This window comes from Mercurialis annua, linkage group LG6 (assembly GCF_937616625.2).
Source record: "Mercurialis annua linkage group LG6, ddMerAnnu1.2, whole genome shotgun sequence".
Classification (NCBI taxonomy): domain Eukaryota; kingdom Viridiplantae; phylum Streptophyta; class Magnoliopsida; order Malpighiales; family Euphorbiaceae; genus Mercurialis; species Mercurialis annua.
The window spans coordinates 36,887,605-36,959,693 of record NC_065575.1 but is presented as its reverse complement, the minus strand read 5'-3'; the positions used below and the strand labels follow the sequence as shown (position 1 = coordinate 36,959,693).

The following is a 72,089-nucleotide window of genomic DNA, read 5'->3' as shown; positions in this document are numbered from 1 at the left end:
ATATTTTTTAAGCGAATCCGAAGCCACGACAATGGTGTTTATAGACTGAGCTTTCCTTTGATATTATGACACTAATTCAAACAATATTGTATTCTTTTTTTAATAAAATGATATTGTTTTGAACTCATTAAACTCAAAAATTGACATTTAATTTCATCAACTTAAGCTCATCGTCATGTTTAATGAGTTCATGTTGAAGTCTTTCAATATCTTTCCATTGTCAAGAGGAATCTCAATTGACAAGAAAATAGATCAATAATATCACCATATCTGAATGAATCTCAAATAAAAGTGATTGACACTTAAGAGTGAAAGTAATGTATATATACATTGGCATTTACAACAAAAACTAAAGTCCACTATATTATATATGGACTGAACGATCACTTTAAAATATATTATTAAATGTGTTACAAATTTAACAAACAAAATCACATTAATATCATCATTTTAATGATGAAAAATCAATTTTTTTCTTCAAGATAATTGGTAAGCAATCACCATTAGTCTTTGACAAATACTGATTCAATATCTCCAGTTCTATAATGATAATGATTAATAAAATATCTTCAACCCCAAAACAAAGACAAGCAAATGAAATGTTAAAATACAACCATAAAAGCGGCAAAATTACCAGTTCTATAATGATAATGAAATGTTATTATTGCAAATTTGATACTTCATGTATTTTTCTGTCAAAATTAAAAGTTCGTGTTAAATACCAAAATCACGCGATAGTTCGTGATTTTTGGAGCATTTTAGCCTATAGTTTGGTTGCATTTGTATAAAAGTCAGATTTTAGTTTGGTTGGCTATTATAAAAATCGAGATAACCGAAAAACCAAATAAGATAATAAGAATTAATTTAAATACATATATTTATATTTTTTTTAGTTTTTATTCTTTAATTATAGTGGACACATAAGATACTAAATTTCATAAAATAGAAAAATAAACATAATGAAAAATTATCAGACACCAAATTTTTAATGTTTATTTAATTTTAAAACCGATATACCGATTCAGTTCGGTTTTAAAAATAAAAATATTACAATTTGTTTTCGTTGAAAAGTTTTACATTCATTTAATTTCGGTTCAGTTTAATTTTAAAAAATTGACATCCATTAATTCATTCGAATCCCATACGGATAATAGATGAGATAATCCTAATAATAATAAAAAACATTATGGTTTAAAATATAATTTATTCATAGGAGGCATCCTTGGCAAATAATGATTACATGCATCCTCTCATAATTTCACTATCAAGAATTACAAACAAATGATAAATACAAAACAATCAGGGGTTATCAAATTTCTTCTACTGTATCATTCGACATCATTATATCATTCTAACATAAGAATAGCGGCAGCTCCTTCGACGAGGCGCGGGTTGGATTTGTTTATTTAATTTTGGCTTAATTACTTAAAAACCACCCATTTTAAACTTTTTTTTCGTTTATACCCTGACCTGGGAAAAAATTCATTTATACCCTGACGTATGTGTTTATGTTTCACCTCTACCACGAGGCACTAAATTAACCTCTTTTCATTTTAAAAAAAGTTTTAAAATAGTCCTTCATTTAGAAAAAAAATTCATTTCTAATTAAACTATAATTAAATTAGGTTAAAAATGAAAAACTATTTTAAACTTTTTTCTTAATGAAAAGAGGTTAATTTAGTGCCTCGAGAGGTGAAACATAAATACATACGTCAGGGTATAAACGAATTTTTTCCTAGGTCAGGGTATAAACGAAAAAAAAGTTCAAGGTGAGTGGTTTTTAAATAATTAAGCCTTTAATTTTTTAATATAACTTAAAAGATTAATTAATTGTTGGAATTTATTTGAAGATTTTTGTATTTTTTCAAATAGAAAAAATATTATATAACCCTTCTATTTAGTTTTTTTTTTAATATTGTCACCCTTAAATTTTTAATCGTCAATTGTATCCTTATTCGGGATAGTGGTGAAACCTAAAAACCCAAAAAAGGGTATAAACGGTTTTTTTCTATATTAGGGTATAAACAAAAAAAAAATCAATGTGGGTGGTTTTTAATTAAATAATTAGGCCAATTTAATATAAAGAGCAAAAGTAATTTTTTTATTCAGGAAAGCATTTATAGATTCTCCAGCTGTATATGAAATATTAGTATTAAAAATAATTATAACCATTTATGATCATAAAATAAGTAATATATATCAAAACTGAACTATCAGCTATCAACAATGTCTTTAACTAAACAGCACTATTAAATTAATGTGAATTTAGAATGAATTAATTGTGCACTAGTTTGTCCATCACCTATTTTCCTCTGTGATTTTGCCCAGAAAGTCTGGTTTCTCTCCCCGTTATCTCTCCGGTCAGATTCATTAGCTCTAATCTCCTTCAGCCAAGCTTGGGTCTCTGCTATGACTGCTCTTAGAGACCTAGATGACTCAGGCTCGAGTGAGAAGCTTTTTTGTTACCTCTTGTGGTCCATTTGGAAGGCCAGGAACTTGTTCGCATATCAAATTTGGCTCGGTAGCTTGCATAGCCTCGAATTGTCTGGATCATCGGTCTTTAGACACATTTGGGATCCAGGAACATTATAATTCCTGGCTCTTCGTGAAACTATGATTTAGAGCCTCAACAACCGCTGGTTAAAGTTAGATTCGAAGAAGATGCTACTTTGATATCTCAATCTATAAATTCAGAGGTCTCCTCCTCGAGTGCGAGCTGGGATATCTGTCAAGATATTCAGCACCTGTCCACTCTTTTGGATTTTTGCTCTTTTAGCCACATCCACAAAGAGAATAACGCAGAAGCTCATTTTTTAGCCCAAGAAGCTAAAGCTAAGTTTATAAGGTATCTACATGATGGGTCTCAACACCTCTAAAGTGTACCTCTATCTTAGGGAGATTTATAGATTTCCCTAAAATAAATAAATATTAGTGAATTTTACCTCAACACGGAAAACTTAATGAAAATACCTCACACATTTATGAATTTAATATTTCTACTCTCCGTGTAATAAAATTTTGTGATTTTACTCCACATATATGACACACACTGACAACTCTCACCAACTTTCTCTTTCTTTCTCTCTCCACGTGCTCAAGGAGCACACACCTGACACTTTTTTTTTTCTTACATGCATTTGATTTCTTTTTCTTTCTTTCTCTTTGACTTTTCAAAATAATATTATATCTTTATGATAGTATGATCATAATATTTTTATAAAAAATAATATAATTTAATTTGTAGTTGTGGAGTAACATCATATTAGAAAAAAAATAATTTTTTCATAATATTATTATAAACGCAGCAGTTATATTATCATCTAGGTATCATAATTTTTCCAGTAAAAAATTATTTTTCGTACATTATCATACTATTATCGTTAACTTTGTCATACTATTATCATAACCTATTCTTATAAAAATTATCATAACATTATTATAATATACTTTATCATAACATTATCATAAAATATTATCATAATATTATCATGACGTACTTTATCATAACTATATCATAACTTTTTATCATAAACTTATCATACTATTATCATAACATTATCACAATATACTTTATCATAACAATATCAAAAACTATTATCATAACATTATCATGACGTACTTTATCATAACTATATCATATCCTAAATTATCATATTATTATCATAACCGCGTAATATTATGGTATTGATATGATAACGTTATGATATAGTTATGCTAACGTTAATGATACCGAAATGATAATCAAGCATTTTTTTAACAGAAAATCGTTTTTCTCTACAGTGTTATGATAATGATATGATAACGCCATAGTGATAACAATATGATAATCAGGCGCTGTTTTCTGGAAAAAATCGTTTTTTCAGCAGAAAATCATTTTTTTCATCATAAAATTGTTTTTAATGCAGATTTTCAGATCTTAAACTAAAAATAATTAAGAACAATTATTTTAAATCTGAGAGTTAAAATAAATCGTAATAAGTTAAAAAAATCGCTAAAATATGGAAAAACGGCGGAGTGAAGACGAAACGAAGGCGGGGCAACGGCAAAGTAATGGCGGATCGGCGAAGGCGGAGCAACGACGTGATAAAGAAGAAAAAAATAAATGAAGAAGAAGTAGAAATTGGAGAAATGGAAAAATAGAGGAGAAGAAGAAGAAAAAGAGAAAAAGAGAGAGAAAGAGGAGAGAGAGAAAAAATCTAAAAAAAAAAAAGGGAGAGATACATGTGAGAGTAAAAATAAAATGCTTAGAGTAAAAAATTAATAAAAAATTACTATTATTATAATAAAAAAAGAATTTAGAGTAAAAAAAATAAAAGTGCTAAAAAAGTGAAGTATTTTTTCTATCTTTTCCTTATTGAGGTATAATTTACTATTATTTTAGAAAATAGAGTGTTTTCCCTAATTTTCTCTCTATCTTATCTAGCATTAGAAAAAAAAATGGGTTAATTCCTAAAAAAATCACGAACTTTACACAAAGTTTCATTTTAATCACGACCTTTAAAAATTACCATTTAAAGGCACGAACTTTCATATTGTTTCAAATTCATTGTTTCAGTGTATTTTTATTGACTAAATTCTTCCCTAAACTATTATTAATGAAAGACCCAAGTTATTAATCAACATTAAATCTTACTCCCTCCATTTGCTAATAGATGACGTTTTAGAGTAAATAAAGCATTTGGAAATAGTTGACGTTTTGTACTTCCCATGCACTTTCAAATTTTACTTTCCATATATGTCCTTATGTTACACCTTCCAATTTAAAACCTCACTTTCAATTGTTGCAATTCCCATGCACTTTCAAATATATTGACGTTTTACAGTTCCCATGCACTTTCATATAAGTCTCTCATTTCCTTCAATTACATTAAATATAATTAGTCTTTCTAATTCTTTATATAAATAAAAATGGTTCATATAATCAGTTTATCTTTAATTATAAAACTTCAAAAGAAAAGGCATGGATGAAGATAAGAGTGAGAAAAATGAAGAAATTGCAAAAGACAGCGACGAGAAGAAAAAAGTTAGGCTCGATTTTGATTTGAATATACCGGCGGATAAAGGGCTCGATTTAAACAAGTTTCCTGAGGAAGTTATTGAATGTGAAAATGAGGAAATTAGAAAAGAAATTATGAGAATGCTTCAAATTTATCTTCCTAATTTCTTTTGAGTTAGTACTTTGTTTATCGTTTAAGTTACACAGATAATGTAACTATTTTATGATATGCAGACAACTTTGTTTATTGTTTAACTATTCTATGGTATATCTCTGTTGGTGACTTCTTAGATTTGAAAAAGAGTTAGAATTTGCAGTATTTCATGTTGGTGACATCAATAATACAAGTGAAAGACAAACAATTCATATTATTCTAAACCTATTGCATGCAAACTCAGTGCTTAACAAAATTTTAACATCCATACAAGTGCACTTTCCAACTATTGCATGCAAATTTGGTTGTTACAGAAGTTTTAGATATTAAAATTCTGGAAAAATGCAAAATTACATAATCAATACCAAAAAATATAGGAACAATGGAAACATGCTAAACTGTTGCAGTCAAGTTACATACTGCATAACTTCTTGTACTAATGTAGAATCACATTTAAGTTGGCTAGGGAGCTCCTTAAGATTTTCCAATTTTGCCTTGTTTATGTGTGGAATCTTGTATTTATTTGACCCCTTTGCTTGCATTATTTCTATCATGCATAGTTGCAACGATAAAAATATACGATTTGATTTTCTCACGTCAAATGAGTCGTACGATCGCGCAACAGCTGAAATAAGTTCATCCACGGTTTTTGGTGCCTCTTTGTATTGCAGAGATTGAATTGCACTAAAAAAACCTAAATCCAAAATATTCAAATCAGGATATTTGCCGGTTGGCACATCAAACGAATATCAAATCCTCCGTATCTAGCTGCCTCACAAAAAGCTTCATCATTTTTGTCAACATGAGTTCTTGCATTGTCTTGCTGAATAAAAATCGGATTCATCATATCATCTCTTGGCCATTTTTCTTTAATTGCCGGTAAGAGTTTTTCAATCAAATATGATCTCATAATATCTCTATTTACCGAAGTTAACGGTTTTGTTTCTAACGTGCCTGTGAGTCTATTGATACTGTTTCTTCTAGCAGGTTCTTGTGTAACAAATGGAAAAATGCCAATTTTTCCATCAAATATTTCATTTCCTTGTCCATCAAATCTTGGACGAGCTATGGCACCGAGAAACATAACTTTGCAGATAAAATTTTTACTTTTACAGCTTCGTATTGGATCTTCTTCATCTGTCAACAAGTAGTATTTTTCTGATTTTTTTGTCATATAAAACCACTTCTCGTCAATATGAATGATGTTGTACATTTCTTTAAAAATCGGATTGTGAGGAATGCTACTTTCATTAAGCATCGAAATGCAAAATTGTAATCTAGCTCTCATATTTTCCTCTTTTAGAAAAGGCTTAATGGCATTCGAATGTCGTCGGATGGCACCGAATTTGAGAAGATTAAACACTCTATTTTTGCTCATGTTTATAGAACATGCTAAAGATTCTAAACTTGTCCGTTTGTGTAAAGGGACACTCCGAATTAGTTCCAAATCAATTTCAACTTTTTTCCGCCCACAATTTCCCGTCTTTTTATGAGATACTCCACCATTTTCAGTTTGTTTAGCTTGTCTCCAAATACGTTGAATTGAACGAACCGAAACTGAAAATGTTGCAGCCACCATGTTTGTAATCCCTCGTTTTAATTTTCCATCAACACTTTTCTCCAATAGCATGTCATATATAGCTCTTCTTTCATCATTGTTCAACTCTTTTTTAATTCTTTGATTTTGTGTACGTGATGGTGACTCATCTAATATGGAAAAAGAACAAGAACACAATAAATTAAGAAGAAATACTCTACAAAAACTAAAATGAAATAGAAAAATTATTCAGTACAGAAAATACACATCACCAAAATGAAAACACAAACTTACCAACACTCATTGGAGATTCTGGAAGAACATTGAGATCGAAAGTATAATTGTTAATAGCATCGTTGAGGTTTGGGATGTGACAATTTGATTGCTCTTGTAAATTCTGCTGCTGTAATTCGATATTCCCATCAATATCTAAATCATTTGAAAACTCTAAATTTAAATCAGGATTAATAAACTGTTGATGTTCTTCATTTGTTGCCATATTCATCTATGATTGATATGTCAAAATTAAGCTTCCTTTAATAACCTATATTTTTGGAGGGAAATCTGAAAATTTTTTTTAAAGTTCATTTGAAAATTTTCTTTTAAAATTTATTTGGAAATTTTATTTTTAAATTTGGAAACCCCGCCATGTAATCTATAAGTTTGCTTTAGATGATTACGTTTGACAGATTGACTAATTGAAAATTCATGCATGGAAAATAAAACGTTTGGTTTAATCAATATGGAAAGAATCTTTTCTAATTTCTCACAACAATAATATGGAAAGAGTTTTTCTATTTCTCATAAGGATACATTCCATTATTTTGACGTTTAATGACAACAGCAATTAATTCTCCACAAAGTAAATGTTTAGGGTTATATTAGTCATTTAGATCTATATTTAAGGTAAATTTATTGACTCCTTAATATGTGAGCCATTGTCAAAAACGTCATCTAATTCAAAATGGAGGGAGTATTATCTTTCAGTTACACTATCTAGGATTAGGAATTTTTAATCAGATAAAATACACCGAATTTTATATCAATATTATTCTCTTTTACATTATTTTTAGTGAAATATTCTAAAAAAATATACATGTAAAAATACCACTTTAACACTAAAAATTGAGTCAATGATTAAAGAAGAAAACACGATATTTAAATATAAATATATAATTATTTTTTTAGTATTTTAGATTGAAAAAGACTTTTGAGTCAATGCCTAGTTGCCATAAATGTATATTTTGAAGCTCATATTATGCTCGTATTACATGTTGGACCTTAATATTTTATTTGTTCCTATATAAATCCTAATGTTATAAAAAGGATTAGATTAAATCCTCATTTAACAATTTTTTATTTGACCGTCATTTCATGCTCATGTTTGATATTTTATAGTATAATTTAAAATTTAAAATATAATAAGTGGCAAACATGTGGTGTATATATGGCAAATTCATAGCAGGCAATACGTGATATTTTTACTTTAGACCTTAGTAAAAAAATTAATTTTCATTTATAACCTAACTGATAAATCACTGTCGCGTGTGATTCGATCTTTGCTGTCTTTATGTTACTAGCTATGTTTTCACGAACTTTATAATAAAATATAATATAAACCTTCCATAAAAAAAAGTAGTAGTATTATATCGTACAAGCACTTTATTAATTTTAATAATTATTACTTATTTTTTATAGTTATGTGTATTGTATATTATCATATATGTAAAATGTGATTTACTATGTACATATACATGACATAATAAAAAGTCGTGCTATGTTATTTATTCCTCATATATTAAGTTTTTTTTATCACATAAAATGTCTCATATAGAAAAAGATGTTTAATTTAATTTAAGGTCAAAAGTGAAATAAGAGTTTAATATGAGGGACTAAATTATTACCTTTGGCCTTCTTCTTCCCCTGTCCATTCTTTCTTTTATTCCACGACCAGGTCCTTCTTTCTTGAACTCAAAATATCTGAACGGATGTCGGAGAATGAATACAAGAGTAGGACATAGATTCCATCCAACTGATGAGGAACTTGTCAGCTATTTCTTAAAACACAAGATTGACGGACACGATTTTCTTGTCGACGATGATATTCATCTCATTGATCTTTGCAAGTTCGATCCATGGGATTTGCCTGGTAAAGATTCAACTTCTTTTTACTACAATTTATATACCAACGTTAACACTAAGACACCATAATCTGTCATTTGTATGTGTTGAGTTCAGGTTTTGCATCTCAGGGATCAAATGATCAAGTGTGGTATTTCTTTTATAAAAGGGAGGTCAAGTATAAAAACGCAGGTAGAACTCGCTACAACAGATCGACAAAGAGTGGACACTGGAAACCCACCGGAGCTGAGCGTTCCGTCAAGGCGAAACGCAGCACGAAAGTCATCGGCATCAAGAGGACTTTGGTTTTCTATTTGCGTGCCACTCCTAAAGAGGTCAAGACTAATTGGGTCATCCATGAATATGAACCTAAAGCAATTTCTCCTCACCAGGTCCGATCTCTGATTCAATTCAATTGACTTCACCCGAGAAAAGTTATAATCATGTTGCACGGAAATGGAAACGCTAAAAATGAAAATGCTGAAATCAATAAGAGCGAGAAAAAAACGTAAACGAAAACGAAATGAATTATAAGTTTCCGTATAAGATTGATGTATAATGTAATTGTTGCGTGTGCTTAGTATAGGCTAGTATTTATTTGTAAATAGTAACCTTGTTGTCATTGATGAGGCATGCTCATATTGTAATTCTACTTATCCAGGTAGAATTGGTTCTTTGTAAGTTGAAGGAAAAATCAGATGGGAAGACTGATGCTTCAGACTGTGATGAAGATAAATCAACTCGCAATGGGGATTCTGATTTCGAAAATAATCGGATAGTGATTCCAGCCTCAGAGGTAACATAGAGTGCATTTACTATAAAGCCAAACCAAGCCAACTATATGTCCAGGGATAATTAGATTCTTTGCCTGCTATACTTTCTCTAGGTTGACCAGGAGCTACTTCTGGAATCTGTACTAACTGGTCGAGAGCAGCAACCATTTCTCACCGGAGATGGAGGTATCTGCATTGACGATCTAATGTTGACTGATTTTGATAATGGCTCTGATGGAATGGCGTTTCAGTTCGAGACAGAAGAGGATCGCTGTGAGATGGCAGATTTGTTTCTAAATTTTGATGGATATCCGACAGAAGAGGACTCTGGACGCATCCATCACAATCATTCCAGTCCTCGGCAGTCATTGAGTGGAGTGTATCTTGATGATTTTACTGATATGGATGCTGAAATTATCTATAACAGGGTAACTGAACATCCATTTGCATCTCCAAAAACATGTAGTTATGTAAACCACAAATCAATATCTGCACCAGCATGCTACTAGTAATGTTTCCCCATTGCGCATCTCACTTGGAGATTTCAATTTACATTCTTTTATAGTGTAGCATACACTTAGCTGCATACCATCTTCGAAGTTCTTTTAGCTTCTCACGACTATTTCTGCCTGTATAAAACAGTCTTCGCAATTTGGAACTCCAAACTCGAATGACAATCGCAGCACTCTAAAAGAATACCGCCAGACACAAAGTGTTCAAACACTAACTGAAACTTTACCCCCTTCAAGATATGAGCAGAGCGGAAGAGTGAAGAATCATGTTAATCAAGACGATATCCTAGTTATGGAGGCTTCATCTGTGGACTCGAATACGTATAGAACTGAAGAGATCAAGTGTATTGGAGTCACCAGCAAAAAGCATCCCATTCAAGCGAAACAAAGTTTTCCAATATTAGGCAACATCCAAGCAGACAAGTCAGTAGCTTTCCTCACAGAACATCCGATTCATGTGAAACACAGTTTTCCAAGATCAGGCATCATTCCAGCAGACAAGAGAGTGGATCCTCGACAATGTCAGATTCAGGGAAAAATTTCAGTCATATCAAACCAGAAGGTAACAAATAATAATTTATCAGACCTTAAAATGCACTGGCATCCAGCAACAAAATTAAACTATACTCGTTATCGTGTACAGGTCGAAGAAGCTAGAAAGCCTGCTAATGCAGCTAATCTGCCGCACAAGTCATCTAAAGAAAGCATTCCTGTGCAGACTGAAAAAAATCAGAAAATGATTAGTGCTAAAGCAAGTTTGAAGCTAAGAACAACTGAAATGGAGGATAACAAAAAGATGGGATCTTTCATTCTCATGCAGATATCTCCTTTAAGTCAAAAGCCAAGTCCACCATCTGTGTATGCTGTTAATATATTTATAGGCCTGCTTTTGTTCATAGCTGTGAGTAGAGAAATTTTGATACTTCATTGAGTGATGTTAAACTTAGCAATGTGTGTGTGTTTGAGTCCTGAGCTGGAGATGTAAAAGTTTAAGAAAATTGGGAATAAAACTCGTAGCATTCGCCAATCCCACCGTTTCTCTTCCCTTCTCCACATTCAATGAAGCCGAAATAAGTGTATACGAGGCTATATTACAAGTAATCTGAAGTATAGCATGAAATCCACTAGTTCCTAGAGTAATCAGCTGACCACATCAAATTGGTTCTAATAAACACTTCCATGCAGTCAAAATTTTCAAAAAACCTCCTTAAGCTCATTCTTCTTTGTTAACCACATCAAATATGCATGAAAATACCTCAAAATCTCAGGGTAAAAGTAACCATGAGAAAAATCACTTCAAAAGGGCATCAAAAATTTCAAGCAAACGGATAAATGATCAAAAAGGCATTTGATTATATTTGCACTAAGAAATTTGACGATTTGGCCAATTTATTGCTGGGCGCTAGTAAGTAGTAATATATAAACAGCTTCAAACTAAAGCAATGCTGTTCAATTTTACAACACATCAAGTAGGAAACGAAATAAAATTTAATTTAGCTTCATTAAAATCATACTTGTTTTAACTGAATGACAACATACAATAATCGCTGCAGCTTCATTATCTTGATGATCCCAGCATGGGCACCTGAGTGGCAAGCAACTTTGCAGCATGAGCACAAAAGCAGGCTCCAATGCATCTATTCAGATCTGACTCAGTGATCACTGCTTCATACAGGAAGAAAGGCTTATACAATGGTCTGTCAAACACTTTTTAAAGTTCATCAAATAGTGTATTGTTCACTAGCAGAAGAAATAAAAACTAATAAATTACATTAGACGTAGTGCCACCTAGTTTCACTATGGGCGTCGAATTTTAATTTACTGCTGCTACTGCTTAGCAATTTATAATGGTGTTCAAACATGATCCCCAGTGTCGAAATTATGTGTGAACTATCTTGTCAATTCAAATGAAATCCCATCCAAAAGGAAGAAAATCAATCAATGAGAATTAAAATTGAATAATTTGAAATCTTGCCTTTTAAGGCCACTATGTTGGAAGATAGAACAAATAAATCAATGATGAAAATCACCGAAGATGGAAATTCCCAAACCTGTAAAATACAGCAAAGTCGGGCTTAATCAAATTTCAAGGGTACAATACAGAATAAGGATAAGAAGGAAAAAAAAAAGATGAAAGTGTGGGAGCCAATATTTATAAATATTGAAGCAAATTTAGAAACTGTACCATCATCCCAATAAGAAAAATCTTAAAGTAACTTGAAACGATAATTGATTGCAACAGATTTCTACTCCTGACAAAAGAGGGAAGAATAATCAGATTGTAAGCTTCTTCTTCTTCTTCACTTTATAGTCTTACCAAAAGAGCATAATGAAAATGAGTCGTATAATCTAAACAGCAGAATATATAACATCTCAAAGTTGAATATACTAAGATTGAATATTCCGCAGCCATTAACCATCATGATAACTGTACTTGTTTCATTTCCACAGAGTTTTCTCACCCAACCCTGACAGCAATACCTCCAAATTCTCTGTCCCATTTCTTTGCTTCACCATTCCAATCAGTAATTTTAAAATCCTACTCTGTATAGTGGAAACCGGTAGCTCAGTACATACTATGGGTATTCAAAGGTTCCACAAGCTCTTTACTATTCTATCAATTCCGCCCTATGCATTTGACACAGTATATTTCAGTAGAGGGGTTTCCCATACTAGTTTATGTTCAAATGTTTTCTTGAGAATAAAAATAACAAAAGTAGCTAAAACCATAGTCCGTAAACAGCCTCCTAAGATGTAATTGAGATTAGAAGAATAATTGAATAAAAGATTGAAATGTCTACCTGGAGATTCCAACTGATGTGTTTAGTAAAATCCTTGTCGCAAGAAGGAAAAAGCAAAGGAACATTACATTTCCAAAAAAGACATCTGTGAATATCTAAAGAGGACAATGGTAAGACTAAATTGTCAAAAATTATGTATGAAATACCCAAAAAAAATATAACAAAAAGAAGTGAATTCGAATTTTCCGAGGAGTACTGACCTTTTGATATCTCAAAACTGTTAAAGAAAAGCTCAAGGAAGAACCCTGCTCTTCCTGATTTCTTTGCAAAAGCAAACTTCTATCTTGGTTTTTGCTAAGGCACTTGGTAGATTTAACAACTAGGAATAGAATTAAAGATATATAAAACCGAAAATGCTATCTCAAACTTGAAATGGATACAAGCATCGAGAAGAAGAAATCCAATGACAGACTTCCATAGGAAACCCTGCAAAGCATCATCATGTTATTGTTCAGTGTTACCACTATCAAAGATAAATGAACATAAACTACATCATTAAAGCTCATGCTTAAGGGACCACATTAATTCACCTAATGATTTACTTAGCAATCAAATCCTTATAGCATTAAATGCAAATAAACGATGTCCTTAACTCCTGATCGAGATTCTAAATTTCCAATTCCACCACCATCTATAGATTGAAAACATAGTCATCTAATCTTTGTATTAACCAGGCATGGCTTCACAATTCACATTCTTTTTTGGTTATGAGGAGGACTCACTCCCCCTAGCCGAAACCCAGGTTCTCTATCAAACCCCCCGGAATGTAGACCGTCCGCAAGCCCACATACCTAGCAACTCAGCGCTATAATGGCCAGCAACTCAGTCTCAACCACTCCATTTATCGAAAAGGGCGTAGCCGGGGTTTGAACCCGCGACCATGGCGCCCACATGGCTGAAGCTCATACCACTAGACGAAACCCGCGCGGGCTTTGGCAATTCACATTGATAATTCTAAATGTAAGATGAAAAAAAGAAACAATAAAATCCAAGCATTTAGTACCTGTGAATTCATAGTTTGTTGATTAATGACATTATAAAGTAGATGCCTATAAGCTTTGGGCTTGTGCAGAATCAAATCAATCAGAATAATCTGCAAACAACATCACCCAATTAACAAAATACAAATATATAGAACAATAAAAACAGAGAAGAAATAATATCAAAAAGGTAGACGAATACCATTAGTTCAAATTCAATATACTCATCAGCAACAGCTCTACAATTCTCCTGTGAAACCAACAAAAAATAAACAAATCAACAGTTAAGTGAAAATTAAGAAATGATAAGTAAAATAAAGAAGAAATTGTTTACACATTTCATAAGTCGAATGTTTCCGGGTGAGTATTGAACGTAAAGTGTGTTCACTCCGAATCCACATTCTACACATCTGTACTTCATCTCTGCTCTTTGTCTTCCAATTTTTGAAACCGAATTCAAAAATGGCGTACTAAACTTTTTTGTTTTTTCGATTTCTAATGAATTATCCATGGGCCTGAAAGAATCTGGATCTATGTTTAAATTGGAAATGGGCCTCTGGATCGGCCTATTAAATTCTCTTGGATCCTTAGTAGGCTTTAGCTAAGTTCGGTTTGTAACGGATATTTAGAGTTTAACAAAAGAGATGTTTACAAGGATAATTTTTGTAAAATTTAATTCCAAAGTCGTAAGTATTTAGTCATGATAGATCTGGTAATGTAGGAACGGTTGATATTGTGTCTGTTTGTCTTGTTTTACCTTATACACACGGTAAGGAAGATGGATCTTGGGCTCGGGCCCCGGAACCACTCTGCTGCCAAAATATGGTATATTAATTGTATGTAAATTTAACGAATGGTAAGTACTCTTAATTGGCCTTTACCTTATATATATAGGCGAGTGTGTGAGCCTTTTCTCTTCCTTACAATGTGAGATTTTATGGTATTTCATCATTAATCTCTTTCCTCTTGATTGTTTTTCTTAGATATTTATGTCTAATTTTTGCAAGACAGGTCGTCAGGTATCGAGTTGCGTCTGATAGTGGGATTGCTCTTTTTTTCTGCACTTGTCTCACTAACAAGCTATCATGTCTCATTTAATGCCCTTAACACCCTTTCGGATAATGTCGCCTTTTTGTTTCCTTTCTCACTTCCAAAACTTGCCTAAAAAAAATTAGTCTTCTAGTTTTGTTATTATTCATTTTTGTTCTTTTTGATTTCCTTTTTTTCTCTTTCTTGTCCAGGTTTTCTTCTCCCTTTGTTTCTTGCTTGTTCTTTACTCATGGCCAAAAGTAATGCTAAAGTCGTTATTACCTTGAAAAAAATATCCCTGTTCTTTACAACCACAATCTCTTGTTACTAATAGTGAATCCTACAGTATCCCTAATTATTACCTCCTGTTTTCGCCTGAAACTAGGGGTGTTGCGAATGTCCGTACTCCTCTAAAGCATTTTTTGTTTTCGAAGAACAGTTGTTTGGTGATCTTCGTTTTTCCCTAGACCCCTTGGTTCTCTGTCACGACCCATTTTCATATATCGTGATCAACTCTAGGGTATGGGAGTGGTAGCTCCGAAACCCGTAATAAACCTCGCGGATAACATACAAACACATAACCTGCATAAAACCACTGCTCGGCGGCAATCAAGACTCCAACCTAAATCTAGCAATTTAAATAAACAATATAAATTATAAATAATATAACCAAATGCTCGGTACAATTCCGAGAACAAATAAATAATCATAACCAAAGTAACATCATGCCAAAAATAATAAAACAACAGTCGGACCAATCCGACAAAACAACAAGTCTAATAATATATAAAGACACCAACTAAGTACTATTGCGCTCTACGAGTTTAAAATTAGTTTGACCATCTTTATTAAATAAAAAATAAACGTCCGAGGAAATCAATAAAGATGAAGGTCACCCGACTTGCTTAAATTGCAAACCTGAAATTGCGAAAACAACGGGCGTCAGATATACTAAGACGAGTTCACACTACTATTTACATTTATTAAAACCCTTAAAATATTTATAAAACAGTTTATTCATTATTGATAAGCATTGAAACTACAAATATCTAAATACAGGTTTCGTCCCGATGAGACGTATCTCCATAACCGATTCCCGACTGTCACATAAATAAATCACGTGAGTCCCAACAGACGTATCTTCCACTAGCACCCTTAATAAGGCGAGACGAATCTCCAACCTACCTCAAACACCTAAATGATCAAACCGGTGCGCACGCAGTCTCGATGATGCCCATCGAGTAGCCCGTTCCAATTCAGATCCATAATGTCGAAAAACAATTCAACTCTCGGCAAACAAACATAAACTCACTACTTGGGAATCCCCCACAAATCTCGGCAAACACTAAACCTGGTCCGACTCCGACGCACGAACAGTCGACGAGTCTAAGAAAATATAAATAATAATTTAAATCATTTCCTAACTCTAGAGAGTACTAGATACCACATAGGACTAGCACAAACATCGATTCAAGCTAAAGCGTAAGTCAAACACAGAGTAATCACACATACTCAATCCAATGCCACAGTCATATAACAATCAAGTTAACTTGAGTTCCCACTTTAATAACATAATCCGGCATTCCTTTTCAAATAACTTGGTTAAAATCAATAACGCAAGTTAAAACCAAAGTGTTGAGTTGGCCGAGTTATCAACCATATACTCACAAAATTGGACGATCCAAGTCTAACCCTAACCAAGCATCCAACCAATGTAAAACAATAAGTTTAAATCCCAAAACACTTTAATAACCAAAGTCTCAATTTGGAAAACAAGGGAACTCAAAATCAACTCAATAACCTAAATATATCAATATGCCCGCAAAGTGTTTGATAAAAGTCCACAATGGACAAACATGCTCGAACGGCTAACATAAGCCTCACAACCAAACTAGCATGTTAACAACCATTCTAACATAATCCCACAATGCTAAACAATTCCTATCGCATGCTTAAGCAACCAAGACATAATATGGCAACGAGTTCAATCTTAGCCAAAATCGGCAAAACAAGTCAATCATCTATATAAGCATGCTATAACACTTTAATGAATCTAATACATTTCAAAAAGCATACACCAATTACATTTTCAGATTCGAAACAATTAACCAAACGTCATACTTATAGATCGAAACAACTTATGGAACATGATACCTATTGAGCATCAATAGGACTGTGTGCGCATTAGTAATGATTTGAGCTCAAGTTTGTGATTGATCAATATCGAGATTATTATAGATCCCGGTGGAGCGATATTCTCACAGGATTACTTATGTATTGAGGTTTGAGTGTGATCCTAAGGTCACTGATGGAGCCACATTCTCTCGGTTCCCTATCACGATCGTCGGATGACGGTCGAGCAACATTCTCTCGGTTCACGATCATTGGATTTTATACGATATTGCATATTGAGGTTAAGTGAAGGTCGAGTGGCTCCTGGTTGAGTCACATTTTCTCAGTTTGCGACCGTTGGATGTATGATATGATTAATTCCAATTTATAGTATCCTGACTTTGGGTTTAGGGTTCCATTGGTATTCAACGCGATATAAATGAGGTTATTTTGTTTTTAAATGTCTTCAGTTTTTGCCTTTATAATTGTTCGCAATTATATAAACTCGCCCAGTTTCGACTGACCCCTGTTGTTGTTTCCCTCTTTCAGGGTTTATCGAGTAAAGCGAGAAGTGAACTTCCGATTTCAATCCGGGAGCTCTGATTTTCATAAGAATGAAAAGCAAAAAAAATCCTTTTATACCGCATGCAGTAGTCCATAGTTGTCGGTTTATTTTGTCTCTGTATTTTTATGTCATGCTCTGGTTGTATGAAAATATTATTTTATGAAATTATATTACTACCATGATGCTTATTCATGTTCGATGTTTTGGACTCGAGTTGATTTGAGCGATTATTATTAATAATGATTGATAGCTTAAGGTTCGAATCTCGGGTGATCTGAGTATTGGCTTTTGTATAAGATAGTGATGTTTGTTGAATGTTTAATTTGTCGTTTTCCTTGGCTTGCTACGGGTTTTAGAGCAACCATTCTTGTTTTCTAGCGCCGGTCGCGATGCCGTGAAATCAGGTCATGACAGTTGCTCCTTCTGCAGGTAGTTGTACTTCTCTTTTTTTGAATGGTTTTGGCCTTTTGGTAATGCGCGTTGTAACCTATTCTTGTGTTTGTTATTGTAGATGTTGCAGGTCAGTCTTACTGATTTTCTCTATCTGTACTCCTCCGGAAAAAACTTCGGGTGCTTCATGGAAGCGTCAGAGGGAGAATAACTCGAATATACCTGCTAGGGAAAGGGGCCACAAAAGCATCCTTCTTAATCAACGTTGTGATCGAAAGGATCCTCTTTCTTTGGGGAAGTCATCATCCATTCCTAACACACTCGTTTCCACTTCTATCAGAGGTTTTTCTGTTACCATTTCTCCGTCTGTTGGTCCGTTTCCGTCAGTGGTTTCCTCTACTTCCTTGGTGGCTTTGCCCGCTTCTCGTCCTCCTCTTAGAGTTGGCCTGGTCGGGGCTTCTAAAAGACCAGCGGGTGCATCCACTTCTACTCTCAAGGTTGATGGAAACGCTGATGTTCTTATTTCAAGTGCTTCTGTTCATGTTAGGACTCGCCTCATTCTCCGATATGGTAGCCAGCGTCATGGATTAGGCATCCACAAAAAAAAATTCCAAAAGTGTTTAATTCTCTACAATAAATAAACCATAAAAGTTAAGATTAATTTATATTACCCACATAATACACATCCTTTTTCTCTCTATTCACATCAATGTTTGATCTACATTTTGTGTTCGGTTCATTTGGTATTATTTTAAAAGATAACAAAGTAGGGTATTTATAATGAGTAAATAATTCATATGACATTAATAGTATTAATCTTGATTGGATTATACTTGCGAATTAGCAAATGATAATAAAGCTATTCTTCTCAAATACTTCACAATAGCGTTCTGATACGACTAGAATTCCAAGTGTTATTCTAACAATTTTGAATTAATTTATTTTTGATTATATAAGAATTAAAATCTTCTTTTAATATAGATAAATGTAATCTTTTATGAAAACAAAATTAGCTTTTGTGATATTTTTCATAATCATCCTCACAAACTGTTGAAAAAATATGTTTGGATGACAAAATTTCATTATTTTAATATTCAAAATGTCAAGTTTTATTGTGTTTTAAATGGTTATATATGGTTGTTTTGATAATACACGAATTAATAGTATTAATCCTGATTGGATTATACTTGCTAATTAGCTAATGCTAACAAAGTTATTTTTCTCAAATACTTCACAATAGCGTTAATTTGAAATTATATTAAAGAGATAAGAAATAGAGAGTGAGTTTGGCTCTCCACATGTAGAGAGTCAAACTCACTCTCTATTTTAAATTTATATTATAGTGAGTCCATTGGACCTTTATTTTAGTGCTAAATTCTTTAAAATAAAGAGTTAAACACTTTTAAAGAGTTTGTTTGAGATGCTCTAACTGATGTGGATTTAAAAAAACTAGGTGGCGTATACACATTATTCACTCAACAATATTTTTTAATATTGCATCGTAAATTTAGCATTTTAGTCACATAATGTTGTCTTTAACATAAAAAATCTAAATATAACACTCATTTACGTGTTAGTATTAAAATGTTCCGTTTTCCATAGTCGTGTTTAAATATTCCGTATTTTTATGCCTGTATCCGTGTGTTTTTCTTAAAAACCATAAGAATTTTTAAAAAAAGTACTAGCACATACGGTAGCTATTAATACTTTTTTTACAACCTATATTTATTAAGATTTGCATTTTAGAATAAAAAATTTATGCCTTCTTGAAGGTTACCCTTTTTAATAAATTGTAATTGTAACTTCATTAAGGAGAGAAAATTGTAATAGGAGCTTAAACATATTGTATTTAGGCATCATTTGAATTTTGAATTGAGAGATCACTTATTATCATTAAAATCTAAGAATTTTATATAATTTATAAATTTAAATGAAAATAGGCCAAACTCATTCTGAATACTTGTTCAATTAAAACCTACACATTCTCCAGTGACCTCTTTAAAATTGACACACACAAAATAAATTATCAAATTGTTTTTCTAAAAAAATATCTTCTTCGATCAAAACCTCTTCATCACATGCATACCGATTTATCAGACATTCATGGCATCCGATTCAATCATCACCTGAAAAACATACACACACAAAACCCTTCATAAAACAGGATAAATAGACCTTTCACAAAAAATGACAAATAAAATTGTCATAAATAAGACAGACAATAAAATAAAACATTAAAACTATTAATATAAACCATAAATGCATTCATCTTTATTGTTGAAAAATTTCGGTTCTTGATACACAATAAGTTAGATTTGATATTGTGCATTGTTAATCTAATCAAACAAAAAAATTGTATTTGGCTATTTATTATATTTAATAAAAATAAAGCGATACAAAAAAGCTGATGACTACCGTCAATGAAAAAATAATTATGGATGGCAGCTGAAAAAATATATATAAAACAAGTTATAGGTAGCTAGGGTTTTGAAATTAGATAACACTTAGTTTATTTTTAGATAATTGGAGAAAAAAAAAGCGTTTGTAGGAGGAATTGAACCCACAATTTTAATAAAATAACACCCAACGTTTATACCATTTGAGCTATAATTTATTGGTAGTTGGTATTCATAGCTAGAATAAATTTTTTGTTTGAACCAAACAAAAAAAATTAAGTATTTATAAAAATCTAAAAAAATTTAAATTAAGTCAACCCAAATTTGGTTCAGTTGATCTTTCTAATTTTTACCAAACTTATTACCTGAATTTCGTTTATTTATAAAATCAAACCGAACAAAAAAAATTGTTTTAATAGTATTAAATCAAACTGAATTTTTCATTTCGATTTGGTTATTCAATCTGATTCAATTTTTAACATCTATTCATAGTAGAAGATTCTCGATCCATTATAAATTACAATGGCATAAACTATATCAACATTTCATCATATTCAAATTATTAAAAATATGAGCTCATAATAAATATCCAATTTGGATAAAATTCAGTCCGGGTAATACATATAGATACTATTTTAGTTATAAAATCCTTCTCATTTTTGTATTAGATCACGATCTCAATCTAATTCAAGCATAGAAATGCTTCCACCGGAGCTGCACACGCCATTCCCACTTTTGCACTTAAAGACGCATCATACGGCTGTACAACAATGCCATCGGCCTGCCTCACATACCTCGGTTATAAAAGTCATAATTAATGTAATATATAACTTTTTTATATCTAGGGTTTCGGACCCAACCTTCAATTCCCAGGTCCGAATTGGCCGGTTAATTACACAAATATGTAACCAAACGAGAACTGGAAGCCAAACAGATTGATCTTCTGATGAAAAAGATGAACAATTACGTACCCGTTTAGATGTATAAAGCGGGAACTATAAATGAAAGATAATATCCGTAAGCATAGAGTAAATATTATTATGTAATTTTGTGGTAATGAAGCAGCCGTATAATGGCAGAGAAAGCATGCGAGGTACTGTTTGGATGCATAAATACAAAGGAGCCGTGGTCCATGCAAAATAAAAACTATATATTATAAATTATTAGGTAAGTGGGTATTTGCACGCATACTGCAATATAATTTTGTTGAGAAAAAGAAAAACACATGTGATGTGGCATCTTTTATCTCATAATCAATAATTGTCCTATTAACCCTAAAAACCTAGCTATATCAGAGTTTGGGGTAGTGGCTTCAATTTCAAGATTTAGAGGGTGGGAATCTTGTGACTAAAATTAATGAATCTTTACCACAATTATTGGACCATGTTCCTCTTTTTTGGTATATATATTACTCTTCTTACTTCATTTGTTTATAACGGTAATTTCATTTAGTTCTACAGATTAGGAAATCGCCAAATTTGTGTTGTTTATATATATTTATAAATGCATGGTACTGTAGACTCTACCCACGAGATGCTGGCCACAGTATATTAGCAAGGGGAATAATACCGATCTCTGTGTCTGCATGTGCCTCCTCTACTTCCAATTCTCTCAAACAATCATTTCTTCTGCTAATTATTTTAATTAAACGCTAATTTATATGTATTTTAATTAGTGTGATTAACAGGAATTTAATGCCTTAATTTGATTTTTAAGATAATAAGTTATATATTGTCAAATAACCAATTCATTCAAACAGTTTGAACCTATGGATTAGAATTTCTTATAATGAGTACCAAACTATAAACTTTTTACAATTAGATACTATTATAGTATTATAACTAAATTTCTGTTTTTTTTTCAACAGAAGGTTAGTCAGTGAATTTAAACGAATTATTGTTTATATAACCGGGAAAAAAAATTATACGACTATCCAATTTTGTAGTTGCCTTAAAAGTAATTAGTGACCGAAAATGCGATAAAAATGTCTATAATTAAATAACCTCAAGAGATTTTAACCCTATTAACCCAAAATTCATCCAAACAGTTAATTGAACACACAAAAGGTCAACGCTCATTGGATTTGAAGAGTGAACAATAACAAGCACATATTATCTTAATTATTTAATTAATCAATTATGGATTGACAAACAATATTTCAGTAATCAAACGGGGTTGCTAAGAAACGAACACTAAACCTTTCAATTTCAAAAATTAAAATATCATGTCAAATAACCAATTCATCAAATAGCTCAAACTATTATATGGAACTCGAATATTAATTAATTATCTCTTTTATATATATATATATATATATATAGCATATAGGTAGTGAATAAGTTGGAAGAATGATAACATTATTTTCTACTTTATGGCAAGAAATTAGTTAATAATTTGGCTATTTATGGCCTCAATGGCAGGCAGTTTTCAATAAATCAATCAAATTGGCCTTGCCAATGAGTTCAAATCTCCCTTCCATGAACATACTATAAATGGCAGCAAAATGAAATATGGGGGAAAAGGGTAAGTGTTTATGCACATAAAAAAACAAGCAACGTAGCTTCATCATTTATTTCTATACCCATTTCCTAATAGGCTGAGTGGGAATTGGGGGAATTACCTGTTTGTTATGTACAAAATGGAATCACTCACCATGTGATTTGTCTAATCTCATCATCATATATATTCAACATTTATTTCTCTAAGGCCAATGAGTCTCAGCTAGGCAGCACCGACACTTCATTCAATTAACATTCCCGTTATAGAAACGTGTCGGAATTGGTGTTCTGGATACGAAACTTCATTTTTAACATAAAAAACCTTAATGTTTCTCATTTTTCTGTATCCGTATCCATGCTACCTAGACTCTCGGTACATGCAACGATTCTAAAAAAGATGAACATTAATTGCAGCTTCAAAGAATCACATACATACATTGTTCTAATCTTCTTTAGGAAATAGCTTATTTAATGACATTCATCATTCAAAAGATTAGTCATCGATTTCAAATGAGCTAAAAAGCATCCTTTCTTATAATGAGTATGATCATTGTAAACGTAACTGTATCAAATGGGAAGCTCTTTTAAGTAAGCTAGTTGCCCTAAAAACTAAATTTGCTGCAAATAGTAATATTAAGTTTCAGTAGAACATAGACTAGGAGAATCCGATTTTAGGAATCAAAGATTATAATTGCATTGTTATCTATACTATAATTCCTTCATAGTTTGGATCAACTGATTTTCTTACATCTGCAACTGCAACTCAAAGACCATTAGCACTCCAAAGTAGATGATCAATTCTTACAAGATTTTGGACTTTTAGTATGTAATTCATATATTTTTATTGCATAAGCTCTTACCCATGAAATTCTATATTATTCATTTCTATATTAAGTAATCTCAAGTTTGTTGGGTTAAACATTTATGCGGTTACTCAATTATATTATTATTACAAAAGCTTACCGACATTTAAACTTAGACCAAACCCATCATTGAGCCGTTGTACTATTAGATGTTATTTCACTTGAGACTTAACATATATTTTGCATTTAAATAGTCCATTAACTATTTATTTTATAGACATATGACTCTTTTAGATATGAAGCGATGTTGTTTCATGTCAATTCAAACGACATCGTTTTTTTATAATTCCAACCATTAAAGGACCAATACCATGAATGTACAAAATAAATAGTTTAAGGACTAATTAAGCGAAAAATATTTATTAAGGATAAAGTGAAACAAAAGCTAATAGTTTAAAAACCATATGATGAATTTAGCCGCAAATTTATTATATTTTAATAACTTCACATTCTTTTTTTCAAAATGGGGAGTTATCTCATCAATTCAATCTAAATTTTGTCTATATGGCCGACGGATTGCCGTTGTACCATTTAGCCCCGTAGACAAAATTGACCTGAATTGATCAAATAACCTCTCGTTGTTTGAAAAACTAATGTTTTATTATTGTATGTAGTAATAAATTGAATGTCGGTACCGTTATGTAAAACTAGTATAGTTGGATAACCGCAAAAATATTTTGAAATCTTTTTAACTTTAAATCATGAGGTATGTAAAAATATACACATACCAAAAATAGAAAGACTTTCAAGAACTAGGCATGAAGGCAAATTCCAGCATCAGAGGTGTTGATCATACTGAAAGCAAGCGTCGTCCTTCAAAGTACTTGTGGTAATTATGATAATCCAATAATTTTATATAAAGCTGAAAAGATTTAATTTAGAGATAGTGCCATTAGCCTGCAAAACAAATGGATTTAAAAACATTATCATCCAATTTACATCCCAATAAGTTTTGGTTAGATCAAATATATATATTAAAGCTGTGATAATTAGTATTATACATTCAAATAGTATCCAATTTACAAAATGCAAATTTAAATCATTAGTACAAAAACTGTTAATGAAAACCATTTCCTTTTGTTCTTTCTCAAAACAGTAAAATTAAAGTGAGAATTAGTGATTAGATCTTCAAAGAGCAACCAACTTATGATCACAATTCATTACTATACTAGCAATAGGTAAATCATGTAACGAGTCCGGAGTTAAAAAAATTGCGATTACGAAACTTTACATAACGTTTGACGACTTTCAAATTTTATTTTACCACGACATCATTGTATGATTTTCGGTGAATTTGTACTTAAGCAGTTGCTGAACTAGGATGGGACGACCGCCTCATCCCGTTTCGAGATGTTCGAAATGAATGAATACCAAATAATAATTTTAAATAGAGCGATTAATCTTTTTCCAAAATATTTGAGCCAAACAAAATCTTATAAATTTGATCTAAAAAAATTAAAACAAATCAAACATTAAGTGTACAAAAGAGAGAGAATATTAGCCACTATGCTATCAATCCACTTAGTCTAGAGTCATATATGATGGCTATTAAAAAGTTTGACCATAAGATATTGAATATAACCATCAGATAAAGATTGAAATCTGGACGAACTCAGATTTTTATAAAGTGATTCTCAAAAACATGATTAAACAAATTTATACATGCATTTTAAACCACAAAGTTTTTAAGTAGAATCCACTAGTAATAAGAATACCTCATTTGATGATAAATCTCTTTCAACATTTTTTTGTGCTGCTACTAATCCAGACAAAAAAGTGGCTGTAATAAACAAGAAAACATGAATTACTGAGAAAAGATAAATTTAATTATAATTAACAAAATTTGAGGGGAAAAAAACATAATTAAAGTGAAAGAGTAAGAATACAGAAGCTACCTTTTACAGCGCTGCAACTTTTCTGCAACAAAAACCTGCAAACCTCTATAAACTAAGCAATAGCTACAGAATTATCTTAATAAGGTAATACAAATAAAATTAAAAAGACTAAAACTTTTTTACTATTCCAACCAATTAACAATGTACCCATCTGTCCATTTGAGAGATTAACTGATCAAGAATTGAAATCAAAGTACAGTTTATTGGCAACTCCAGGCTCTTGTTAAGGATAAGGAAATAATATCTATCAATCAAATCAATCACTCAATAATTTTGTAATAAAACAGTTATATACATGTTAGAATTTTGTTAGAATTGCAGGGAAAAAATGCTAGCTAGCATTCTGTTAAAGTCGTGGTTTTAATTTCTCCTACAAGCGTTTTTCTTTTCCGATGATAAAAAAAGAACATACAAACAAAGATAAAGACAAAAAAATTCAATATATTTTCTTGAATTACCCATTGGCAAAATTAGAGAGAAATATTGTAGTAACTAAAATATATGATTCTTGATTGTTTTAATGAAAATGTGATCAAAGATCTAAATCAAAAGACAAAGAAGTCTTTCCTTTCTTTGAAAATTCATGATGATGTTGTTGAGGATGATGATGATGATCAGGTGGTTGCTGTCTGCTTGTTGACATCGAGCCGCCGCCGCCGCTGCTGCTGCTTGATAATCTTGACTGTGGAGCTAAATGAGGAGAAAATGGAACCATGTTGTCAGATGAAGAAGAAGATTGATCATCTTGTGATAGGCATTCCATGTTCACACCGAACAGCCTCAGTCTTTTTCCTACGCTTCTTCCGTGAGCAACCGGAATTGAATCAATCACCATTGTTGATCCAGCTTGATGATGATCAGCTTGTTGTTGCTGATGATGCACTGTCCCGAATTGTATGACTCCGGGTGGGGGCGGCTGTGGCGGCCGTAAGTAATACTGGGGGTTGCCGTATTGCTGGTGTTGATATTGGTAGTGATGATGATGATTGTTGTTGCTATTATTGTAAGGTTGAATACTGTAATTCAAATGGTGGAACTGAGATTGGTCATAGGGTACTCTCGGCAGAGGCGACAAAGGCTGAGGCAATGAATAGAGTCTACCCCACCGCACCGACTGTGGGAAGTGTAGCTGATTTTGTAGCTCAAAATGTGTTGGATCTGGTGCATTAGGCCTGCGTCTCCAGTCTATATACAGACGATGCTTCCCTGACTCGCCTACTCCTCGTTGAAACGACACTATATCACCCGCATCCAGCTTCTTTTCCTTCACAAAACGACTCCACCCTTTCGTCATAACGTAGCTCTGACTGCTGTTCCAATACGAGTACCGGAACCTCCACGGCTTCCCGTTCCGGTCCTCGAAATTCAGCAGAAGACCCTTCTCGTTCGACGACGAATCAAGCGGAAAATACTTCTCAGCATGTTGTTTCGGAATCACGAGCCGGTTAAGCTTACCTACATCACTCGGAGTCACTACTTTATCAAACATATGCTCTCTTTCAGACGCACTGCTCGCAGCAGCACTTGTATTAGTAACAGCCCCGCCATTAATGATACTGTGATGATCATTTCCTAGTGATAAGTCCATCAAGTCAAGTTTCTTGTCGAAATTCGGAGACGAGTCGCGTTGATGATCAGACGAAGGAAGCCATAGATTGTTGTTGTTGTTTAAGTGATGAAGTTGAGGAAGAAAGTTTCTGAATTGAGTAGAAGAAGAAGATGAAGAAGAATTAGGAGAAGAAAAAGGAAGCTTACTTGTTGTTTGGTTCATCGTCATTAATTCTTCATCTTCTTCCTCCTCCTCCTCTTCTGGTTCTTGTTTATCAGAAAACTCCGATTCTTGTTCAGCAAAGTTCATATTTTCTCACTTCACAATGGATCTTGAACACTAAAAACACAAAGAAGTAAAAGATTTGGTTTCTTGGTAAGAAGATTGCGGGTTCAAGATCTGTGAGGCCAAGAAAAAAAGGTCGGTGCCTTCTTGTTTGACTGAGACTAAATTGTGAAACCCTAAAAAATACAAGAAGCCATAACCAACTTGTTCTTGTTGTTCTTGAAAATTTGAAACCCTAATTTGTTGGTTATGGCGGGTACAATTATAAGGGCTGGTTTGAAGTGAAGGAGAAGGAGAAGAAGCAGTGAGATAATCTTGTTAGTTAGCTTTTATTTGCAGCTAATTATGAATAAAGAAAGACTGATATGAAGAGGAGAAAATTTTAGAGAATTGAGAGAGAAAGGATTATACGTAGGGGCCCATCAATGATCTGGTTCGCCTCATGTGAGCTTGTCCTTTTCATCTTTTTATTATTTTTTGTTTATCTCTTCACTAATTAATTTATGAAATTTCAAGAAATTAAAACATGCTGCAATATGAACTTCATACCTGAGTTGTTGGTTTTGCTTCTTGCTGTTTAAATCGGGGTTTTAAACAGCAAACCAATTTGGTCAACTGATTCAACCAGTTAAACAAATTAATGAATTTTTTTTGTAAGAGGTATATGAAATGTTTTGGACAGATTTAACTTTCAGATGACACATTCAACCATTTTATATTTAGACTAATTTTTACTCGAGTTGAATGGATTTTTTTAAGAGTTAAACTTATAATTTTAAATTTTAAACAGTTGAATACATGAGTATAATTTGAACGTGCAATCTCAGTTAAGTCAAAAAAATGCCTTACTAGCTAATGGGGCATTTTTAAAAATAAAGCATCATTGATTAAAATTTAAATACATATATCAAATTTTAATTAATAGTAGATCATTTTTTTTATAACTAATAAATGAAGAGTATTAATTTTTACAGTTTAATCGGTTTATCAGTTTTCAAATTTTAATATATTTTTGTGGTCCAAAAAGATTGAATCGGAAAGTGAATTTCCAGTAAAGAATTGAACCGAACGGACCATTTATTTCTGGTTAAATCGGTTCAACTGGTTTAATCTTAAAAATATCTCATTGAAGTAATCACAGATTAGTGAGCTAAAGTTAAATATGTGCCATTATTTGTATGCTATATTAAATAGTTTAATTTGTTGGGTTTTGAAATAGGGGATTTGTTTTGAATAATAGTAGTAGTTAAAGAAAGAAATAGGAAGGTGTAATAGTTAGGTTAGGAGTTTTGACTTTGGAAGCCATTGATTGTGTGCTGCTGCTGCTGCTGCTGAAGCTGCGGCTGGTCCTGAGAGTGAGAGAAAAAGTTACCTGGCGTGGCGGCCTCCTATTTATATTCTCATTCTCGTCCCTATTGCCTTTTACATTTTATAGATTCCTCCATCTTTTTTGCATTTCATCCACTCCACCCATATTTACTTCTTCTTTTCTCATTCTAGGTTTTTTCATGGAAAACCCTCCTATTTTTTAATATTTTAATACACTTTTTAAAATTTTATTTATATGGACTTTTTTTAAATGTTTTCTTTATTTGAATCATATATCTAATTTGTTACAAGTTTTTATGGTTTTCTGGTATGGAGAATGGTCGTGCGTTATACGCACAATAAAATATACGTGGTCAAATATAAATATCCATCTAATTAGACATGTTGATAAGTTATGCCGGATAATCAAATTTGAAAAGCAATCAATTAAACAAAAATTTATGAATACGGAAGCCTATATTGAATAAAAAAAAGGTTAAAAGATACCACTTGAATAAAAATTTGAAAATATTGAAATATTTGTCATTTTGACGTAAAAATTATTATTGATCACTTAATGATTCATAATTGTCGTCCATAAAAAATTTCATTAAATAAAATACAAATAATATATGGACTTATTAAATAAATAACCTTTGAAGATGAAACGAATGAAAAATTGAAATGACAATCTTTTGATGGGTAAGTCTTATCTTTTTTTTTTTTAAATCATGCCTTATCATTTAAACACTAAGGCCTTGCTTGGTTAGGGGTAAATAGATTAGGGAAGTTGTACTTTTCGGGAAGTAGTAAATTTTTTTTGCTTGGTTCAATTTTTACATTTTACTTCCCGGGAAGTTGGATGTTTGACTTCCCTTTGACTAGGGAAGTAACTTCCCTAGCAAAACCCAAGAAAATAGAACTTTCCTAGCACTTTTATTCGTTTTTCCGAATTTAACCTTAATTCTTTTCTTTTTTTCTTTTAAAATTCATATAAAAATATTTTTATTTATTTCTTATATTATTTTATAATTGTTATTTATAATAAGTAAATATTTTTATTAAATATTTTATATTATGTAAAAATTAAATAAAAAAATATAATTTTTAAATTTTAATACTTAAAAACTCTCCTAAATAGTACTTGAATCGTAAAATAAGAGATAATAAGTAAAAAATTAAATTATTTATTGCTCCATTTTTAAATGAAAATTATTTGTTTAACAATATAAAAATTATCAAAGGACATTTATGTCTTTCACTTAATAATATAGTATATTATATTAAAATTAATTTTATACTTCCCGGGAAGTAAACATTGAAACAAAGTAACATTTATTCAAAATTTCTGGGAAGTTAACTTTCCAAGAACTACATTTACATTTCCCGGAAAGTTACTTCCCAGGAATTGTTATAAAACGAACCAAGCGAGACCTAAAAAGATGAGTAGTTTGGATTATATAACAGGAAGGTGGAAGTTGCTCTATCTTTATGAGTTCGAGTTAATTTTAAAAATTTATTATATTTAGCATTTACAATTTTATTTAATTTTAATACCTGATTGATTTAAAAGTTTTAGATTTTACCATTTTTTTATTCAATATTGTTGCTTTTTTAATTTTTTTTAATTACATGAAAGGAGCAAAACATATTACAGATTCAAATACCCGCTTTATGCATAATTTATGAGACATTGTAAATGAACTACTCCATCACTGAGTTTATTAAAATAACTTCGTTCAGTTAGTTTATAAGCATAGGTGAGCTGGTAAGATATTTTTTTTGGTTAAATGAAAGCGCACATTCAGATCATATTCGTATATGCAGCCGTTTAAATATGAAATCAGAGTTTTACCTCTCCGAAGAATATATAATTCGAGTGAAATTTATTTGAATGCAAAAGATTTAAATCTATTTTCAAATTGACACCTCATGTATTATAAATTTTAGTTATTTTATAGTTATAATATGAACTTTTAAATTTGGCAGAATCAGTCACCAATTTTCTTTGACAAATCGGAACATTGTTTTTTTTTAGGAAAAACACCTATGTTGCTATTCTAACACTGCATTAATCACCCGATCAAAGTTGTTAAAATTATATTTTAATCTATTTTTGATAAGCACATTTTAATTTTAATCAATTATTCAATTTGAAAACCTATTCATTAAAAGAATCAAAAAAAGATTGATTGTTTTAAATTATAATCAAGCTTTTAAAAATTTGTAAATTGTACATTTTTCAATCATAAAAGGTAAATTTAATGAAAATTGAAAAAAAAAAAAGAATCTGTTTGGCTATTTTGGATGAATAATTCAATAAATTTAAATAAATGGTTATAAGTTAAAAATAGGCTTAATGGTGAAAAGAAAAAAAACAAAGCTTTACGATTTTTTTCAAGTTAAATTAATTTTTTTTATTTTTATAGTAATAGTCAAATTGTAATTTTTTTCACAATAATAGCCAAATTTGTATTTTTTTTAGTTGCATGGTGGCCACCAATGAGCTGTATCTCAAATTATATGAGCGCTGAGCAGTAAACTGCTAGGTTGTGGGGTTCGATTTCTCCCACAAGCGCTCCCATGAATCCCTAACTTTAGGTCTTTTTTAATTTCAACTCTTTCTTTCCCAATAAAAAAAAAATTTGGCCACCAATTTGACTATTATTATAACAAAAAATACAATTTGACTATTATTACAAATATTAAATGATTTGGTTTTATAAATTGTAACAAATTGTAAAAGTTTGATTTTTCTTTTCACCATTAAGCTTTAAAAATATAAATAATTTTGAAAAACTCAATTAGAATTTACCGCATTTGAAAATATTTAATTTTTTATCAACGAATTATAACTCAAATGGTATAAACGCTTTATAAAAAAAAGTGTTAGGCTTAATTCTATATAAATCCCCCATAATGCAATTGATCATATAAGAAATGGCGACGGACATTTCCCGGTATTATGTATAGCTTGCTTCAATTTTAAGTTTGGATCAATAGGTTTAGCCGATGACTCAAACTTCGTTTAAATTTCATATTAAAAGCAATTTTTATTAAACAAATTGGCCAACTTTATTAATATCTTAATTTTCTGGATTTGGTAATTTGAAGACCCTTGAAACGGACGGAACATGTGATTGAATAAGTCAAGCATATTACTAATTAATTAACTAATTGTAGAATATTAGTAGTAACCCACTTTTCATGTGGGACAAATGTATCACTATTCATTCTGTTTTTTTCCTTTTCTTTTTAGCAATATGGGACTAACTATATTTAACATATAGTTTTATCAAAAGAAAAAAAAAGATTAACATATAGTATAATCCACATCTAGATTCCCCATCTTTAACTACTACTACTAGTACTACGAGTCCAACACTTATCGTTCAATGGTCAAAATTATTAATTAAGTGTAAATTTATGTGGAGAGTATTTTAGATTTTATTTTGGCTGAAATAATAATATTGGAGTTCTTGTACTATATGTATTGTAATTTACTGGTCCCAACAATATATTTTTGCTCGTTTGAGTCCCTATACATACCATTTTTGCCAAAAGGGTCCTATTTTAACAAACGCATACGTCTCCACCTATTGTTTGCGCTCTAGTCTTGCAAGATGTACAGGGACCATTCATTAAAAAGAATATATTAAAAGGGCCAGTAAAATATTTTTTATATGATATCATTTATAAATAATTTTTTAATTTTTAAAATTACATCAAACTATTAAAATTTATTGAAATTATATTTCAATTTTAATTTGGATATACAATTCAACCTAGTGGCAAGACTCTTAGCCTCATAGGTACCCAACTATACTATATTAAGAACGCATCAAATTATTTATTCACTAGTCGTAAGCCCGCGCAAATGTGCGGAATCAAATTACTATTTAATTTGAATAATAATGCCATTAGAAAAAAAATATCAGAAAAAAGTACTTCACTTAATTTTTTTTATTTCCTTCCAATGTATTTTATACCTATACATATATGTAATGTCAGCATAATTTTTATCCTCATAAACTTGCCTACTCTTACTTCTTGTAATGAACTGTATATCAAATATCATGATTATTAAATTCATTAAATTTACTTGTGTTATCTGTTTTTTCTTTTATAATCCTTAATGAAAATTTATGTTTCTTTTCTATTATAAAATATATAATCGATAACTGCATGAGCAAAAGTTGTGTATTTATTTTTCATTTATAAAACTATTTTAAATTACAAAATTTTCTTATTACTTCTCTAAAACAAATGCATTTATATTGTATCATCATGTAGCTATTATTTTTAAGGACCTTTAATGGTAATGTTTCATATTCTCTCATTTTAATGGAATTACAAAAATTAATCTAATTAATATATCTTAAAATTAAATTTCTTTATCATATTTTTATTTAATTAGTTCTAATGATTGATCATTTATAAAAAAAAGTCATGCAAACAGTTAATTATATAGTTGTAAAGTATTCAACTAATATTATTGGGTTAATTGTTAAGTAAACCACGTTTTCAGCGTGATTTATAGTTATAACGCGAATTTTGAAACTTTACAATGTCGGTTACAACTTTTATTTTTTGCAAATTGGAACACTAATTAATTATGTCAGAGTAAAAATGTTGACACAACTATATATTTTAATGTTAATATTAGTATTTTTTTAAAATATGTATTTTGATTTATCAAAAAATAGATGTTGGTGCTAAATCTCTAAATTCATGTTGTGATTGCAAATCACGTTATAGTTCGTGATATATTTTACAATAAAACCTTATATTATTAAGTAATGTTAGTAAAATAAATAGTACATATTTTCAAGTTCAATAATTTCTTTTATATAACAAAATTTATATAGATAGCTTATAGAAAATAGGACGTACAAATATGTTTTATTTGCACACTGCTTCTGATTATATTTATTTATGATAAAATTGAAAAATATATTTTTCATTTTATGATTTTGAATTTCAAACGACTTAATTAATTTTATTTATGCTCCAGCAAAGAAAATTTGATAAAAATGAAATACATATTTTAAATTAATAATGCATTCACATATCAATTCATGACTCTAATATTTTCATCAGTTGGTTAATCTCGATCATACAAAAAGTTAGAAATATGTTTATTTTTACTACATCCAAATAGTATGATACATTAATAAAAATATATTGTAATTTAAATGGCTTTTAAACTGGGTTTTATCATACTAAAATAAATTTATGTAGAAAATAAGAATTTAATTACTTATTTAATAAAATCATTTGACATTAAACTTTTACTTTTTTCTTATCATGATAATAATTTAAATTTTAATTGAACTACACTATATGTACATAACCAAACCCATCCAAATGTATTTTTTAACATTTTTTTATATAAGTAAATTTGATAGTACGATTCTTTTATATAATTAATTAAAATCAATATCTTTAATTTTTTTCAAAGAGATTTGATTTATTATAGTCAAATTTTGTAAAAACAATGATAGAGCAAGATCATTGGCTCTTAACTCCAAATCTACTCATGTTAAATTTCAAACAAAATAGCAAATAACTTCACCTTCTGCATGCTTTATTGTCAAACACTTTTTATGTAATTGCTTATGAAACTAATCCGCAAGTTACTTGTTTATATTCACATATACAGTCGATCCTCTAATAGTTAATATTCTATAAATTAATAATTCTAATAATTAATAGAAAATTGAGAGAACCAACTTCGTTCCACGTCGGATAATTAATAATTCTATTATTTAATAATTAATAAAATTTAAAATATATTATACATGAATATTAAATATTAGAGAGATTTTTTTAAAGAAATATATAACAATTGATGATTTATTTGAGACAATACTAACCTTAATTGATAAAGTGGAAATTGAAATACCATCAAATTATAATTTTTTATTCTTTTGAGAAATTTTAAAAAAAATTATTAGATAAACAAATTAAAGTAAGTAAAGTATTTCTAGTATAAAAAATATTAAAAATTATTTTATATTATCAATACAACTTCTTAATAATTATTTTTTAGTTTGATATCAATTGACATTTTTTAAATTGAATATAAAATTATTTTTTTAAAATTGAGTGACTGTAAAGTGTATTTAGTTAGTTTTTTTTATAATATAATATTAATATTAGATCTATTAATATAGATGCTTTAAAATATCTTTTATAATTTTTTTATATAAATTCTATAAATTAATAATTCTAATAATTAATAAATTTTTGATCCACCATGTGTATTAATTATCAGAGGGTCGACTGTAGATTCAAATGTTGTTCTTTTTCCTTTTTTTTTTCTTTTACCTTTTGCAATTTAAAACGGAACCCACACCTTTACTTTGTAACTTATTATTTTTTTACAGTTTACACTTTGACTTTATTAAAGTTACATTGATAGAATTTATGCTCTATCCAAACACAATTTATTTATATAAATTAATTTACAGTTAACACTTTAATTTTATTAAAGTTACATTGATAGAGTTTAGGCTCTATCCAAACACAATTTATTTATATAAATTAACATAAATATAAAATTTATTAAAATAAAATAAAATTAAGTAGTTTAATTAAATTGGGAACTCACCAGAATGCACTATTTGGTGAGAATCAATGAGAACTCTCCGTTGGTCCTCTCAATTATATAATATATAGATTTTTCTTATCTATTTCAATCAAACCTGTTTTAAAAAAAAAATACACTTACTAAAATTTATTATCATTTATCTCTATTATGTGTAGAATGTATTTCAAGACTCTAATCTGTCTAAAGTAATCCGTTTACACATAAGGGTGTGCAAGAATTGGTCGATTTTTTTTCCTTCAAATCAAACCAAATAAAAATACTAGGTTTCATTTGTTTTTTATATTTATCTTGTTCGGTTTGATTTTGATTTTTATAAGGAAGTAGTAGATGATTTCATGGTGAGACGTCTTTGGCCAAACTTGAATTTTTCTTATGATTGGATTCCGTCTATTGGGGCATCCGGTGGTTTAATACTGATTTGGAATCCCATTATTCTGGGGAACGTTGTTATTTCGAAAGGATCGAGATAGATTGCAATGGATTTTTCTTTGCAAAACATCTATTGCCGTCATATTCTTGTTTATGCTCACAGCACAGCTCCAGAGAGGCTTGTTCTTTGGCAAGAGCTAAGCAATTTACTAGACTTCGCAGGGATAGTAATTATTAGCGGTGACTTCAATGTTTGGGCCCAGAGGACAGACTGAATGGCGTGGGTTTCTCTCAGGCAATGGTTGCTTTTCGGGATTTTGTCAATTCAAATGAGCTTTTGGATTTGCCGCTTCAGGGTCGTGTCTTCACTTGGCAAAATTCCTTTTCAAAATCTCGTATTGACCGTTGCTTGATTTCGGCTTCAGCAGGAATTGTGTGGCCCTTCATGTCTTTATCGGCTTTACCGGGTAATCTATCTGATCACACTCCAATTTGTTTTCGGTCTTGTAATGGTTTTGATTGGGGCCCTAAACCATTTCGCTCGGTGGATTCTTGGTGGGATCATGATGACTTTCCTTCTTTTGTGGAGAATTCTTGGACTTCAGTATGTAACTCTTCTCCGAGTTTAGTTACTAAACTGAAGAAGTTGCGGCAGCTTCTCAAAGAATGGAACGAAAAAGTGTTTGGTGATCAAAATAAAAAAATCAAGGACCTAACGGCAGAGATTTTTATAAAGGAGGGGTTGGCAGATGTAACTCCAATTTCTGAGGATGAACGCGTGTCCCTAAATGACCTCAAAGCAGAATTATGGCAAGCTGAAAAAAGGGCAGAAACTATTTGGGCTCAGAAATCGCGTCTGAAGTGGAGTTTAGAGGGAGATAAGAATACGAAATTTTTTCTTAGTGTGGCCTCCAAACATTATCGAAATAATTTCATCTCCTCGGTGCAAGTGGGTGATGTGGTATTTTCTGAGCCGGATAATATAAGATCTCAGGTTAGAGATTTTTTCCAATCTCTATATAGCACACAGGAAAAAGTGGACTTTGATCTGTCTGGGCTAAATTTCAGTAGCTTGACTGAGGGGGAGGCCGATCGGTTGCTGCTTCCTTTTGCTGAAGCCGAGATCCTTGCAGCGCTGACAGCTTGTGGCGAGAAAAAGGCTCCTGGTCCAGACGGCTTCAATTTTTATTTCTACAGGCGCGCATGGGTTTTCATGAAGCAAACTTTCATTGATTTTTTTGATGTTTTTCACAGACTCAACACCTTACCTAAAGGAATTAGCACTTCTTTTATGGTGCTTGTTCCAAAGGTTGTCGGTTCTGCTAACATCAAAGATTACAGACCAATTAGTTTGGTTAACGGCTTTTTTAAACTTCTGTCAAAAACGCTATCTCTAAGACTGACGCCTATCTTGTCCAAGGTGATTTCAGACAGTCAGCATGCCTTTTTAAAAGGTAGAAGTATCCTTGAATGTATTATGATTGCTAATGAATTAATTCACTTAGCATCAAGACGGAAGGAGAGGTTACTGGTGTTAAAACTTGACTTCCATAAGGCATTTGATAGTATTAGTTGGGACTATTTACTAGAGGTTATGCGCTGTATGGAATTTCCAGTCAAGTGGAGGGAGTGGATGTATGTGTGCCTGTCTACAGCTACTACTGCGGTATTGGTAAATGGTAGTCCTGTGAAACCCATCTTTTTGAAGAGAGGCGTTCGACAGGGAGACCCTATCTCTCCTTATTTATTTTTGATTGCGGTTGAGGGCCTGAAACGCATACTTGATAAATCAGTTGAATTGGGTTATACTAATGGGTTTAGTTTCGCAGGTAACCAAGAACAGATTTCTTTACTTCAATTTGCAGATGATACTCTCCTGTTTCTTCCTTACGATATGGATTATCTGCAGAACCTGACTAGGATATTGCGTTGTTTTGAGCTTATCTCGGGATTGACTATTAACTTCCATAAAAGCTCGTTAATGGGAATTAATGTCAATAATAATGATCTTTTACAAGCTGCAGGAGTTTTCGGATGTAGAGTTGCAACCATGCCGATTACTTACGTGGGTCTGCCGCTAGCAAACAGGAAGCTGTCAGTTGGGTCGTGGGATTATGTTGTGGAACGTTTCAAAGCTCGCTTGGCTTTATGGAAAGGGTCTTTGTTGTCCCCGGCAGGAAGATTGGTGCTGATAAAATCAGTCCTGTTTAGTATTCCAATCTATTACATGTCCGTCCATAATATGCCGTCTAGTGTTTCTTCAACGCTAGAGATGTATATCAAGCGGTTTCTATGGAAAGGGGATATTTCTTCAAGGGTTCTTAGTAAAGTCTCATGGTCAAATATTTGCAAGGATTTTGACAAAGGTGGATTAGGCATATACGCTCTTCGGGTTCGAAATCAAAGTCTTTTGTTTAAATGGGTTTGGAGAATTCGTATCAATCATGATAATACGCTTTGGCATAAAGTTATCCTGCATTGTTCAACCATTAAAAGTTGGGAGGATTTACAGAATGGTGATCCGAAGAAATTTTCTTACATATGGAAGGGTATTCGAAAATGTTGCTGTTTCGATAAACATGCTTGGAATATTTTTATTTCGAATACCATGTTTAATGTAGGCGATGGAAGTTTGATATCGCTGTGGCATGATAACTGGATGGGTAAAGGTGTAGCTTCGACAATTTTTCCTCGTCTCTTTAATCTTTCGAATATGAAGCGGGGAAATATACGAGATGTTTGGATGAATGGTTGGAGATGGAGGCGTCGCCTCCGTGGCAATGAATTAATTTTATTTACTGCTCTTAACACGATCTTCATACGTCTTATCCAAAATGTAAATCGTCGTGACGAGGTAATATGGAACACTTCAAACGGTAATTTTACAGCGGCATCTTTCTGTACCTTTTATTCAGATGAGATTACTACTGCTGTTTTGGGAGCTGCTGTGGTGGATGTTCTGGGAGATGCTGTGAATGATCTCGAAGCTACTGTGGTGGAGGATTCGAGGGTGGCTGCAGGGGTTAACCGTCATGGAGCTGATGCGGAGGGCAATGTGTCTGCTGCTGCTGGTCGGAGAACGGCTGACGTGGGGAGTACAGCGACTGGTTTTCACGTAGCTGCTGATGGGAATGACGAAGGGATAGCAGCAGCTGGGAGGGAGCCGGATTTTATTATTGATGCAGAAAGAGTTGCAATGACAGGTAGAATAATTCAAGGAGGAGAAGTTCGGGTTAGTCGTATTTTTCGGAATAATGAAAGCCCTCCTTTTATTCAGATTTGGAAATCAAATGTGCCTCCAAGAATCAAGTTCTTTATATGGGTCGCTTTTCATAATAGAGTGCCAACACTTGACTTCTTAGCTAGGCGATTAATCATTCAACGTGAGAATGATAAATGTTCTTTGTGTGACGTAGAGGAAACGCAAGCACACTTATTTATTCATTGTCGTTTTGCTAAAGAGGTGTGGCATGGTATTCTTCAGAAACTTGATATCATGTGGGTTTTTCCGAACTCTTTTATTGCTTTCTATAAGCAATGGTTAGAGATTGTTCCTACGAGTCGGTACTTTGAATTATGGCGGATGCTTTGGTTTTTGACTGTGTGGGAGATTTGGAAGCATTGTAATAATCGTATTTTTCAGGGAAAAAACGGTTCAAGCATGGATCTCACGTTCAATTGCCTTTCGAAAGCGGCTTTTTTATTTAAATGTAATAATAAGAGTTTTTCTTATTCAGGCTTGGATTTTTTTAGAAATCCATACTGTATTCTTTTTCAGGATGTAACTCTTTAACCTTCTCTTTTAGCCGTAGCTTCTAGTGCGCCATCTAGTATGTGCCACTTCATGTGCGAAAGCTTGGAGTATGAGGGTTTTTTTGCCTTTTTTTTTGGCGGTTTTTTAATATATATTGGTTCATCAAAAAAAAAAGTATAAGAGTAAAGAAACTTAAAATTTCATCATCTTTTAAGAGTTTATAAATCTCGCATTTTAGAAATATATTTTAAATTCCATTATATTTTATATTTTTATTTAAAAATTATTCTTATTAGGGCCTTGTACTGTACGTTTTTACTTAATGAGTCTTTAACGGAGTGTGAGGACACGCGCATGACGGCTATAAAAGGAACCTTTTGACAAATAATGGCCGTATAAGGATTCAGATGAGCAAAAATGCATTGTAGGGACCAATAAATTAAAATACATATAGTAAAGGGACCCCATTATAAATTTAGCCTTTTATTTTGATTATACCTATGTTGATGTGAGAACGTGACTCTTTAAATAATTAACTAATTTTTTTATTCAGAATACATATTGGAAAATAAATAATTAATTAAACACAACTAGGAGACAAAATCCCAAACCCAGTCTTAATCTTATACACTAATTGCAATTTTATGCAGTAAAATATGATTAGAGGGAGTGACTGCTAGTAGTTGAGAATTGAGAAGATCGGTCCGTACATGCATGTTGTTGAGTAAGTATTGGTCGTATTTCAAAATAGTCAATTGTTTAATTATTCTTAATTCTGCAACTGGATGGATAAAATCACATGATACAAGATTCTTAAACCCTTAATTACTTAATTAATTATCATCTTCATTATCTAATCTTTGATTTAAAAAACATTAATAATTGACAAAAAATAAACAAATAAATAAACAGTTGTCACCTTGTTTCTTTTTGATCATATAGCATATGAATGAAACAATTTCGAAAGTCTGAAAAGTCATCAAGTCCAATTAAAATTAATTTTAATAAAAATGAAAAAAGTCTAATAATTAAACTCATGTAAAAAATGGGATTAACGATGGTATATAGGTGCATGAATGCTAGTGACTCACTATTTGGTGGGTATTAATTAAATAGGTGGTCCTCTTTGATCTTTATCACTTTATGGGTTTTTACAGACTTTGATTAATTATTTATCTATCGTTTTGTTGTACCCATGGATAATGACAATCATCAAAATTCAGATAGTTTAGAGATACACATTTTAAATTAATGATTCTAATAACTCAAACTAATATATATTCAATTTTCTTGACTAACAATTCACTCAGATGATGTAATGCATGTGACATCTTCTTATTTTCCCTTGTATTTATTAAAAACATAATTTTTTTTTAGGGATTTGTATATTTACATTAGGGAAAAGGGCATAAGAGTTACTAAAATTTACACTACTAATTACGAAATTAAGCTTGAAAAAATAAATTCATTGTTCAGAGCGAGACTGGAGACTGGAGAGGTTAATTATTGGCAAAAGCCATTTAACTTATAATGAAAGAATATTTATATTCCTAAACTCTAACTCAGTTTAACTCGCTTTAAATTTATAAAATTAGTGCTAGTAAACTCTTGCTCTAATAGAAAAATAAACGGAGTTAGTTTGAAGAAACTATTTGTATCCATTTTATAGGTTCAAAGACTGAATTGCAGTTGTTAAATGAAAAATGGCCCCCCCTAAACCCACTTTAAACCTTAACCCTAACTGGCCGGATGATCGCATTCATGCACTGTCTCCGGCAATTCTACTGCCGAAATAGGAACTAGGTCATTGATGTTGAAGTTTGTATTTCATTGGTTGTGTATCTGAATAGACATGTGTTTATATATTGGTTGGCACCTCCACTTAACAGCAATTGGTTTTCAAATGAAATCTAACATGATATCAAAACCTTATCCATTCATACAATTTGCATTTGTCCCGGCCCACCAAAGCGTGAGGGGGGATTGGTTGCTCGGCCCGAACACGCTATGCGTGATGGGGAGTGCTGAAGTGGGAGTATTCCATATTGGTTGTGTGTGTGAATAGACATGTGTTTATATATTGGTTGAACACCTCACTTAACACCAATTGGTTTTAAGATGGAATCTAACATTTGGGTCTGTCCCCTTCATCTCAAAATCCGATTTACTTCAAAACAATTCCCCGCACATGGAGGTCTCATGACTTGATAACGGTGTTATTATAAACAACCAGAATATAAAAGTTTTTAATAACGATAAATGTGATTAATGCGTATTGACGTAATGTAAATTTTTTAAAGTTTAAATACTCCAAAAATCACCAACCTTCGCGTATTTTTGGTATTTGGCACGAACTTTTAATTTTAGCATATAAATACATGAACTATCAATTTTTTGCATATATAACACGGGCACTGTTTTTGACCTAAAACGGCACCATTTTTTTTTAATCTAAAACGGAAACTTAGTCATATATGCAAAAAATTGATAGTTTGTGTATTTATATGCCAAAATTAAAAGTTCGTGTCAAATACCAAAAACACGCAAAAGTTGGTAATTTTTGTGCATTAAAGCCATTTTTTAATAACGACTTTTTTGATATCAATCGTTACTATATGTTTTACAAAAACTATTGTTAAAATATATTAATAATCATAAAAGGTCGTTGTAAAAGCATTATAATATTAATTATTATTTTATTATGTTATATAATTTTATATGATATTTTATTTTTTATTTTTTATTTAAAATAAGAATATTATCAAAATTTAATATTTTTACTTTTTTTATTGATTTACAATAAAAATAAAAAAATTATTTTTATTGTGAAAGGTGGCTTTCTTTTATAATGAGAATGCAATAATTTCATTTCACTCTTTTTTAATATGGAATTTAAATTTTTTTTCTTTTTTCTTTTAGCAATGAAATTATTTATCGTTGTGAAATGGTTGTATTTAAAAACGATAAAAATTAAACCGTTATTAAAATATATAAATTGTAATGACATAAATATTAATCGTTGTAAAATTATTATATTTAAAAATGCCAAATGACCAAAAAAGACCAAATCTTTCATGAAAGTTTCACAAAAGTATAAACCTTTCAATTTCATCCAATTTGTCCTGAGACGCAGAATTTTGTTTCAATAATGTCCAACACTCAATTTCCAATTGATTTTGCATATGTGGCGCTGACGAGACATGGCACACATACGCCACCATGGAAAATATCAGGTAAAAAGTGTAAATAAACTCATAATTTTTTTTAAAATAACATTTACACCCTCAAACTTTAAATGGTTTTATCTTAACTTTTAAAATATTTACCAATTTTATATTGAGCAAATTACGCTAAGGTCTGTTGGCAAATAATCGCAAGTGTACGATATCGCGCAAGTAATATAACTTGGAAGACCAAGTATCGATCCCACAGAGACAATGGACTTAATCACTAATTTCAAATATTCTTTAATCGGCTAACTAGAAAAATCAATAGGATTTGTAATATAATTAAACTAATATAAACTGAAAACAAATAATAAAATATGATTTAAAACAATAAGATTAAAAAGCTCAAGAATTGATAATCCCAAATAAATAAGTAAAATTATGGAATAGGATTTCTTAGTGATTTTATCGCGAATCGAGCTATTCTAAAGCACCGAATCCCGCCCTCTCAAGCCTCAAAGATCCGAATAAAATTACAACCTAATTAACTAACCAATTATTAACTCGCTCTCACGATATTAAAACTGAATTAAATAATCAAATTATAATTATGAAGCAAACTCAATGACTACCTAAATTCCAACCCGCTCTCACAGCGTTTTTCTTTAAGTCCTTAATTATCTATGTCTATTTAATTAACAATCTCTCAATTAGTTAACTAAACACAAACTCATGAACTAAGTAGCTAATTTAATCCAAGCAATAAGATTAATAATTAAGACACGAATTAACACTAATCCATCCAATCCAAGTAATTACCAATTTATAAGTTCATATCAACCCTCGAACAAGGGTTTTAGTTACTCATAATAAAACTGAAATAAAACAAGAAGGATGATGAAGAAGAAAGCATAATTAAACAATAAATACCGGAGTTGTCAATTTCGGAAAGAATCGTCTTGATTAAGCTTGAAATCTTCAACAATCGTCTTGCAGAAACTAATTATAAACTACTTATAAACTGCTGGAAAAAACTAAACTAAAAGCTATTTAATGAAACCTAAATTATAACTACTCTAATCTAATGTCTAATCTATTGATTGATTTTTTTAACTAATGCTATTACAATGCCTTTATATAGTGGAGGAAGCTCTAGAGTCTTCTAATGTCGTTTTCCAAGTCGAATTTGTAATAGGAGTTTCGGTTGGAGTCTAAATAGGAGAAATATCCAAATTCAACTCGGATTCAGCCTTTTTGTCATGTCTCGTTCGAGAAAATGCATGTCTCGTTCGAGACATGACTTAATTTGAAGTTTCGATGCTTTTCTCGTTCGAAAAAAACTCTCTGTGAGCAAATTTCGAAGGTCTCGTTCGAGACCTTAAATTCTCGTTCGAGACCCAATTCCAGCTGCACAACTGCTAACTTCAAAACTTCATAACTCGATGTAGAAAACTCCAAATGAGTCGGTTCTTGAACCGTTGGAAAGCTTAGGATGTCTACTTTATTTCTTATGAAGAACATAAAGTCATTTGAAGTCTTTAACTGCTCCAAAATTGTCAATGAATGCGTCGGGGTCAGATTTTCATGTGTGCAAATGTGCTTTCTTCATTCCCAAGCTTCACGACTTCGATCTAATCCACGATTTATACTCTTTATTGCTCAAAACACTTCATAATCACTAAATAATCCTTGAAACACTAACACACACCATAAAGCATAAAAATACTAAATAATGTATGAATAATACGATAAAAACGATTAAAGATGCGTAGAAACGACTCGAAATATAGGAGTAATTTTACTCCTATCAAACATCCTCACACTTACCCTTTGCTTGTCCTCAAGCAAGAAATAAATCTTACTCTACAAAATATGTTAGAAAAACTTGGCATATAACTTAACAATAAATCAATCAATGAAATCCCCCAACCTATGAACAATATGAACAATCAAAACTTCTAAACCCGACAACTAAATAATGATGCAATCAAATAACAATAATAATTTATGACATAATTCAATATAACAACGGTTACTAACTCATTAGTACAAGGTCAAATTGAATCACACTTCAAGCTTCACTATCACTTGCGGGACATGGAAAATAATCAATTTTTCACTTAGGCAAATCATAGCACAATTTAGTAAAAACTAAGCTAATGGCATCAATATTTCAACAAGTAGGGTATATAACAAAGAAAGCTCACAATTGAAAACATGAATACTCACCATAAGCTTGCTCATAGTCCCGGACTCCGCTACTTGATTCGGTAATCAACAAAAATCATATGGTCTTTTATTGGGTTGTAATGTGGCTAAGGTAAAGGGTAGGTAAAAAGGTTAAACAAAGGCTAATTATCAACTTAATAAACTATTTATTACTACTATTAACTTCTAGGTTGATCTAACTCCGGTTTTGCGTTTATGTGAACTTATAACTTTCTTTTCTTTTTGAATTACGCTCTACTCATTGCTTTTTGCAATCTCAGAATTTTTTTCTTCTTTTTAGCTATTACTTGCAAATTTTTTAACTCTTTTTTTTTTCTTTCAATCTTTTTTCAAGGCGCAATCTTAATCTTTTAAGCACAATGTAGTTCACTTTCTCTTTTCACTAATCTCGAGTTATTAATCACCTATATTCATCATAGTCATAAAAAATAATATATCAAGTTGATAAGGTAAACAATAGAGGTAAAACATAAAACGGTAAATGGTAAAATATGGTAAAAACAATAAAAAGGCTTAAGGCTCAAATTGGTGTAATCTAGGGGATAAAGGGTAGTCTATTTAAGTGGTCTAAAAGAAAGGTTATACCTAATTGCCATAATCATTTAATTGTTGAAAACTCAATCGTGTAACTTTGAACGGACACCGAGCAAGTTTTAGGAACAAAACACGAAATCAACACTCACAACAAGGAAATTAAGCTCAAAACTCTCAAAAGTGTGTAGTGTTATGCCATAAACTCAATTCCTACAAGAATTATGCTACTTATGCCAAAAGTTTAAAAAACGATTATAAAAATAAACTATGGACATGTCATGAATCCGCATCAAGTTATTCAATTATGTTTCAACGATTTGAACAAGTCTAAATTTTGAATTCACCCTTATTTCATCGGATTATGTCAACGAATTATTAAGTCATTAAGCAAGCATCACTTATCAATTGTCGAATTAAGAAGTCGCGTTCATACATTCATTGATTTGGGGAAATCTAAGATTGACAAATTGTAAAGATAACACCAAATCAACTAACACTTTTTTCATACTTGAAAGACAAAGATTTAAACCGATACAAGACATTGAAAATAAACTACTAACACCCTAACAACACCCTAAAACAATCTATTAAAGCACAAAAACACAAGAAAAACAATAATAATAAAAAAACACAAACTAAACTTAAGAAAACAAACAATAATAAAATAAATAAAAATCCTAACTAAACGATATGTTTTTCCCCCATCCTCACACTATTTCATGCAATATCCTCAGTGTAATGAAATAACAAAAATTGAAAAACATGAGTGTAAGATGAAAGAAAAATAATACCTCTTGGGATTGCCTCCCAAGTGCGCTATAGTTAGAGTCTAAAGCTAGACTCTTCGCGTAAGGTTGCTAAAAATAAAACCTAACATGAGGAAGCCGTCTTGGTAGCATCTTCTTCCTCTTTTTCCTTGTTGGCTCCTTCAAATAATACTTGGATGATATAGAGTATGCTTGTACTCTATAGTAGGGAACATGAGGAGTATGAATCATATTCATATATTTAGTATTATTTCCATCATACTCGGAATCAAATCCTTCTAAGAAAGGATCTTTGAAATCAAAGGTTTTATTAAATTCCTCGTAGAGTACCGTAATACCAAATTGCTCTCCACTTTCATTATTTAAGCTCATGGATGTTGTAACTGGGTGGAAAATCGGAGTTTCAAGTTCACCATCCTCACAATGTTCTTTTTCGGCATCTACATGTACCTTTGTTGGATGATGTCCAACTAAAGCATTGACATATGGAATTTCAGCCATCTCATCCTCACTATTGATCGGCACATCGTCAATTTGAACCACCTTCGTAACATGCGGATTGTCAAGCGATTTTCCGCCTCGAAGCTGAATCGCTTTTACTTGCTCTTGTAGATTTGATTCTGTTGTAGATGGTAGACCATCTTGAGCTATATTTTGAATCAAAATAGTCAATTGAGATATTTGCGTCTCAAGACGGTGGTTGACCGCGGCTTGATTTTGGAAACCGGTTCTAATCTCCTCAATGAATTCGTCAATCTTGCTTCCTTCATCCACATTCCAATTTTGCTGAAAATCTGGTGATTGTTGTGGTTCATTATCAAAGTTGGAATTGAAATCCCATTCATTTTGATGTGGGTGATAACTTGAATTAAAGTTAAAGTCTTCATTGAAGTTCTCCCAAGTATCGCTCCAACCATAAGTGTCACTAGCTTGCCATTGATCACCCATATAGTTGGCATGTTCATTCCAATCTGGATAGAGTACATGACACTCAGCTCGAGAATGACCAAAATCCCCACAAATTTCATAATTATATTGAATATTTTGGTACTGCATGTAATTTTGATTCCATGCCATTACTCCTTCCAGAATAGGTACACAAAAAAAAAAAAGAGGATAAACCAACAAATATCAAACTTCCTGCACACCCAAAAACAAGAACACCCCACGTAAAATCCAATAAACACAAAATAAAAAAATAAAATAAAGGCTAACACAATCAAGAATATAATACTCTTAATTTATTAAGTACGCAATTGTCCCCGGCAACGGCGCCAAAAACTTGTTGGCAAATAATCGCAAGTGTACGATATCGCGCAAGTAATATAACTTGGAAGACCAAGTATCGATCCCACAGAGACAATGGACTTAATCACTAATTTCAAATATTCTTTAATCGGCTAACTAGAAAAATCAATAGGATTTGTAATATAATTAAACTAATATAAACTGAAAACAAATAATAAAATATGATTTAAAACAATAAGATTAAAAAGCTCAAGAATTGATAATCCCAAATAAATAAGTAAAATTATGGAATAGGATTTCTTAGTGATTTTATCGCGAATCGAGCTATTCTAAAGCACCGAATCCCGCCCTCTCAAGCCTCAAAGATCCGAATAAAATTACAACCTAATTAACTAACCAATTATTAACTCGCTCTCACGATATTAAAACTGAATTAAATAATCAAATTATAATTATGAAGCAAACTCAATGACTACCTAAATTCCAACCCGCTCTCACGGCGTTTTTCTTTAAGTCCTTAATTATCTATGTCTATTTAATTAACAATCTCTCAATTAGTTAACTAAAGACAAACTCATGAACTAAGTAGCTAATTTAATCCAAGCAATAAGATTAATAATTAAGACACGAATTAACACTAATCCATCCAATCTAAGTAATTACCAATTTATAAGTTCATATCAACCCTCGAACAAGGGTTTTAGTTACTCATAATAAAACTGAAATAAAACAAGAAGGATGATGAAGAAGAAAGCATAATTAAACAATAAATACCGGAGTTGTCAATTTCGGAAAGAATCGTCTTGATTAAGCTTGAAATCTTCAACAATCGTCTTGCAGAAACTAATTATAAACTACTTATAAACTGCTGGAAAAAACTAAACTAAAAGCTATTTAATGAAACCTAAATTATAACTACTCTAATCTAATGTCTAATCTATTGATTGATTTTTTTTAACTAATGCTATTACAATGTCTTTATATAGTGGAGGAAGCTCTAGAGTCTTCTAATGTCGTTTTCCAAGTCGAATTTGTAATAGGAGTTTCGGTTGGAGTCTAAATAGGAGAAATATCCAAATTCAACTCGGATTCAGCCTTTTTGTCATGTCTCGTTCGAGAAAATGCATGTCTCGTTCGAGACATGACTTAATTTGAAGTTTCGATGCTTTTCTCGTTCGAAAAAAACTCTCTGTGAGCAAATTTCGAAGGTCTCGTTCGAGACCTTAAATTCTCGTTCGAGACCCAATTCCAGCTGCACAACTGCTAACTTCAAAACTTCATAACTCGATGTAGAAAACTCCAAATGAGTCGGTTCTTGAACCGTTGGAAAGCTTAGGATGTCTACTTTATTTCTTATGAAGAACATAAAGTCATTTGAAGTCTTTAACTGCTCCAAAATTGTCAATAAATGCGTCGGGGTCAGATTTTCATGTGTGCAAATGTGCTTTCTTCATTCCCAAGCTTCACGACTTCGATCTAATCCACGATTTATACTCTTTATTGCTCAAAACGCTCCATAATCACTAAATAATCCTTGAAACACTAACACACACCATAAAGCATAAAAATACTAAATAATGTATGAATAATACGATAAAAACGATTAAAGATGCGTAGAAACGACTCGAAATATAGGAGTAATTTTACTCCTATCAAGGTCCCTAAGGTATAATATAATTAAAAGTTTGATACCCCTTTTTTCAAAAGTCTACTTAATGGTCCCTCGGTTTTAATTCCGTTAACTATTAGGTCCTTCCGTTAATTTCAACACTTACTATCAAACGATTTGGTACCTCAACTTTAATTTTGTGAATAATTTGGTCCCTCACTTTTAATTTTATCAAACGATTTGATCCCTCCTTTTAAACAATTTAGTATCTGAGTTTCAATCTGTTAAACGATTTGGTTCCTCAAATTAACAGAAGGATATCTCAGTTAACGGAATTAAAATTTAGGGACCATTAAGTAGACTTTTGAAACAAGGAGTCCCAAACTATTAATTATGATATATCTCAGGGGCCTCTAAGTAATTTGCTCTTTTATATTTATGAATTTTTAAAATATTTTCACCCTCTTCTTCATTTAAATATCTATAAATAAATAAAATTATAAATTAAAACCAATTAAATAATCAAACCAATCCAATCTAACACCCAAACAAATCAAGCATAAACCATTCAGTCTCCCCCATCCGACAGTTCTAACAATATTTTTAATTTTTTGTTTTCGTAAAACAGAGGAGGAGGAGCTCGCAAGGAGCAGATATGCTCCTCGCCTAAGGAGATGCTGCTCCAAAAACAAGGAGCAGATCTGTCGCATAAAATTTTGTTATTTTAAATTAGTTCAGTTGATTTAATCGTGTTTCGAAATGTTTAATTAGGTTTCGATAAGTTTAATTGAATTTTGATTTGTTTTAATAATATTTTAATTTTAAGTACTATTTAATTATTGATATTTAAATGAAAAATAGGGTGAATGTGCTAAAAATATTTATAAATATAAAATTGGTAAGTTTTTTAAAAATTAAGAACTTATTTGCACTTTTCACCATTTAATTGTCATGTTGGCACATGTGTGGCGCGCCACATATGCAAAATTAATTGACAATTGCGGGTTGGACATTATTGAAACGAAATCCTGTATTTTAGAAGAAGTTGAATGAAATTAAAAGATTTGACTTTTGTGAAACTTTCATAAAAGGTTTTGCATATTTTAGTCGTTTGGCCATTTAAAAACTATAAGACATTATTAAAAGTAGGTCTAATTACTTAAAAAACCCTCACCTTGTAATATTTTTTCATTTATACCCTGACCTAGGAAAAAGTTCATTTGTATCCTTTTTTGATTTTTCATTTTCGTCTCTACCCTAAAGAGCTAATTTGACCTCTTTTCATTTGAAAAAATATTCAAAATGATCCTTTATATTTAGCTAATATTCTAATTAAACATTAATATTATTAATTATTTATAATATTTTTCATCCTTTAGTTAATTTAATTGTCAAAAATTTAAATTTTAGGGTAGAGATGAAAACGAAAAATCAAAAAAGGGTACAAATGAACTTTTTTCAAGGTGAGGGTATAAACGAAAAAATGTTACAAGGTGGGTTTTTTTAAGTAATTAAGCCTTAAAAATATAACTTTTGATAACGACTTTATCAAACGTAAAATAATTATATTTAGAAACGATATTAAAACAGCCGGTACAAAAAATATTTATATTGTAATGATTTTAATTTAATGTAACAATTTTAATAGTCATTGTAACAGATCGTTACTAAAAGTTATTTTTTTGTGATTTGAAACTCAGAGATGTGGACCGCCCTCAATCTCACATACCTAGAAAATTCGGACTATAATGACCAACAGTTCAGTCCCAACGACGTAGCCGGGGTTGAACCCTCAACAATAAAATCCAGATGGCTGAAGTTTAGATCACTATACCAAAACCGTGAGGACTATAAATTTGACTTCAATTAATCTTGTATCCCAATTACTGCACAAAACAAACTTTTGTTAAACCCTAAATTGGAGGATGAATGGTATAGAAACTGCATGCAGCAGAAACCATGTAGTACAAGTACAACTTAGTAAGCTTGTTTTCTTTTCTATTTACAAAATATTAATCAAACATATCAAAGCAAGTAGAAAAACAGGTAGAATGTAAGAGTTAGCAAGAATTTTGAGGAATTATCATAAGTTAACATCAAAGCAGAAAATAATGCTCAAAACTAAAAGAGGCCCGGCCCCCTCGTGGAATTTAATTGTTATTTTGCTGCGTATAATAATAATTATGTTTAAAGAAAATACTGATTAATTTAATAGGTATAGGAGCTAGCTAGCTGAGTCCTGAGAGTGGGTATGTAGCAGCCAGTTGCTAAGTTATAATTAGGACCACACACAACAAATTAACACAGTTGGCAGTTTATTACTGCGCTGCCGTTTTGTTCCCTTTTATCGTCGCTCTTCTCTCTATATTTCCGGTGACTGACTTAAGATTTATAATGTGGACAGAGGATGAGGAAGACGAGACAAAAGTTACGATTCAAGGGAATGGCCATGGAAGGTACTGGATAAAGGGTCAACATCAACTAGCTCATGTTATGGGTGTATAGTATTTGGGTATAACCAAATTAACCGAGTCAATCAAATTGAATACTTGATTATGGTTTTCTTTTTTCAGTTCCTTTATGGTTAAATTTTTTAAAGTTAGGTTAATTTGACTTGCTTCAGTTTTTAGTTTGAAATGTTTGTATTAATTAACCGAACAAACTGATATTATATATATATATATATATATATATATATATACTAGTTTCGCATTACGTGCTATGCACGTGGCTCGTAACGTAATTCGTCAATGAACATTAGTAAATTTATTATAATTATATCAATTTTTTATTTATAATTAATATTAAATTAATTGAGAATTTTTGTAAAAGTAAATATAATATATTCGGTTATAATTTTTTTTTTCATACTGAATTTATTCTTTTTTAGGTTTTATAATAACCATAATTAAATAATTAACTTAATTTTATTAATAATATCTTTAAAAATAATAAGATAGAAATTTAAATAATAATATATTGACCAAATAAAGTATTTTAATTTTGTAGTTCAATCAAACTAAAAGATAGGTATTCCTACTAATTTGGAGACAATTTAGTTATTTTTTACATACTAAAAACTAAATTGGAGATAATTTAGCTATCTATTCTAATTAGGACTTTAATTACAATAGTGATTAATTAAATAACTAATTAGTTAACGACTATAAAACCTTTATTTAGTAGTAAACTGAAAAAGATTAAATTCAGTAAATTTGTTTGTCCCCCCTCCATCCGTGCTTTTATATATAGTATAGATATAGATATAGTACTATACTTTTATAATTAAAAAGGAAAGATATAATAATCTGGATGATTGAATATCAATTTTCTCACTAAATTTATGTGTACGGTTATCATGATATATTATTTATTATTTTAATAACTATTGTTTATGAAATTTAGCTATTTAATTTACAGATATATTAAGCAATTATTACAGTGTGTCTATAAATTTACTTTTTGCATATTTTAATCACAGTTTGGTTTGATTAAATTTCGGTTGCAAACCCTGCTAGTTCACGGTTAGTTTTACATGTAACTGGTCCTGAACCTCGCCTTTGGATGTTCAAAGATGGTTACAAAAATAAAAAATAAATAAAAAATAATATATCTATGATAATGATATATTATAAATACATTGTATGATAGTTTAATGATTTGATGTATATATTGTAGGTAAGTTTTAAAATATCTGAAATATTTTAGTTTGATATTGAAACTATTTGTTCAGAACCGATACTGGTCAGTTTGTAATTAGAACATGTAGCTTTGAATCCAAGAAATGTTGTACCGGCTTGGAATCACTTGACGATCCGAGCCGGTTTCAGCTCGATTTTGAATTTCATCAGTTCGAAGCCGGATTTAACTAAGCCGGTTCTGATCCAGTTCCGATTCAAATCGGCTCGCGGCCACCTCTAACCTAGTAGGTAGATGGCATCTGTTTCATGAGGAATGATAATGGGACAACTGTGATGCCCCAGAGTGTAGGACTGAGTAGTACTTGTAGAGCTTATTATATACACACTAGATAATTGGAATTAAAAGAAAATAAAAGATGGGAAAATAAAAGAAAAATGATTTGAAGCTAGGGATGGTGGTGCTTGGCTTAGTTGGTGCTAGTTGAGATATAAAAAAAAAAAGGGAGGAGGGAGTGGACCCAAATGTAAGGAGAAGAGGGCACATGCATATCAAACAGGTTTCTCCAAATTAACTTCAAATATTGGCGACCTAACCCAGATCATTCCCTTTCAATCTACCCTTCTCTGGCTCTACCTGCCTACTTCCTTTCAATTTGCTCCCCCCCGCCCTTCCACCCGCCGCCACCACTATCACCTTTTGGGGTGAGCAAACCGATTTGAGTGGCCAATCAATAACTTTTGTTCGGGTCGATTTGGTTTGATAAAAAAACTATGGGTTCAATTGATTTGATTTTAAGATGTCGGCATTTCGGTTGTCCGTTCGATTGATTCGGATTGGAGATGTAAACATTTCGGATATCAGTTCGATGTGTAATTTAGATTATCTAAATTAACTTAGCTGATTATCGATCTATTTAGTTCGATTTTGAATCCATTTAATTTTTTCAATTAGTTTCATTTTTGTTAGATTTTTATACTTTGTCGGTTTGATTCTATATATTTACTGATTAATTTAGTTTTTAAAATTTTAGTTTAATTTTAACAGAATCGATAGAATGCTCAATTCTAATTATTAGGGCTGTACAGAAAAAATTTAAACCAACCAAATCAAACTAAATATTACGGTTTAGAAGAATACTGATTTGATTTTGGTTTGGAAAATAGAAAAAAAGTAGTTATTGGTCTGATTTGCGGTTTCAAAAATTATAAATCAACATAAATCAAACCAAATCAATATATACACATACATATATATTTTTACTAAAATTATAAATATTATAACTTAAAAATAAAATTTCTATCACTATTTTTTAGAATTGTACTTGACAAAATAATACATTTAATGTCATCTAATAAAATAACTATTTTTATATCTATTATCAATCAATAAATATTATATTTCTATAATATTAAGATATTATATTAATAAAATATAAAAATTTATAATATAAAATATTTATGATTTTTTTATTAGTCATTATTATAGTTTGTTATATAAGTATAACATTTATTTTATGATGAAAAAATCTTTCATAGATTTTTAGATTTTTTATCTTAGATGATGAATGAAAAAAAATTTGATAATAGTTTAAACTGGTTTCAAAGAAAAAATTATCAAATCAAACCAAACAAATTTTGCTGATTTATAATATGTGCGGTTTGATTTTGGTTTGAAAATTTACTAGCCAGTTTGATTGGTTTGGACTAAAATATCAATGATAAACCAATCAAATCAGACCATATACTCCCCTATTAATTACCAATATCTCAGCATATATATTTACTGGTATTTTTCAATTTTCAAATTCGGTACATTTTGAAAATTTAATTCGGAAATCTTTACAATAAGAAATTAATTTAATTTTATATTGATAACTGCATATATTAAATGTAAATACATTAAAATTAATAAACATTGGCATAAATTTTTTAAACTAAAAATACTTTTAGGTTTATTTTTGTATATGCGTTAAAGCATATAAATATACATAATTGGAACAGCCTAAATTATTAAAGTAAAATTAATTAATTTGTATAAGGCAAATTATAAATTAAGGATGCAAATAAACTTTTATAATAGATATTTTTCAACAAAAGATCATTTCATCCCTCAACTTAGCATAAAAGATTAAAATAACCATTTTCGAAAGAAAAAAAACTAGAATAAAGCAGCCCACAAATTGGCAAAACATTCTAAAATCCTTGCGTGAAACATACTCTCTATTAGGAAATGAAAACAAAATCATTCCTAATTTTTATTTCATTTTTTTAAATTGACATTTAATGATTTTTAAATTTCAATTACAGTCCTTATATTTTTAAATTTTGAAAATTAAATTAATTTTAAATTAAAATTAAGAAATCTTTCTACCTTTTTTATTTTCTAACTTAAACCTAATTCATCATTAAAAAAACTTAGACCTAAACATAACCAACGCCAGACATTTCCAGAGGCCGAACTGCCTCCACTATTCCCTGCTTCTTCGCATGCGATGGACCATTGATCCCATATGAAAATGAACAATGACGAAACATCAAAGACGGTTGCCCGTCTTCGTTAAAGACAAAGCAATAAATCAGAAGACGGTTCGTTGATGTTCGTCTTCAATGAAAGACAGCAAAGATTTGTTGGAGTGGCGGCGTTCGAGCACACCGCTGAGTGAAGAGGTGGAGGCGACAATTGGTGTTAGGTTAATCAAGTTAAGTTAATTAGATTAAGATTAATTAGATTAATTAGGTTTAAATAAATTTAGTTAAGTTCAAATAATGATAAATTAGGATAATTAGGATTTTCTTTAAAATTTTAATTAGAGTTATAGTTGAGAGTTTAATTAGAATTAATTAGAGTTAAGTATAATTAATTAGAACTAATTAAGTGAAATTATATATCTCACTTTCTTTTTCTATCAAAGGGTTGTATTTATACGAAAATGCCAATTCGTGAATTGAAATGATCCTTTTTAGTCGAAAACGACGTTTTTGATTTTTTTTCTAAAATTGAGGGGGTGAATCGACCCTTTGTTCGATATTTTAAAATAGAAAGCGTAGTAGGGTAGGGTACCCTTTGGTGCTGCATATTTTCTGAGAAACCGTTGAGCCACTGTGGGATGTGAAGTCGCTGTCCTGGGTTATGTAGATGCATGACACATAGGACATCATAGCCCCATGGCTCTATCATATAGCTCTCATTTTTCCTTCATCATCTTTTGCTTTGTGCGGTACCATTTTCTTTAATCATCATAAACTCATTAATTCATATACTATACTATTACTATACGTATAGCCCCTCCTTTTTTTCCTTTCTTTTTTCAATTCAAACTTGTCTAATAATATCTCCAAACCTCTACCCATAACCTATGCAAATTTCTTTCTTCTTTCTATAGTAGCACATGTTTTTTTTTCTGTGATAGGAAATTACATGTATTTGTTTTTCAAATATAATTGAGTCTCACTACCTTAGCCAATGAAATTATAAAACTAATAATTAATTATTTAAAAATCTTGATTTTTCAGCACTAAACAACAAAAACAATTCATAAGATGAATTTTATGACATTTTTGATGATATCTGAACTTACATGATATCGCAAATTCCAAATTTGTCTGTGAAAAAATCGAATTATATTATTTTTTCTTCCTCAATAGGATAGCTGAATTTAATTCATAATTATAATATATGTGAACTATAATTTTATAATATTAAAATGAACTATGATGACATTCATGTATATATCTAGCGGGAAAGATAATTAAATTCATTTTTTTATCTAAAATTGTAGTCAAAATATTAGAAATCAAACCCGAAGATCTCAATTAGATTGATATTAGGGCTGAGCAAGAACTGAAAACCGAACCGAACGAAACCAAATTTTGTTGTTTGGTTCGGTTTTTTGGTGAAAACGGTTTGATTCGGTTCCTACTTTAGGTAAAGTTTGGTGTTCGATGTTCGGTTTGCTTTGAGTGTTTTTGAAAACCGAAAAACCAAAAAAACAAATGAATCGAATTTTAATATAAAATATACAATTTTTAAAAAAATAATATACATATATACTTATTTTTTATATATTTTTATCTTATATCTTAATTATTGCTGATATATGAATTAAAAACTGTTATTTTAACATATGTGGAAGTTTATTGACTTTAAATATTTAATATTTGAATTAATTATAATATACAAAATAAAAAAGTAATCAAATTCGGTTTTAACCGAACCGTACCAAACCGAAATTTTTGGTTAGATACAGTTGGGTTTTTTGCCTCTAAACTAAAAGTTTGGTTCGGTTTGGAAATTTTTCAAACCAAAAACTGAAAAATTGCCAACCGAACTGACTGACACTCACCCCTAGTTGACATCTTCTTATTATTACTAACAAAAAAAATTTGTTCTGAAAAAGGAGATCGATGTCTTAATCTTGATGCACTATATAATAGCACGAATCAAAAACCACACGTCTTATTCATTTTATTAAAAAGTCACCATTAGGGATGAAGAGAAAAAACGGTCGGTTGAATTAACCAATCGAAACGATGACTTCTACTTGGTTTGGTTTGGTTGTAAATTTAGATTCAACAATATTGATATAAATAAGTCTTGGATTTCGGTTATGGTTTGGTTTGAAATTTAAATTATACAAAACAGAATACACCAAAAAAATTGAATTTGTATGTTTTTTTTTCATATTTTTGACGTTTTTTTATCTGAACAACTAAATCACATATGAATTCGGTCGGTTTGATTTTGAAGTTTTTATTATTATTTGGTTGGTTTGGTTTTTGATTAAAATTTCTTATTCCCTCGGTTCAGTTTTGGCTATTCGGTCGAGCTGTTACTTTGGTTTAGGGATTGTCGGTCTGATGAGTTCGATTGAATCGGTCGAATCTCACCCCTAGTCACCACTTTGAATACTTCGTCATTTACTTACTAAGCGATTTTTTATTGATGAGGAAGACGATTAAATTACCATGTTCCGTCTACGCGACTATACTCAATAACAAATCAAATGTTGCGCCACGTAATTTTGTAATTTTATATAACTTTCTAATATAATTTAAAAAAAAAATTCAAGTAGATACCTATGTGAGGAATGACAGACAATGTAAAGATAATTTTTTGTCTTTTACAGGAATTTATCTCTAAATGGGTGAATTTTTTTCATTAATTAACTTCTTCTTTTTTTTGAGAAATTCATTAATTAACTTCATGGGTATGAGAATGGTTGAAAGAATAGGGGATGAGGAGTAGTTATCCCCATTCCTGATTCCGTTTTCATGGACACTCGATATATGTATATGTATCATTATTAATTTTTATATATATGTATAATTACTCTTTTACTTTATTTAATTTTTATTAGTATTATAAAAATAAAATATAATACATAATACATAATTATATAGTGATTAAAAGATAAAAATATTTTAAATATGCACGTTAGTTCTGTGTTCAGTTACAGGTTCTATGAATTTAAAAATTAAAAAATATATTTTGATGTTTTAAAATAACAAAATATAGTATTTTTATAATTAAAATTACGATTTTATTTCAAGTAGTTTGAATAATTTTTTAATGATATTGATTATTATTAAAACATTTTAAATTTTTAACTTAAAAATTAAAATATTTAAATAAAGACCGACACATCTCAAAGTTAAATAAACATGGAGATCCTCATAGATATAGATATTTTATAAAAAAAATGAATTCATCTCCATTAATTAAATTAGAATGTGGATGAAAATTCTCATAGAAGCAAAGATTAGGATGGGAATAGTTTTCCCATCTCCTTCCTGTCCTATTGTTATAGACATTTAAAAATGTATTAATAGGAGATATTTTTACCCTTATAGAATTACAATACATATATATTCTAATTATTTTTTCTATTTAATTGATTATAACAATTTGTTTAATTACAAAAAGACTAATAATTATGATATATGTATATGCATTCAACTAGGAAGCTAAAAAAGCATAGTCTAAATATACAAAGTATACTAACCTATATATGCATTAAATTCATGGGTTGGTCCCTACAAGAAGAAATGTACTGTACATGTTATCCCCCCACAAATGTATTTAGTGTAATTAATGTAATTAATAGTATAAATTATGCTTTGAAAAGAAGAAAATGCATAGGATTATAGTGAGTGTAGGCATAGAGTATAGCCTCTTGTAATGTTTCTTTCATGCCCACCTTATTGCCAGACCTAATGACAATTATAAAGGCAGATGATGATGGTGGTCCACTTCTTTGTATGGCCTGTGTGTGTGCAACCCCTCCCCTCCCAAAACATGAAACTTCAAAACCCTACTCCCCCCCCTACTCCAAATTATCTATATCTTCAAATATCACTAGTCATTACCTCCATCCACTCCTTTTTATTTACTCTACTTTTGTATACTTTCATGTTTTTTTTAGCTTTCAATACATTATTAGGTATGGATGTAATCGTAAATAACGTTGTTATCCATGACTCGACGGAACTGGAAAACAAAAATATGAAAAGGGAGAAAAAAAAGAGGAGTTGAATAGTCGATAGTCAGAAGAAGGAAAAAAAAGACAGTCTAAAATTGTAGGCGGCTATTACCGTATCCCATCTAGTTTCGTGCATACGAACTATGACACATAAACCTATATAAATTTTTGAAAAATTATAGATACAATATTTTATCAAAAATTTTATTTTTTAAAATTATTTAACTTACTAGTTAAACTAAAACATCATATTATTGTCTAATTGTGACACTATTATTTTCTTCTTATGTGCTTTTCATAGTTTAAAAATAAATACATTAATATTAAAAATAATAATATGAAAAGGGAGAAAAAGAGTTGAATAGTCGATAGTCAAAAAAAAGGAAAAAAAAGTCTAAGGTTGTAGGCGGCTATCCACCGTATCCCATCTAGTTTCACGCATACGAATTATGGCATATAAAGTTATATAAATTTTAAAAAAATTACAATATTGTTAGGATTATTCCTATAATTCTAATTAGTTTAGGACTTTAATTTATCCTAATATGTGTTGGATGTTGATTATGTCATTATTAGGTTTGTATAGGAAAAGGAAGTCTAAATCCTTTTTGGATTTGAACTCCTTATTCCTTTGACCTATTTAGAACACTATAAATAGACAAGCTCATGGCTTGTATAATTTAAGAGTGTGAGGCAGATTAGTACGACCAAAGTATTATTTGGGTTTATTGTTGGGTTTGGGCATTAGAAAAATCTCTACCGTTCTTTTGTATTCTTCATCTTTTAGTGAATAAAACTCATTCCTTTGCCCGTGGAGTTGTCATTGACGAACCACGTAAATCTTGTGTTTGTTTTTAGTTCGATTCTATATTTTGCCATAAGCTTGATTTCCTAATTAATTTTCTGCTATTCCGCTGCGGCTAATCTCACAACAAATATACTATCAAAAATTTTATTTTTTAAATTATTTAACTATTATAGGTTAAACTAAAACATCAAATTGTTGTCTAATTGTAACTCTATTATTTTCTTCTTATGTGCGTTTTATACTTTAAAAATAAAAACATTATGATCATCAATATTTGGCATCTTTTTTGAAGATCAGCAAAACAATCATTCGTGCTAACGTGTCTTCATAGGGATCATTAGCAAAAAGTCTAACATGGAAATTAAATTATTTTATTTGTATAATTTTACAACAACATGAATTAATTAAAATTTTACATAAAAATTAACAGTTTAGGAAAAACCCTAGCCCCTCTTCTCTCTTTTTCTCTCTGAAAAAACCCTAGCCGTCCATAACTCTTTTCTCAATTTTTCTTCGGCTGCCGTCAATGGTTTAGGTAATGCCATTGACGGTAGCCATCTTTTCTTTTATATTATTTTAATTTCATATAATATAATAAGTAGCCAAAATTTTTTCATTTTTTTCTTGATGGATTAACATTTATCGACGAAGCGCAAATCCAATTGAAATTTTCATAAATCAAGAACCGAAGATAAATTGGAGATCTTTCAACAACAAAGATGAAATTATTCATGGGTTATAGTAGTTTTTTTATTGTTTTAATATTGTATTTTGATTTGAGAATTCTATTTTGTCCTTTCTATATGAAGGGTTTGTTGTCCTTTCTATGTGAAAGGTTGTTGTCCTTTTTATGTGAAAGGTTGTTGTTGTCCCTTTTTTATGAAGGGTTTTCATGTGTTGCTTGTATCCGATGTCACGGCTGTAGTTTCTGATTTTATAAATCAGTTTGCGGGTGATGGTGAAGATTGAGCGAATAACGGTATTTTATTGGCGAAACAGTTAGATAATTTATTTTTTATTTTCGTAAGTAGATATGCAAATCAGTCAGCATGTTGTCTGTTCCATGTCAGGTCATCGGGTTTAGTTTTCGAATTTTTCCGAATTTCTTACAAAAGTAACTGTTTCATATTCGATTAATGAAGTTTGATAAATTCTCAAAAAAAAAATTAAAATTTTACATTTTAGACGGAAATAAAATCTAATTAATTTGGTATATAAACTTGTATTCAGTTTTAAGCCATTCACCATGTTGAGATTCGAAGCTGAAAACTCATGAATGTACTAGAGTGCCTTAACCATTTGCGTTAGGTCTCACTGACAATTTATTAAAATTTTAATTTTATAAAAAAAAGTATTAATAATTAATAATTGATCTAATTATAAAAAAATATTAAAAATAAAAATTTATTATTAGTATTAGGCACCATATTAATTATAAAAAATCATCAGTTTCATCTTTTATTTCTCATACATACTTCTTCTTAAATATAGCTTAAATTTAATGTCTACAAGAAAAATATTTTAATCCTAAATTATAGAATTTAACGAGTAAAATTATTATATGATAATACATGTAAATCATATAATGACGCAACTATTTTTTAAAAATCTTTCTTACAAATTAATTATAAGAAATAAAATTAATTATTATTCATATATAAAAAATAATATTTTATAATGTACAATAATAGTTTATTAAAATATAAATTTTCATATTAATAAAAAATAAAATAAATTTTCATTATTTAATAAAAAAATAAATTTACAAGAATATCTATTATTATTACTAATGAGAAATTAATGAGATTCAAATATTATACTAATACTAATGATAATCGTATTATATAAAATTAATCTGTAATATTGATAATGACCATATTAATTTAACTAGGTCAAATGACTAAAGAAGCCAAACTTTTTATAAAAGTTTTACAAAAGTCCAAATTTTTTAATTTTATCCAATTTGTTGCGAAACGTAAGATTTCGTTTCAATTATGTCCAACTACGTGATTTTGCTTATGTGGGGCTGATGTGTGGCATACATCAGCGCCATGTAGGCGCCACATCAGCAAAATTGCATAATTTGACACTATTGAAATAAAAACCTGCGTTTTGGGACAAACTGTATAAAATTAAAAGGTTTGCACTTTTGTGAAATTTTTTTAAAGGTTTGGTCTTTTTTAATCATTTGAGCATTTTATTATACGTTGAAATAACAATCACTATTAAAATTAATAGTAATCACCTTTTTTCAGACACAAAAAAAATACGATTAGAATTTGGAATACAGAAAAATACAATTAGGTGACAAGCTGTTGATCTGCTTGAGTTAAAGGACTAACTCAGCAGTCAGCACATAGCAATAAGAATTGAACGATAGCACCGTAATTATGCAAATTATCTACAAAAATCTTAGAAATATAGTGTGGATATAAATCAGAGAAATTAAAGTAGGTAGTCCATAACTTTAAAGTTCAATTAGACTCTTTTACACTTTGAAAACCAAACATATATTTGAACCATAAGTCCAACTCAACACGTAGTTACATGAGTTAAATAGATATTTAAGTGTGTTAACACTGGAGAATCCTAACTCTAATGGTATATAGATATTTAAGTGTGTTAACACTGGAGAGTCCTAACTCTAATGGTATGTGCTAGAAAAAAATGCCAGTACACCTCTGTGTAAATAAGAAATGAGTAAAGTATTTTAAAATTTTCACATTTTGATCCCTCTTATTTGAAAATCAAACGATTTACTCTCTCATTTTTTATTTTATTAACGATTTAGTCCTTCAGTCTATTTTTCATATTAGTCAACCAAATCAAAGGATTTAGACGTAAATTAATTTTAAACTTGAGGGCTTAAATTGTAGAGAAAAATAAAGGTGGGGAATAAAATTGTTTTTTTTTTAAATAATTTATTTTATTTAGTCATTTGACTCGGTTGACTAACACTAAAAATGGAAGGGGAAGATTAAATCGTTGACTGAAACAAAAGTGGGAGATTAAATCATTTGATTTTCAAATAAGAAAGAACAAAATGTGAATTATTATATATATGGGGAGTTTCAGAGTGATTTGTTCATTAAAAATTATGAGGATGCCATAATTAGTTAAAATAATTAAGAGAAAGTTGTGATATCAAGTTAAGTTAAATCTCGAACAATTATGAGCCTTTAACAAACTCAATATCTATCAAAAACTCAATTAATCTCAGTTCAAACTTCGATTAAATCGCTGCATGCGATCAAAGCATTGGATTTTTCAGTAGATCGCTAAAAAACGAGCCAAGACCTTATAGTATTACTACTAAAGACTCAATGCAGATCATATCGCATCAATAATCGTTCTTTACTTTCTATTTTCAATTAGTTTCATGTGTGTTTATTTAAAGATAATTTTAAATTTGCATATTAAAAATACTAATACTTTATTCAGTTTTATATAGTAAAATATATATTATTATATGATAAAAATATTTATTTAATTTTATTATTTTATTATTGATAAAAAAAATATATGTTTTTATTTTTAGGATGTAAAAAAAGTTTCAATTTGAGTTAAGTTGTTAAAATAATAAGATAGTGTAGTTTTAAAATATTATTTTAGAGTTAGAGATGAAGTTTGTAGTTGGAGAAAAATTTATTTAGAGACGGAGATAGAGTTTGTGGTCGGAGAAAAACTTACTCGATATCTCTAAAAAATAGAATTCCAATTATAGAGTGAGTTGAAGATGCCCTGAGAGTCGAACCATATTTAAGAACTAGATATTTTGGTGCGATGTAAGCTACTCTATGTATTCAAGATAAGGAATGAATAATGTCAGTCCATATAAAAAACAGGTCTAAGGGCATTTCCAACCCAAAACCCATTTTTAAGTTTCAATTTACCCACTTTTGGATTTGCTACAGTATTTTTACTCCAACCCATTACCACATTTTTCACACCAAAAAAATATTCTCTATATATTCTCTTTTATATTTAACACTAATACATTTAACCATTTACCATTTCACATCTATATTTATATTTTAAACACATACATCCTCATCTATTCATTTATTTAATAATGCTTAAATAATATTAAATCAAATATTAATTTTTTTTAATATTATTTAATGTCCAATTATAAAAAATAAAACAAATAATAATTAAAATTGAAACAATAAAATTAAAATTATAATAACACATTATATTTAAATATTAATAATAAAATAACACATTACATTCAAATATTAATAATAAAACTACAATTGAAACAATCTTATTTGTTTTATTTTTACCAATAAAAATAATTTGGATTACATTATTAAAAATTTAATTGGTATTTAATGAAAAGTTGGACCAAAATGAATATTTACAAAGTTAGCTATATAAATTATAATTAAAAAGTAAATATCCAATTAACCAAAAAATGGGTTTGTGTGAATAGTGCATACCAAGAAGTGGGTTGCTACTATTCACAAACAAAGAAATGGGGTGGAAAGTAGGTATGGGTTGGAGTTGAAAAACAAGACCCAAACCTAAAAATAGGTATGGGTTGGAGATGGTCTAACACAGTCAGACGGGTGACCTCCATCTCAAAACCGGTCGCTAAACAGTCGAAGTCTGAGCAAACAAGTGAATCCAACGCATGTCGTCCATTAATATAATACAATTTCAATTTCGTACTATCTTACAAATAGTTATAAAATTACCCAAAAAAACATGTAATTATAAAATTAAAATAATACATTAAGTCAAATAAATAAAATCGAACAAAGGATCACTTTCACCCCTGAACTTGCGTAAAAGTATCAAAAAAGTCCAAAGCTGGAAAACCTGATCACTTATACTCTGAACTTGTGTAAACCGGCTCAAAAAGCCCCTTATGCTGATGTGGCACCTTAATTGGAGAGTGGGTTTTTAATTAATATTTTTTATCCTAATTAATCTCAATTAAATTTTAATTAATCACAATTAAAACCTAAGAAATCACAAATAATCCCTAATTAATTTAGGGGTCTTTTTGAATTTTTTTTTAAATTGTTTTATCTTTTTTCCTGTTCCGGCGAGGAAGCTCTCCTCGCCGGAGTACCATAAACAGACCCTCGCCTGAGGATCTGTAACAGACCCTCGTCTGAGGATCTGTAACACAGATCCTCCGGCGAGGATATGTGACCCGCGGGTCTGGAAGAACAGACCTGCGGGTCTGTATTTTTAAAAAAAAAATAAAAAAATTTAATTTTTTTGTATATTTTAAAAAATTAGGGTTAATTTGTTGATATTTTAATTTTGAGGGTTAATTAGTTAATTCAGATTTTAAAATTTGGGGATTAATTTGTTATATATTAAAAATTAGAGGGTTAATTTGTTATTTTAGATTTTCGAATAATAGGGATTAAATTGTATTTTTTTTAATTATTAGGTCTTAATTTATAATATTTAAAAAAAATTATGACCATTTTAAACCTTTTTCTATCAAAAACCACCTTGGGGAACAAAACCACTATAGAAAACCGGAGAGTGTAATACACTCTCTTGGGTGAGAGTGGGGAGGGGGGTTTTTGACCCGTTTTACACAAGTTCAGGGTATAAGTGATTCTTTTTTTTCAGTTTTGGACTTTTTTGATACTTTGACGCAAGTTCGGGGGTGAAAGTGATCCTTTATTCAAATAAAATCACATGTGTAGCACATGTTTAAATACAAAAATCTACCGCTTCTTAACGCATTATAATATATGAGTGTATATACCATATATTGATTATATCATGTCATATTTAGCCAATGAGTATTTACAATAATTGTTTTTAATTATTACTTATCTTTTTTAATCATTAAAAATTCCACATAGATAACGCAAAATTGGTTTGTTGCACGAATGACATAGCACAATAATTGTATTGGATAATTTTCTTATAATAGATACTATGAAAAACAAACGCGATAGATCAAAGAACCACCTTTTAATGCATTATAAATATTGGAAAATTGAAACTAAAAGAGTATTTTTTTAATAATGTATTTTCTTGAATTGATTTTAATAAATCAAAAATTAGAAGAAACGATAACAAATGTTTGCGGAACTTATTTTGTAACAAACAGAAATTAAGTTGCTAAAAACATATGCATATAAAAGTAGGATATTTATTAAGACGTGACTTTTTTTTGGTGTTTAGGCAGACGATTTTTCTCCAAAATATTTTTGGTGTGCATTTGTAGGGTAAGATAATGAAAGTTGGAATTGTATATGTAGTGGCCATTCAACCGCCACATATAAATATGTCCACACTCATGGACGGCCCCGACCACCTGACCAAATCAAAAATTAAAACTATACGCATAGACGAATCCATCACAACGTGTACTAAATTTTTATGTAATTTATTAATTTTAAATTCTATATATTTATGTTGCTTATTTTTATAATATTATAATAATATATACAAAAAGCTATGATTTATAAAATATTGGCACAAAGTACAAAAAAATCCTCAACTTTTTTTCAAAAGTATAAATCAGTCCTTTTACTCTTTAGGTACAATTAATCTCTCGTATTTTTAAAATTGAACAATTTAACCCTCATTAAATCGAATAAATGAACCCTTTTAACTTACTTTTTAGACACTTATCCCTTATTAAAATTTTCAGTAAATATATAAACGTTAAAATTATTTTTGAATTTTTTTCTATATGATTATGAGAGACATGTCAGCGATTAACGAGTATTTCTAATGGCGTTGTACGAAAGGAGTTTTTTTATCTATTTAAAAATATAGAGAGCTTAATTGTACTAAAAAAATTAAAAATATTGACATATATTTTATAAAAACTACGTGGATTTTTTTTATATTTTTTGCCTAAAATATTTATAAGTCCCACCACTATATGTACTATATATCTTATAGCTACTAGCAGGTGATGTGTATATATCATGGAATAAGTTAACATAAAAAACTAAAATTAAAAAAATTAGAAATTGGGAGGTATGAAAATGTGAAGTCTGAATTGAACCATAACACTTCAAATTCCTTTTGGATTCTCAACTAGAAAAGGAATTTGGACAACGATAACTTTATATTGGTGACGTCATAACTCTTCCTGAACTTAATATCTACTCACGTACTTGAAACTTTATAGTATTATATTTTTCTGTAATTAGTACTACTACTTCATTTCATTTTTGTTTTAGCTGCAAACTCTTTTGTACATTTCTTAACTTTATCCCTCTAATATTATTTTTAACACAAAAAGGGTGAGAAAAGTTATGAGCCAATAAAAATTTCACCTACCGATGCTATATTTCTGTTTTTTTTTTTAAATTAATTTTTCATTGGCAAAACGTACAAAAAAAAAAACCTTCATAATTTTTTCAAAAATACAAATCAACTTTTAATTTTTTTAAATAAAATTAAACTTTTTATTTTCAAAAATGAACAATTAAACCCTTATATTTAAATAAAAATCACAAAAAAATTTAAATATACTAATGCAATGGTTTAGCTAAAACTTTAAATAACAGTTTATATAGAATACGCAACATTTTATATTTAAAGAACAAGAGTTAAAAGCGGAAACTATTATTCACTAAATTTAAAAACGGAAAATATTTACTAAAATTAGAAGACGGAAAATATTCATAAAATTCAAAGTCGGAAAATATTCCATCCATCTATTACATCATAAACAGAAAATGTTCATCAAAAATAATGATTATACTACTAAAAATTGAACGTCTTTTCTTTGCTACAGAATCATTTTCCCCAAATATCTTCCTGAAATCCTGCAAAACCACATAAACAAATCATACTCAGAATATACAAACATAATAATAAGATAAATATGACAAGACACATAACACAATAAAGTAGTTCAAAATCACATAACACATAATAAGATATTCAAAATCACATAACACAATAAAGTAATTCCTATCCGAGTTGGATTTTGCTTAGCAAATCATTTTCCATATAATATCTGTATAAAACTCTGCAAAAATAAAATAGACATTCATAATTTGCAAAATCACATAATAAGGCATATACGTACAAGAAACAAATACTTACTTGAAGGAACTTTGTTCGTGCCAAACCTCAGTGGCTTGAATTTGGACTCTAGAAGCCATCTTCAAATTTAAAAATCAAAATTTTATCCTTAGAAACAATTTATTATAGCATGACCTTGGAGAATTTATCCTTACCCGAAGATAGCATTTCTTTGTTTAGTTGTACTTCACCGTTCTCTTCATCTTTACATCTTTTACATCCTTTTCATTGGCACATTTCGCCATTAACCAAAGCATCAATGATGAGTAGATTAGTTATGACAAACACATAAAACATATAATTCCAAATACTTTGAGAAGGATTCCCTTTCAAGAAAAATTAGAACATGCATGTGCATAAACTATGCAAAATATCAAAACTTGAATCAAAAGGAGCAATAACTTACCATCTTATAAATTAAGGAAAACCAGAAATTTCAAAAACTAAAGTGATGTTGGTAGAGCAGATGGTTATCAAAATCTGAGAAATGAATCATTGAGCAAAGGAATCAAAGTATATATAAAAAAAACAACTCTAACAAACAGCAAAGGTCAAATTTTAGAATTTTTGAATCAACAACTTAATGCCACTTCTTTAGAAAAGAATCAACAAATAGTCTAAAAGAATCCAACTAATAACAAAGATCAAAATGAAAATAAACAATATCTGTCACAATTTTTTTAAGCGCCCTTCATAATATTTTAGCTGGTCACAAAAGAATCAGGTTTGAATTCACAACAGTAAATGGTGCTGAAGAAGAAGAGTTACAATGGCGCTGAAGAACTATGTAGACATAAAGAGATGAAATGGCAATAAGGACAATATGTAAAATGCATTCATGTTGTCTCAAATCTCTAGTGGAATAGAGTTTAAGAATGCCAGCTCTCAAGTTTCAATTCCAAGAATCCCCAAGTCGAAAAGTTTTTTAATTGAAAAACTAAACTACGTGAATCCTAATTTATCTCATCTGAAATTACAAAATATTTGCACATGAGAATCATAAACCAAGTAACTATAGGGTCAACTTTGTCAATCTCAAGACTTGAGAATTACATCTTGGACAGTACTTCACACTATTAAAACCATCAAAACAAAAGTTCCATATCTCCACTAGCACAATAACCAAATTTCATATACTTCTCCATCCATTTATTAGATCAAAATGATAAATTGCCAAAAGAAATGCTCCTAATATTCTAATAATGTGATCCTTTATTTCAATGTACGAAGCATCAAACATATTCAGAGCATAAAGCAATAAAAACATTAGTCAAATACAGCAAACTACACTCAACATTGTACATTGTAGACAATTACAAATCATGCTCAAAACTCATTTAGTACTACTAATTTCTATTTAAACATTTTCATGTATTTCAAACAAGCATATGAAACATCTATCCACACATCTAGGCTCAAAAGTAAAGTTCAAAAGTGGCAATCAAGTGAAGAACTAGGAAATATGCAATAGAAGTCTGAAATAATAAGTAGAAGTAACGGCTCAAAAGTACTTACACTAATATTAGGTGATGATTCCAATTGACACTCAAGTTGTTCAAGCTCTTTGGTAGTGAGAGCGCCTAATTCCTCTCCAAGAAGCTCCTTATGCATAGGAAAAAAGGTATTTTATGAATCAAGATTTGTGAACTTCATAGTAAAGCTGCAGCAGTTAAAGTATGCAAGTTTGTTACCTCTAGTTTTCGGTTTCAAATACTCCATGTAGCTGCTATGCTCATACCAAATAAAAAATTAAATGATACCTTCAAGTCCAACAAATACACATTAATATATTTAAGTGTCATTACTACAATAAACACATAATGTCTATGAAAAAGAGAGATTTGTTCTTACAAGAGGAAGAAGAAGAAGCAGTTGTCAATGAATCAAAATGAGCAAAAGATCCATCAATAAAAATAAATATAAATTTCAAAATCGAAAATCACAATTGCCATAGCAATCGCAATCAAAATCGAATGATCGAAAACCTAAAAAACAAGAATATAATTGTAAAACTCACTAGAAATACAAATAGATGTATAATCAACCATAGCAGTAGTGGTATAAATTGTAAGCCCTAGAAGAGTGAGAAATTTAATTTAGAGAAAGGGATAGAACATGAATTAGTATTATATGTAAAAGGTATTTGAAGAAAATAGATATAACATCCTGACTAGTAATATTTTAATGTACATTAATTCACAATATTTCCATGGAAGAAACTAAGCTAACGTAATATCTGCATAACTTATAGGAATAGTGAGCACTCAATAAGCTGAAGCAAAACTTACTTTTGTTCATACTTGTTCTATGGAGAAAACAATTTCTGTGTCGTAAAATGATACATAATTCCACATTTCCACTTGAATAACATTTTGATATCCTATATGACTATAAGAGCTGATGGTTGAAATTAAAATGATGAAAAATGAATGGGCGAAGAAACAAATTACCAAAAGCTTGACTAGTTCTAGTTATAAGTTGTAGCTACATGAGTAGCTCCTCCCGGTATAGTTCATTATGATAAGTGATATTTGATGAGAAAGATCACTTAAAAGTGACAATTAATGATAATAAATTAATGATACAATGAAACAAACCTCGTCTACTACATTAACAACTCGAGCAACATTGTCAAAATTAAAATTGAAAGCATCTTATAAAAGCAAAAGCAAAATCAAGATCAGGATAAAATTGAAATCAAAATCAAAAATCAAAATCAAAATCAAAATTGAAATCGACATCGAAAACGAAATGGAAAGCGAAATCAAAATCAAAATCAAAATCAAATAATTGAAAACCTAATATATATAATTAACGATAGAAGGAAGCGTAACGGAAATTTCATGCGCACATGCTCTCATACAGGATGTGATATAATTGTTCTTGAGAAATCAAGCTCACCTTCTAAGAGCAGCGAAACCGGTGCTGGAATTGCAATAAACCGTCTTCCTCGAGAGTTGAATCACCTGATCAGTTGAAGTAACAGACGGTGATGATGATTTCACAGCGGTAGAGGCGGAGGAGGTGGATGACGGTTGTTGCTGTTGTTGAAACCCTAGAAGAGAGGAAAGGAGAGCACAAATGAAAATTGAAAATCTATTCCCGATAATTTTAGAATGTACAAGAGAATGGAGAAAATTAACGTTTACTAAGGATCATTGTGACTCGATTGCGACTCTGTTATCTATAATAGCCATAAATTAATACAATAAGTTGAAATATGTGTACTTATTTTTAAGAAAAATTATGTATTTAAGTTAAACTGTTATATTTTCTCAGGTTAGCGCAGCAATTTTATATCAGAGAATATCGATGAAGCATTATGAAAAAATAATCATAATAGATACTTAAAAAAATCAAACAATATCAATGAAATTTTAAGTGAAATGAAACCAAACATTAAATTATTTACTAATTGTTGAGATTTGCGTTGATTTGATATTTTTAGTCTGATTAAGTTATTTACTAATTTTAAAATTTTATAATATAATTTAGGCTAATCACCTGTAAAACTACCGACCTTTCAATTTTTTTCAATAACACCCTCATCTTGTAAAAACCTCAATAGCACCCTATTTTGTAATTTTACGTTTCAATAGCACCCTACAGTATTAAATTGAACTCTTTTCATTTGGATAAAATTCAAAATAAATCCTTTATATTTACCACATATTCTAAATAATATTTAATGTTATATATACTACAAAAACACTCTCTTTTCTACATTTAAAGATTAATAATAAAAAAAATTATCTATTTAAAATAATTAAAAAAAAATTATTTGAGGAAGAACAGTGTTCTTGAGGAAGAACACTGTTCTTCCTCGTTCTTGAGGAAGAACAAGCTGTTCTTCCTCAAAAACTGCTGTTCTTGAGGAAGAACAGCAGTTCTTCCTCGTTCTTGAGGAAGAACTGTTGTTCTTCCTCAAGAACTGTTCTTGAGGAAGAACAGCAGTTCTTCCTCAAGAACTCAGTACAGATCTCGTCCTCCCATGGAGGACGAGATCTGTACTCGTCCTTCCATGGGAGGACGGGATCTGTTCGTCCTCCCATGGGAGGACGGGATCTGTTCGTCCTCCC

The 72,089-nt window shown here is 30.3% G+C and overlaps 4 protein-coding genes across 5 annotated transcripts; 1 reads left to right on the top strand and 3 right to left on the bottom strand.

Annotated features, from left to right (window-relative positions):
* Positions 1–5,859: 5,859 nt before the first annotated feature.
* Positions 5,860–7,186, bottom strand: LOC126687824 (uncharacterized). Its single transcript, XM_050382381.2, has 2 exons — positions 6,982–7,186; positions 5,860–6,857 (listed from the first exon to the last, which is right to left on the bottom strand). Exons 1-2 carry the CDS (start codon positions 7,184–7,186, stop codon positions 5,860–5,862), a joined length of 1,203 nt encoding a protein of 400 aa, XP_050238338.2.
* A 1,369-nt stretch (positions 7,187–8,555) lies between these two features.
* Positions 8,556–11,120, top strand: LOC126687109 (NAC domain-containing protein 69-like). The gene is made up of 6 exons (XM_050381487.2): positions 8,556–8,836; positions 8,926–9,200; positions 9,470–9,604; positions 9,695–10,009; positions 10,224–10,655; positions 10,737–11,120. The coding sequence occupies exons 1-6, from the start codon at positions 8,686–8,688 to the stop codon at positions 11,022–11,024; spliced, it is 1,596 nt and encodes a 531-aa protein (XP_050237444.1). The 5' UTR covers positions 8,556–8,685; the 3' UTR covers positions 11,025–11,120.
* Positions 11,121–11,426: 306 nt separating this feature from the next.
* LOC126687110 (protein ARV 2-like) lies at positions 11,427–14,602 on the bottom strand. Its single transcript, XM_050381488.2, has 9 exons — positions 14,209–14,602; positions 14,077–14,124; positions 13,898–13,987; positions 13,275–13,320; positions 13,095–13,177; positions 12,895–12,989; positions 12,279–12,345; positions 12,069–12,144; positions 11,427–11,755 (listed from the first exon to the last, which is right to left on the bottom strand). Exons 1-9 carry the CDS (start codon positions 14,383–14,385, stop codon positions 11,652–11,654), a joined length of 786 nt encoding a protein of 261 aa, XP_050237445.1. The 5' UTR covers positions 14,386–14,602; the 3' UTR covers positions 11,427–11,651.
* Positions 14,603–23,345: 8,743 nt separating this feature from the next.
* Positions 23,346–27,846, bottom strand: LOC126688089 (B3 domain-containing transcription factor NGA1-like). Of its 2 annotated transcripts, XM_050382664.1 has the most exons (4): positions 25,623–27,846; positions 25,443–25,507; positions 24,456–24,624; positions 23,346–23,620 (listed from the first exon to the last, which is right to left on the bottom strand). In XM_050382664.1, exon 1 carries the CDS (start codon positions 27,478–27,480, stop codon positions 26,155–26,157), a length of 1,326 nt encoding a protein of 441 aa, XP_050238621.1. In that variant the 5' UTR covers positions 27,481–27,846; the 3' UTR covers positions 23,346–23,620; positions 24,456–24,624; positions 25,443–25,507; positions 25,623–26,154. The 2 variants fall into 2 exon arrangements, with proteins under 2 accessions (XP_050238621.1, XP_050238619.1); XM_050382662.1 differs by having other exon boundaries at positions 23,346–24,624.
* Between the last annotated feature and the right edge of the window lie 44,243 nt (positions 27,847–72,089).

Coding starts and splice junctions, on each gene's coding strand:
- LOC126687110 (XM_050381488.2), bottom strand. CDS start 14,385: ATGGATAATTCATTAGAAATCGAAAAAACAAAAAAGTTTAGTACGCCA. Junction 13,321..13,897: donor AACAAACTATGAATTCACAG/GTACTAAATGCT, acceptor GATGCTTTGCAG/GGTTTCCTATGGAAGTCTGT. Junction 12,990..13,094: donor CAGTTTTGAGATATCAAAAG/GTCAGTACTCCT, acceptor TGTCCTCTTTAG/ATATTCACAGATGTCTTTTT.
- LOC126687824 (XM_050382381.2), bottom strand. CDS start 7,186: ATGGCAACAAATGAAGAACATCAACAGTTTATTAATCCTGATTTAAAT. Junction 6,858..6,981: donor AGAATCTCCAATGAGTGTTG/GTAAGTTTGTGT, acceptor TTTCCATATTAG/ATGAGTCACCATCACGTACA.
- LOC126687109 (XM_050381487.2), top strand. CDS start 8,686: ATGAATACAAGAGTAGGACATAGATTCCATCCAACTGATGAGGAACTT. Junction 9,605..9,694: donor TAGTGATTCCAGCCTCAGAG/GTAACATAGAGT, acceptor TACTTTCTCTAG/GTTGACCAGGAGCTACTTCT. Junction 10,010..10,223: donor CTGAAATTATCTATAACAGG/GTAACTGAACAT, acceptor TGTATAAAACAG/TCTTCGCAATTTGGAACTCC.
- LOC126688089 (XM_050382662.1), bottom strand. CDS start 27,480: ATGAACTTTGCTGAACAAGAATCGGAGTTTTCTGATAAACAAGAACCA.